General features: G+C 48.6%; 1 protein-coding gene and 2 pseudogenes across 2 annotated transcripts in view; 2 read left to right on the top strand and 1 right to left on the bottom strand.

Annotated features, from left to right (window-relative positions):
- Positions 1-18,258: 18,258 nt before the first annotated feature.
- Positions 18,259-42,502, top strand: LOC149370374 (MIF4G domain-containing protein B-like). The gene is made up of 4 exons (XM_089561383.1): positions 18,259-19,488; positions 19,998-20,116; positions 20,745-21,017; positions 41,868-42,502. The coding sequence occupies exons 1-4, from the start codon at positions 19,359-19,361 to the stop codon at positions 42,087-42,089; spliced, it is 744 nt and encodes a 247-aa protein (XP_089417509.1). The 5' UTR covers positions 18,259-19,358; the 3' UTR covers positions 42,090-42,502.
- On the bottom strand, positions 28,868-29,724 carry LOC149370375 (uncharacterized; annotated as a pseudogene).
- Positions 42,503-67,041: 24,539 nt separating the features above from the next.
- The window catches only part of LOC149370373 (MIF4G domain-containing protein A-like), a 7,830-nt pseudogene continuing 3,204 nt past the window's right edge, over positions 67,042-71,667 (top strand). The window contains exons 1-3 of the transcript XR_016291248.1: positions 67,042-67,425; positions 70,123-70,264; positions 71,147-71,265. The product of XR_016291248.1 is annotated as an MIF4G domain-containing protein A-like (transcript). The remainder of the gene's footprint in view (positions 67,426-70,122; positions 70,265-71,146; positions 71,266-71,667) is intronic.

The following is a 71,667-nucleotide window of genomic DNA, read 5'->3' as shown; positions in this document are numbered from 1 at the left end:
TCCCCACCCCCGGGGCCTTCCTCCTCGGAGCGAAGGCCCTATTTAATCCCTGCCGATGATGAACGCTTTGCCCAGACGAAGACAAGTCCCCTTGTCGAAACGTTGGCTCTAGCAACCTGAGGTTTTCCCCTCCCTTGTTCATCAAAAGAGTTAGATTCATCTTTAATAAATATCGTTCTAATGACTCTCCAACCACTCTTACGGCACAAAACAACATACCGGCTTTGCAAACAGGAAGAAAAATTCAACGATTGAAATTTCTTTTTCTACTCAAACATAAAAAACTCTCCACGAGCCCAGATTTACTTTTTAAACCGATCACAACGTGACTAATACGACATCGTCACAAGGTATCACTAACACTTTACAGGGCTAGAATCAATGCTTTTAAACAGTAATTTTTTCCTCACACAATAAATCGAATGAATGAACTCCCGCCTGAGGTTGTAAACAGCATCGATGTGATTAACAAAATTACTTATTCATAATTGGTGAGTTGTGTTTTTCCTTGTTCTTTACTATGTTCTATTACTGTTGTTTGTTTTGTGCTTGTAATCTGCCGCGCCTCTTTATTTTTTGTGCTTTTACCCCTTCTGCTTGGACCCATTTCAGGGTCTGCAGTATTCTGTAAATAAATAAAATAAAAAAATTAACGTACTCGAGAAATTGTATAATATAGTAAAGTATCAACGACAAGATAGACAGTACATTTAAGGGTCATTACTATTGTTCATCTATAAGGAACTCAGCGACGAGGTTCCCCTGTGGGTATAAATTCAAAACTTTGCTGGCCGCTTTCTGCAAAAAACCACAAGCCCCTGTTAGTCACTGTGCTATATTTGCTGGCTTTTGTTGTTACCCTAAGTGATTCCGCCCTGCTAAGCTGGTCTTAGCAGTGAGGGCGCTAAGCGTCACGCGATACGTCCTCAATGTTGCCCTCCAGCGCTTACCACTAACCAGCGCTGTTTTTTTTTCTCACAGATTGCGTGTTCGCGGTCGGTTCTGAGGAGCACCGGCAAGGTGATCGAGCATAACGCTCCCCACCTGATGCAGACCTTGGTGCGGCGGATGCGATAGGCATTCCTTCAGCCCGGCCTGTCGGCCACCACGCGCAGGGATTTGCTCGAACTCATCGAGCTGCGCGGCTCCGGATGGGTGTTCAACCTTGAAAAGGAGGAGTACTACGAGAAGACACCAATTTATGTCGAAGCTTATATGGCAAAATTGTTGATTTGCTTGCAAGCCTGTTTAATTCGGCAGCAATCAGCAGTCAAGGATAGCGCTTTATTTCTTGCTGCGCTATTATGTTTCATAGTAAAAAGCTCGTGACAGCTCTGGAAATCTTTTTCTCTAGTTATGCTAGCAGTGTCTTGAGCCAATTGTGATTTTATCGTAAATAAACGAATGTACGTTTCGATAGGACATACGATGCTGTGTTGTCTCCATTTTTGTAGAAGCATCTGCGGTGCACAACTTCTATGCCTTAGCGTTGCACTTCGAGATGAATAGAGCTATACAAAGCCATGCAAACGCTTGTGGCCCTCTTTTCGTGCGAGATCTACCGCTGGTTCATTGAGTGACACATTTTGCTGTGATCACTGGGGTTTAAAACCTCGATACCAGCGCCATCATGAAGTGAAGGTGATTGTATGCGGCGCTGAAACGAAATTGGTATGGCTGATTAATAAAAACATCCCCATAGAGCGAAAATGAAGAAAAGCTGTGCGCGGGACTGTTCTTTTCTCGGGCTCGGTTTTCACATCCTGTTTTGTTAGGATTCAACTCAACCTTCTCCTGCCTTTTTGAGCTTTTTTTAAGTACACATGGTTTTTTGGGACTTGATCACTGATGTTCATCAGTTCTGGGTCTAAGTGTTGTGTTTTATCGGAAGCGTTTGAATCAACAAAATATTTCAGTAAAAAAAACGTAACAATTAGTGAAGAAACAAACATGCGGCGGTCGTGACAGATCTCAACTAAGGAAACTTGAGCCTAAGGTCATGACGCACTGTAAAGTTGAACTTTCCTCCCATACCGACGACCCGCTCCCCCCTGGAGACAAATTTAGCGGGCCGAGCAGTGTTTACACACAGCTGCACTTATACGCGGCTCCGCAGAGGAATTATGGGTCACGTTATCAAGTCGCAGTGAAGAAACGAATGCAGCCGGTGCATTTAACGAACAGCTCAGGTTTACGACTCGACGGAAGGCGAAGGTATTGAACAATAAAACGTTTTCCAAGGGAAACCTTTCCATGACAAACTGTCGGGCTGCGACCAATGAGGATGCATTATTGAGATCTTTTGAGCACTGAGCGGGCGGAAATTTTAGACCGGCTCCTCGGACATTGGGCAGAGTGTGTGTGGTGCTCGAAAGGACGAAACAGGACTGGGCTACTGAAGGATTTAAGATATCGAGGGACATAAAGCAATACCGCATCCCCCTCTCTGAATTACGACCACGTGCTCCGATATGACAAATTAGTACGCAAGCTTTACAGTAGCTTGAAGCGCTGCGCACTATCTATAGTTTCTAAATCTTTGCCTCCTTTTTCTGTTTACCCTTGTTGTGCATGCTGCAGACAGGCTTTTGAAGTATCCCATCTTGGATACTATAGTTCAATACATTTTCTCTATCTGTATATGGTATTCCTTGGCAAAAATGGAAGTATGAGAGTATCAGTATCGAAAAAAAAATCGGCAGTGGTTTGGGTCTGATTCAAGCCGGTTAATTGCGTTAGCAGTGGTGTGCGCGTATTTGAGGCGATTCCTCGGCGCGTTGCCTTCGCCTGCTAGCATTGCGGCATTCCTGAGCCGTCAGGTGTGAAGGTTCACCGGTGACCGATATCGTGGAACCACTCTGGCAGGTAGACCATTGTCGCCTAGCTGCATCCTTAGCACGATGCCTTGCAAGATCAGGATCTATAGCGCACAAAATTGAAGGGACACAACACAAGCACTAAACTTACACTGAACGATCTTTATTTTTCGCGGACAACCTTATAAAGGTCACGTAAGGTACAGGTACAGATGACTAACAATGAATATGTTGTCAAGTTCAGGACGTGCAAGGAATGAGAAAAAACAGAATGCAAGCCACCAAGCAGTGAGCACGTTTCACACTATCGCCCGCTGCCTTGCGTCCAAGAAAGCTAAGTGCTTTTTTGATAATGACAACGAAGGATCCCTAACGCAATTTCTCAATTCCTCTTTTTCCATCGCCGCTGCTTCAATTACCTCCCTCGTTTTTTGATCACTATTTTTTCCAACTGCTGAAAACTCATCGAACTTAGGCGCGCATTTGTTACCACGGCAGTGACGAGCCAAATTACCTGGCCCCTCACCTCTAACGTTTCTGTAGTGCTCGCTCAGTCGCTTATTCAGGCACCGGCCTGTCTGTCCAATATAGAGCGCGTGACATGAAAGTGGCAACCTGTAAACAGCGTTATCGGTGTAATTTACAAAGCGGTTCTGGAGCCGTACAGAGCAGACGTTCCTCTCCTGCTCATCGGGACATGTGTCCTTACACATGCGGGACAACTTTTCTGGGGCTGACATGCAAACTCTAACTCCAATTTTCTCTCCAATCTTTCTGAGGCCGTGGGAGAGCCTGTCAATATACGGTATTACTTCAATTTTGTTGAGACCTTCCTTTTTATCTGTCAACCTTGTGCTTTTTCTTTGTCTGTGCATGCTTTCTGTTACTGCTACTACGAGGTACCTCGGGTAACGCGCTTCCTGAAGGCGATCAATCTGATTACTGAAACTTGTTGTCATGAGGCATGTGATTAGACAGACATGTTTTTACTACCACTCTTTTAACCAACTTCGTATGTGCCGAGGCTCTCTTACCGTTTACCTCGGCACATACGAAGTTGGTCAAAAGAGGAGTAGTAAAAACATGCCTGTGGAGAAGATGGAATGGAATAGAGAATGCGAATGGAGAAGTTGAAGAGGGGCTGCAGGGTCGCTAGTGTTCAACAGGCCACTACCCAAGGAATGGGAACAAAGGGCCGTCTCCTGCTCAGGCTATAATCGGGAGCATAAAGGGTGCAATCCCATAAAGAATAGACTTTAATCCGGGGAAGAAAAGCGGCGGGTAGCCCTGGTCCCAAGCACGACCGGCACGGAAGAGTAAGCGTACGGTTTTGCCCATCGCATGTGGAAATGGCAGTTTTCAACAAGTGCATCTCGAGTAAAACGCGAATGCCATGTCAAAAAGGCAAATTAGCATCGTGAGAAAACACCGGCGACGAGCTATCGCTGTCCTAACGTGTATCCCACTTTCAGAGACATTGATACCAGGGTGCTGTTTTTAAATTTTGAAAACCTGCGAGAATACTGCTGACAATGTCCTTCCGCGTTCAGGAATCGCGGGATGTTACGCAATTACTGCGCTGTAGAGATAGTAGGAGAAGTTTTGTTGTTATAGTGTCTCTAAAGTGGTTTTTTTTTGCGTCTAGGGGTTTCTTTTTTGCCGCTCTATTGAGAAAAAAGAGAGGCATGAACCCTTTGTGCATAAAAGCAGGGAACAGTTTGTTCTTCAATGCGAAGGAGGCCAAAACGCAGAATTTGCCGCAACGTAGCCTTCGCTATGATAGGCTTAAAGTTTTTATGAAGGATACAACTATATCAAAGATGGAAAGACGTATTTTGCAACCACGACCTCATGTCCTGCAGGATATAGTCTATAGAATTACGTTATCACGCAGGAAATGTTAGGTCGGCCAAATTAGCCGATGTATCAATATTCGCCTCATGAAGCCTGACTCTTGCCGCGGCTATATCAGGCCCTGGACACTTGGTGGCACATTGCAAATGATGTGAACGAAATAGCAAAGTCTGTACCCATTGTTTGAGCAGACGTGTAATATTTGTAAATTTGGAGCGAGAGATACTGGATGCATTTCTTAAGCACGTGGAAGGGCATTCGTGCGTAAGTAAACCAGATATTTAAATTCCGTCCAAGGAACTGAAGTTCTTGTATCCGGAGGCGCCATCGCTCTAGCACGTTGACCACTGACACTTTTAGGCACCCGATCGTTCCCTATATATACGTTGTTTTTCTAAGAACAAAATCAGTTGACGACTAGCGCTTGTGTTGTCTTCTCTCCTTTAGTACCTGGTGTTTAGCGCTGCTGTTATGTGCACCCTATCTGAAGACCAACCAGACCCGCTTTCTGCCTGAAAATACACAACTAATATGCATCGATGAAACCCCATTCAAGCACTGAACGTGAATGAGACACAAACGCGCCCATTTCTACAGCATTTTGAGACTCTCACGCGAAAAATAGCGATCGATGTGCCGGAATGTGGTTATTATCATGGCTGTGGCAACCACGTCTGCGGAATGCATTTCCACTCGATTGCGCGGCCCGTTTCCTTTCATGAACACGGCAATGATATGCGAGCGCAAAGTAACGTGTTCATTTCGCAAATGCCATCACATATCGCAGCGCGCAATCTAGTCCATACGAAAACCTCTGCTTCTTCACTGAGGGATCTTGATTGGCTGAATGGCTGTTTTTGCCTCACACCAGTTATGAACGCTTTAAATCATCTTGTGCAAACGTTGGGTCCTGAAATATCAAGCGTCCCTTAATCCCCGTTTTGCTTTCTTTTGTATGACCCCAGGCAACGTCATTTTTGGTTCGCGCATTGGACATGGCCGCTAATTTTGTGTTATTAGGATTTCGTGCTAACCCCGAAGTTGAAAAAATCTTCCATTGGATTTCCTGCAATATAGTACAGAAGACTAAGCACATAGTATTTCATTAAAAAAATCAGTTCTTCCAAGTAACCTGTTGCGTAATAGAAGCGTGTGGGAGTAACTGCATACATTTTAATGCTCTGGCGTATATTTCACCAACACGTACCTTGTCAAGAGCATACAAGTGTGGCGCGTGTGAGAAAGAGTAGGGGGATTTATTAGGAAGTTCTGTTTTGACACTGACATATGTGATGTCACTCCATTTTGTAGTGCGGAATATTATAAAGAATTTATAATTTGCACCGCGGCTCCATGGTACATTTTGTTTTAGCGAACCTGAAGTAGCCAGTGGTTATTTAGAAGAATTCTGGTACATTAACTTTATGTGATATTCTTAGAAAACATATGAATAAGTGCTAAATATAATTCAATTTAACAAGAAATCAAAAGTTGGAACGTTTCAATGAATAAAAAATGTGCCTCTTCCGCACCACAAAAAGAAATTAAATCAAAGAGTCAATCGAAAAGATTACAGAAATGCACGAAAAACGCGATTACATTTCTTGTTGAGGCATCCATTTGCTTGCTGTGGTGGTGCCTTAAAATATACGAGGAAAAAGAATTTAGATAGCTATGTTCGTGAATTTTGGTCCCAGAAGACTTTGCTCAAAGAAATAGTCTATGAAGAGAACGAAAAAAAACGCGCAAAAAAAAACCCAGAAGCGAAGCTCAAGCAGCTGAAAGCCATGTTTTTTTTTCTGTTGGGGAATGGGGGCGAGGTGGGGAGGGTATCCTTCCGCCATCTGCATTTGATCTTCGTCCCTTCGGATTCGTGTGGTAGGAGTTGACATGCTTTGCCAGAGATGAAGTGAAATATCTAAAGCCGACGAGATTAGAGGTCAGGGCTCCAGCCAGGAAGAGACTGGCAGCAGAAGCAGGAAAACAGGAAAGAGTTGGAGAGTGTGAAGGTGCTTATCAAAGGTGCTTTTCCCTCTAACCCCCTGTTGGTAAACGTGACGTCACTGCTACTTCTCTAGGATGCATCCTAGCGAGCACTTCCGACATGACATCATATGTAAACCATTGGTATGAAATTTCAGTGGATTACCAAGCGCCTTTGTGAAAAACCGTGACGTCAGGAGAATCCGTGGATGCCACTGGCTGGAGAGTCTCGACTGTAAAGATTTGGCATTGAAGATTCGTGGATGGCTGGGCTAATAAGATCTAAACGACTCAGTACGCGCTAGTTTTCTTCCTGATCGCACTGGCTGCTGGTCGGCGTTCCCTGGATAGAACGCACTAGCTTCGTGTACCTGAACGCAGAACTGGACTTGACTCCTCCGTTCTGCTCGGCACAGCTTCGGTGGCTGCTTACTCGAGGCATCTGTGCCGCTCGCAGTCTACTAACGCTTTGTGGTGGCCGGCCTGCGGTCCTGGTCACTAATTTTTGTAATGAGTACCGGCACCTTTTTGCAGGAACTGCTATCGCTTCTGCCGAACCTGTTATCGATATTCCTGTTTGTATTGCGTCCGTGGGAGCCGGCACTGGCGAATCCTCCCGTGAAAACGTCGACATAAACTGCGATCGGTCTCGGGAGCATCGACTGGCCTTGGAGCAACTGCAGCTGGAATACAAGCGGTGCTGCGCTTCCTCCTCGAAGGTTCGTAAACACCCATTACGCTGCACCGCATCATCACCCATGACGACGTTCGCCCTGTACGGCAGCAGCCTTACCGTGTTTCTGCTAAGCAGGAGCAGTTATTGAAACTCAGGTTCAGGAAATGCTTGACGATGGCGTTGTTCACCTTCCCAAAGCCTATGGTCTTCGCCTGTAGTCCTCGTTACGTTAGGAAAAAGGATGGCACTCTCCGGTTTTGTGTCGACTATCGCAGACTGAACAGTGTGACCAAAAAGGACGTCTACCTGTTGCCGCGTATTGACGACTCACTGGAGAGATTACGGCGCTCTAAGTACTTCTCATCCATTGACTTGAATAGCGGCTATTGGCAAATTGAAGTAGACGAACGGGTCCGCGAAAAAACCGCTTTTGTGACTCCAGATGGCTTCTATGAATTCAAAGTGCTTCCTTTCGGTTTGAGCTCCGCCGCGGCTACGTTTAAAAGGATGATGGACAACGTCCTCACAGGCCTCAAGTGGCAAACATGGCTTGTTTACTTGGACGACGTCGTCGTTTTTTCCGAAGCGTTTGATCAACATCTCCAGCGCCTGCGGTCTGTCCTCGAAGCCCTCCTCTCCGGAGACCTTACCCTGAAGCCCCAGAAGTGTCATTTCGGTTACGAAGAGCTCAGATTTCTAGGTCACGTTGTGAGCTCTGAGGGAGTGCGGCCGGACCCCGAAAAGACTGCCGCCGTCGCACGTTTTCCCGTTAACACCGACAAGAAAGCTTTAGAGCGCAACACCGCCCTGCAGGAAACTACGCGCTTTGCTTCGTACCGCCTTGTGAACGGACGTGAAGTACAGAGCATGCTTGATGCCATGCTCGCATGTCCTGAGGATGACGAACTCGACCCAGACTCTCAACGATTTGCCCAACGTGCTGAAGAAGCCCGTCAGCTGGCCCGCGAGCACATCGGGCTACAGCAGAGCACCGATGCGCGCCGTTACAACCTTCGCCACCGACAGGTTGACTACAAACCCTGTGACCAAGTCTGGGTGTGGACTCCTGTCCGTCGCCTAGGCTTGTGTGAGAAACTGCTCTACCACTATTTTGGCTCTCACAGAGTGGTACGGCGTGTGAGTGAGGTTAACTATGAAGGGGTTCCGGACGGTGTTCGCAACCCCGACGCCGACAGCCCAGCTCTAACATTGTGCACGTTGTGCAGCTTAAGCTGTACTATAACCCGGTGACGCAGACGTGTTGATGTCTTGGCTCGCTTCAGTTACGGAACTTTGCTCGTTTTTCGCTTATTAAGGCGGAAGCCTTTAATGCCTCATCGCTGTAAGCAGGAGTTGTCGACAGAAATGTCATGCTTTTCAATTGGTAGAAACGGTCGTGACGTCAGAGTGCGCGAATTTCAAACGGGGCACATTGTACTTTGGCTAGTAACCATGCAACCAATTAAAGAGATCCTATAGTGATGCTCCAAGTAAGCGGCACTGAGGTTAGTTAATTGCTTAATCACCCAATTAGCATAATGAACCTTTCTAATCAGGCAAATAAATAAATAAATCCGAGTAGGAAATTGGCCGAGTTCTGGAATGAATCCCGGACTCCGGAGTGCGAGACGAGCATGCTATCCACTCCGCCATGCGAGCTCGATGGTTTGCAATGAACAAAGGCGCGTCTAGTGAATACGGTCCCACCTTCCTCCCTTCCCGTTACGCCGAGGTTCAGGTGTCGACCGAGGTACGCGAGGCAGATAGATTTCCTTTCCTCAAAAACCAATTTACCGACGAGCAAGGCGTCGAACCGAACATGCGATGGCGTTCTGTGGACTCCCTGGCAGCGTTGCAAGACGCTGTCGTGTTTCACTCTTATAGAGGCGAAGCTTAACATCTTAACACACAAGTGACACGAGCAGCAACACAGCCTCACCGAACTTTAGATCAACTAAGTGCCCCCCTGAATTTTTTGTATTAAAACTGTGACCTAACCGTTCGTCGTACGCCGTTGCAGGGGACGCCATGCGATTTCTTATTTCATATAAGCCACTTAACCAGGTTAGAGGGTAGCTCAATACAAGTACTCGAAGCGAGTACCCGACTGTTTCACTCGGAGCTTTGTGGATTGAGCATTTGTGAAACCATCGTTCGAAGCCACGCCTGCCATTTCTGTGTTGAACGTGCGTTGAGGTCGAACGCTCATGATGACAAACCAAAGGCCCAACCACAAGGCAGTGTTGGCTGTGTTAGACGTGGGTCAGCGTCTCGTCTGCCAGCGTCTTTGCTCCGAGCGCATAGCAGAATACGATCAAAAAATGACGGCATATGATGTGGGGTTTCCACACAGGCCTGGCGAGAGATCGTGGATAAAGCCCCTCAATTATCTCCTGTCTATAGCTAATCGTCCTATTAAGCGGCGAAGGAACTTACTGCGGGGGCAAGGACGACAATAGCAACGTTAGAGAAGGGGCAACTGCTACCTTCGCATAAACTGGCCGCCGCTTTTATGGCAAAATTCTTTAATGGCTCATACTGTCCTGAACAAGACGTGTTAGCAAATTTGTCCGCGTTTCAGACTGGTCGAAATGGTCGTGACGTCACTGCGCACGAATTTTTGACGGGTGTCCACCGAAATATGTCAGACAGTTACTGCGCAATTCTCTTTCCTCAAATACAATTTTCGACTGGTGTCCTCCGAGGTACGTGAGACAGTTACTGCGTATTTTCCTTTCCTCAAATACAATTTTCGTTTTCCTCATTACGCACCCTCTTTCCTTTTCTTTGTTCACTCCACTTCCTTCGAGTACAGTGCGGTTCAGGTGTCCACCGAGATGACAGAGAATTACAGCGCCATTTTCTTTCCTCGAAAATCACGGGGGCACTTTGTTGGCATAAAGTGCGGTGAGGCGAAAGCCATAAGTGCGATGTTGCTGCTTGCGTGGCTAATGCGTTAAGATGTTAGGCTTCGCCTCTAAAAGTGAAACGTCGCAGCGTCTTGCAACGCTGCCAGAGAGTCCGTAGAACGCTATCGCCCGTTCAGTTGTACGCCTTGCTCATTTGTAAATTGGTTTGTGAGGAAAGGAAATGTATCTGTCTCGCATACCTCGGGGGACACCTGAAACTCGCCGTAACGGGAAGGGAGGAAGATGGGAGAGAACTAGGACACCGGATTCACTATACTCCGTTTCATACATAGCTGTAAACGCTGCCAAAGGTACGAAAGTAGTCCGCTGCAAAAAACAAGCAAAATGTATCCGTCCGCCTCGCGTCGTGGCTGAGTGGTACGAAGCGCGCGCCTTTCTGTTCATTTTACAAAGGGCCTAGGTTCGACTCCCGGCTCGGGTGGTTTTTTTATTGTTTTTTTTTATTTTTCTTAAAAGATTCATTAGGTAGAAACTCGAAACTGTCAAACTCTAATACCTACTTTGAAAAACACAGCGCTGTTTACTTGTCTCGAAGGGAAAAGGCAGTGTAGTGTATTGGCGACGGACGTGATTGCGAAGTGCTTTTCTCGGGTACTGAACGACTTTTTAGCATGCGGCACACAATGAATCATTGTGTGCCTCCACAAGGTAGCCTTAAAATGTCCGGCAAATCGGCATCTTCGTTCACTTCATCCAGGATTCTGTCCAAAGTAGGTATTTCGCGTTCGGCATACATACGATGTAACTTGAGTCGGATGGCGTTGACTGCAAAGCTGTCATATTTAACACTGCAAGAGCTAGATATGGTCACCTGGCTAGGTCGTTTTTGCGGTGATCTTATTCCAGTAGCGAGACCTTCCTTCTTGAACCTCGCAACTGTCCGAGGGCTCACCCCGGTCATCTCACCCACAGTTTCGAGAAGTTCGCGCACAGTCTTCTCCGGGATGCGCTTCCTTACGCTAGAGTAAACGTTGACAATAACCTGCTTTGAGTCTTTCGAAAATTTCGGAGACTTCAGCTTGGAGAACAGGCGAGCAGGAGATGTTTTTGAAGCCGCAGTGGGCGAAGAAAACAAGCGAGTAGGCGATAGCGTTGCCATTTTCTCCATACTCGGAAACCGAAAGACATCACCGGCCGGCCTAGCTGCGAAAACCTGATACAGGAGGAGCCGAAAAAAAACCAGAAAACTAAGGCACTCTGTTTTGAAGAACATTAAAGAAAAAGCAATCTTTTTGCAAAATAAAACACCAATATTATTATGCTGCAATATTAACCAAAAATAACTTTAATATTGAGTTCATTACTCTTGTCATTTTCGACGCACTACATTACGATGCGGACGAGGAGCGCGAACAGGCGCCGTAGCCTTGGCTGCGTTGACAGCTATGTATGAAACGGAGTATAGGCGCGCCTTTGTTCATTCCAAACCATCGAATAAAGACAAAAAAAAAAAGAGCTAGCATGGCGGAGTGGTTAGCATGCTCGTCTCGCACTCCGCAGACCGGGGTTCGACACCCGAAATCGACCAATTTCCTACACGGTTTTATTTATTTATCTGGCCTGACTAGAAGGGTTAATTAGGCTAATTGGGTAATTAGGCAATTAACTAAACTCAATCCCACTTACTTGGAGCATCATTTTACGATTCCTTTAATTGGTTGCATGGTTACTAGCCAAAGTACAATTGGCCCCGTTTGAAATTCGCGCACTTTGACGTCACGACCGTTTCGACCAATTGAAAAGTGTGACATTTCTGTCGACAACAACTGCGCACAACGATGAGGCAATAAAGGCTTCCGCCTTAAAAAGCGTTGCGTTCAAAGGGCAACCAAACAAACGGTAGTTTGGGTGCCGGGACATACCGGCATTACGGGAAATCAGGAGGCGGATAGGATAGCTCGAGTGTACGCAATAAACCGAGCATCCAACATTCCCGACCCCGCTGAGGAACTGGAGCCGGTAGCCCAAAGCTACACAGACATTGTGAACTATTACAGAGGGATCAGACGAAAATACCCGCCCCTACACAAACAACTCAGTAGAGAAGACGCCATAGCATGGCGACAGTTACAAACGCGCCCGTGCCTAAACATTCTAAGTAAAATGTACCCCACCCAGTATAAGAGCGAGTGCCCGTGGTGTGGAGACAAACCAACATTATACCATACCACATGGGCATGCGAGAAAATAGACAAGCTATCCATAATTGAAAACCCGAGTGCGGAACAGTGGAAGAGGATGCTATCCGGCGACATCCTGAAAGTCCGACAAGGACTAGTAAGGCGTGCACGCAGGGCAGCTACCCTCAGCGGGGCCCTGGACTAGGGGAACCGACCATGATGATAAGATGGAAGAGCCCAAATCCTCGTAGTCGGAGACTTCAACGCACCCCAATCTGAATATGAATACGTTAAATCCACCACGAAAGGCACGAAGCTATGGGAAACTTCACGCGATCTCGGCCTCACTTTACTTAATGATCCCCACTCCTGCACGCGGCTAGGCAACAGCGTCAGCAGGGATAGCACACCCGACCTGACCTTCACCAAGAATATAACTGAAGCCTAATGTCATAACACCAGAAATACGGCATCATAACAATCTCGTTTCATACGTCCGCACTCAAGTCAATTCCAACAAGCACTACGCTCACGGATTGGGATAAGTTTAGAAAACTTAGAGATACCGCTCCACCAACATCGAAAACTGAGATAATTGGGTAGAGCAGCTGAAAAATGACGTGCGCAAGACGACCAAGGAGGTGGAAGCGACGGAAGATCAGCCGTCGGCTGACTCCAAGCTTCTACATCTCTGGGAAGCGCACAAAAGCATCTTCAATAGATGGGACAAACAAAAACACAACAGGGCACTTAAGCTAAAGGCAGCCAAACTACAGAGGGAGATCGAAGCCCATACATCCGACTTATCTAGGCAACAATGGGGCCAGATATGCGACAGTCTAAATGGTCAGTTAGGTAACAAAATGGCCTGGCTCCTCTTAAGGCACCTCTTAGATCCCACTAAAACAAAATCTACTACCAGATCTCACATGAGCGAAATCATACACGGATTCCCCGGAAGAGATGCGGAGCTCCTATACGAACTTCGAAAGAGATACCTGAATACGTCTAAAAGCGAGGCCCTTAACCGCTACACGGGTGCTCCCAACGAGGAGCTGGACAGAGACATAACGGACGCGGAGAGATGGGCTGTAATCGGTCACCTTCGCACAACATCAGCTTCGGGACCAGACTGAGTCACGAATAAGATGCTGCGAAATCCAGATCGTAAATCTCTCTAGGCAGTTACCGATTTAATGAATGGATATTGGCGCAAAGCAGAACTTCCTCAGTCATGAAAAAACGCGATAGTAACATTTATTCCTAAACCCAACAAAAGCTCAGCATTGACAGCCTCACACCCATATCCCTTACCTCGTGCTTAGCCAAACTCATGGAGCATGTGATCTTGAGCCGATTGCAAGGCTATGCTGAGGATAATGACTTATTACCCAGTGCTATGGTAGTTTTCAGGAGCCACCTATCAACCCAAGACGTCATGCTCCAGTTGTATAACGACGTCATAGATCCCCCGGATAAAACCGGCACCAAAGTCGTTCTTGGACTTGACTTAGAAAAGGCCTTCGACTACGTGTCGCATGGAGCAATTCTAAGAGGCCTCTTGAGCATAAATGTAGGTGCCAGAACCTACAAGTATGTCAGTTCTTTGCTGTCGGGAAGAACGGCAGAACTCTTAATCGGGGGAATTAGGCCGGATAGGCTAGAACTGGGAGATCGAGGCACGCCGCAAGGCCCCGTTCTCTCACCCTTTCTCTTCAACCTATCCCTCATATCGCTACCTAGCAAGCTAAACGCCATAGAGGACTTGCGTCAAACACTCTATGCGGACGACGTTACCCTATGGGTGGGAAATGGCTCCGATGCTCACATAGAAGAAGCTCTTCAGAAAGGAGTGCAAGTAGTCCAGGAGCATGCCAGTAGCATAGGAATAAAATGTTCTCAACCAAGGTCTGAACTCCTTCTAATAAGACATAAGAAACAGAGAGAAAACACCATAGAGGTGAACCTTCAAGGTGTCCCGATAAAGGAGGTCGAAACCATTCGAGTACTAGGTCTGTTGATTCAAAATAATCGTAAGAGCAACATTACAATCACCCGTCTGGAAACAACGGTCAACCAGATAGTCAGGCTCATTCGAAGAATTACTGCTAAAAAAAGAGGTATGAAGTAGGCCGATATCTGTCGCCTTATACATGCATTCATCATTAGCAGATTCGCCTACTCTCTACCATACCTCGAACTTTAAGGTGGCCATCGACAGATTAAACAGGTTACTCAGACAGGCATATAAAGCTGGTCTAGGGCTTCCTAGAAACACACCCACGGACTGATTTTTATCCTTGGGTATACACAACACTGTAGAAGAACTCATCACTGCACACAAGGCGATGCACATCCAAAGACTGGCCAACACTACAGCGGGAGGGAGACTCTAGATCGAATAGGCGTAAACGCTGAACCCATGTCTAACCGACCGGGCCCTCTACTACGAGGAGTGTGCGACAAACTAGTCATCAAACCGCTCCCCAAAAATATGCTACCGGGCTTCCACGATGGAGACGACGAGCCGAGCGCGGGCTCTGCATAGAAAGTACCTGAATCATTTTGGAGCAGTATACACCGATGCAGCCGATTATACTTTCAGCCAAGGGGCCCTTCGCTATCTGCGCATCCAAATTCATAGCAGGAAGAAGCGAGTGCATCTCTTCGGCCTCGGTCACGGTCTAGTACGCGGATCAAGCAGAAGAAGCGGCCATAGCCTTGGCCATAGCAAATACTGACGCTGACATCATTCTCAGTAATTCTAAGACTGCCATACGCAACTTCTCGCGCGGTAGAATATCCCTAGCTGCTAGAAACTCCCTCAGAAATATTACACTGTAACGAGAAATAGAACTGGTATGGGCTCCTGCCCATTCAGGGAACCCAGGGAACGAAGCAGCCCACCAACACGCTCGAGGTTTTGTCGGCCGAGCGGTAGGCTCTCGTCCAGGGGGATCCGAGATGGAGGCAGTGATTTCGTACCACGATATTACCCAATTCTACAAACTCTCTAGAAGAATCCTCCCCCGCACAAATCACTCTCCAAACATCAAGACGTGGCTTGGAGAAGACTTCCAACCCATTCTTACCCGAACCCGTACATTTACGCCCATATCTACACCGATCTCATAGACCCCACCTGCAGACACTGCGGTAGCACTCCCACCCTCGATCATATGCTATGGGACTGCCCGGAGGATCCTCCTCCGGAAGCTCTTATCGAAGCTCCCTCACCAGACGCTTGGGAAGAAGTGCTGCGCAGCTCGGACCCCGCCGTCCAGGCAGGAGCCATCAAGCGCGCCGAAGAGGTCGCCGCCAGCTATCAGCTAACGGCCACCTGGCCCTTCTGCGAAGCATCCAGGAACCCTTCTTTTCCGACAATAAAGTTTTCTCTCTCTCACTCCACCTGAAGCCGCAAAAAAATATTGTAAAATAGAGCAAATAAACGTTTTCCACCACCACCAACTGATCGTGCCGAAAGGGTGGTGGCGTTACGTGGACTCCCTGACAGCGCTACAACACGGTGTCGCGTTCCACTACTAAAGGCAAAGATTAATTAATGCACCAACAGAATGAAGTGAGCAATCGCGTTGCAAAATACAGCACTCAGGCTTTTTTCGGCTTTCACCAGTTTATCCGTTAACGTTCCTCGTAGTTTTTTTTGTTATGTCGACAGCGCTCATCCTTTTCATAAGGGGGAATAATGCCACCTAGTATTGCCAGGTGGCGCACAGCTGACGACGAAGTAGGGCTCGCGCCGTCAGGGGATTGGTCGGAAACCGTCGCTCGGTGCGGGAACAGAGAAGTGCCACGACACTCCTGCAGCAGTGGTGCCCGTGCCTGGCCTCGACAAGGGCCAGAGCGCCCTGCGAAAGATAGAAAGGACCAGACCTAGCGGAACAACCAGGTATGTACCTTTGTTCTTTATGCGGCTGGCTTTGCACAGTAATTATTGCGGTGTTTAGGTTTAGGTCAAAAAACAGCCGCTGTACGTTTGAAAGTGTTAAGCTTTGCACATACATGTTGAAGTGGCCACCGCGGTACTCCAGAATGAGCAACTGCTCGGTCTCAGTCTGCTAGCCAATGTACTGACAAGAGGACCTGTATTTCTCTATGCAAAGCGTTCGTCATTGGGAGGGGATCATTTGTTTTTAAGCATGAAATGCTTTTAGCTCCTGTTGTCGGCAGTGTGGTGACGTCACGCCGAGACCAAGAGCCAACGTCCGGACACTGAATTCCACTCATCCAGGTATTGAAACGAGAGCATCCGGGCATCGTACGAGATTTAATGAGATTTAACGAGACTCTCTAAGCCCCCCTACAGGACCGGCTCAAAAGCGGCGATAGCTTCGCGCCGAGAGGGAGGCATTTGGTTTGCAGCCTTCGGGCTGCGGTCGTGTATGTTTTTTCAGCCAGCGTCCGTTCCGGCGGACGCGGTTGTTGCGACGAGCGTCTTTGCACTCTTTTGCTCTGTGCTCTTATCTTTCAACTCTTTTCTATCTGCACATGGGAGTGGTGGTGGCTCGGCTTGAGCCAGTTGGCAGGCCCGTGCACTTCTCCTTTTCATCCTTCTCTCAGTCCCAACCGCCGAACGGGTGGTAGCGTTCCTCCCTTCCTGTACGGTCCGGTTCGGGTGTTCACCGAGATGACAGAGTATTTCTGCGTAATTTTTTTTCCTCAATAGGGGTTGCGTTCGAAGGGCAAGGAATCGCAACGAACGGCTGGTGGCGTTCCGTGGACCGCCTGTCAGCGCTACAACACGCTGTCGCGTTCCACTCCTAAAGGCGAAGCTTAAGCGTTGTTAATTAGCAGTTAATTAGTATTTATTCATTAATCAGTATTTAGCCACTAATCAGTAATTTGTCATTACTTCGTCACCAATTTTTGTGACGTAATCCAGTGGTGGCGCTTCTGCATCGTCCTGCATTTCATGCTTTACTCCCTGCCTTTCCTGTTCTATATCCTCCTCCTACTCTCGGTTACGGGAGAGGCAGAGATTTCAAAGTGGTGCGGAAAACGCTTTCGCCTCTACGCACTTTAGAGAGTTCGAACGCGCTGCATATACATTCTTGTCAGGCCTGCGTCTCGTCGTGTCCGCGTACGCTTCGTGTTATGCCTGTAAACATTTCATGCTTACTCTACTCTTGGTTGCGGGAGAGTCATAGTTTTTTTTCACTCTGAGGAGGAAGACCCGGTGAGGTGGAGGGGGGTGTGATGTGTGGTGGGATGCACAGCGTCAATTTGATTTTTTGTGTCTAGGCATGGTGTTTTCTAGAGAGGATTACACGGAATAATCTGCGCAGCTTTAATTAAGCATCACCGTAGCTAGCAGAACGGTATCGGCGTTCTTCATGATGATCAAGAGGCGTGGACGGTGTGCTGCGGGATGCTAGGCACAAGTTTGGGTAGAATAAAACAAATAAATAATAAATAAATAAATAATAAAGAATAAATAAATAAAGCAGGACGAAGTCCGCATACAAACAGAAACGGGGGAATACAGTTTGGAGAGGGGGCCCCTTCGTGTTTTGGGCCCCTATAAGCTATGACGTCAATATAGCTTAGGATGAAATTATATAAAAAAGCAGCGGGGGGGGGGGGGGCGGCTGTATGAAAGAAACGGTAAAGCCCTCAGCAGAACAGGTAATTGACCCAGTATATGCCGAAGGTCGGTCGTACAAAGGGCCAGAGTAAAGAAATTCATTTGCAATATCGGGCCGCGATTACCTGTTATTAGCATTACAAGTTTTGTGATTGTTGAAGGAATCCATGGAAGACTGGTCTTGGTGACGTATCTTTAATTCAGTTTTTGTGAGGATTATGGGGGCGTTTTTTTTTTATGGGTATGCTCAGGTGGATGCCAGAAAAAACTCACTACCTTAAACACCGTCGCAGCAATGTGGATTGCTGCACAATCCCCAGTACCACGTCGTGTGCGTACGTAAGCGCGGAAAGTAAAAAAATTCAGAGGGCACTTTGCTGACCTAAAGTGCGGTGAGGCGAAACCCTTAAGCGCGTTGTTGCTGCTTGTGTAACTGATGTGTTAAGATGTTAACCTTCGGCTCTAAGAGCTAAACGCGACAGCGTCTTGCAACGCTTCCAAGGAGTCCATAGAACGACATCGCCCGTTTGGTTCTGCGCCTTGCTCGTCGGTAAATTGGTTTTTGAGGAAGGGAAATGTGTCTGTCTCGCATACCTCGGGGGTCACCTGAACCTCGCCTTAAAGGGACGGGAGGAAGAAGGGAGTGAACAAAGACACCGTATTCACTAGACGCGCCTTTGTTCAATGTGGACCATTGAGCTTGCATGGCGGAGTGGTTAGCATGCTCGTCTTGCACTCAGGAGACCGGGGTTCGATTCCCGCACTCGACCAATTTCCTACTCGGTTTTATTTATTTATCTGGCCTGACTAGAAAGGTTAATTAGGTTAATCGGGTATTTAAGCAATGAACTTCACTCTTTCCTACATACTTGGAGCATCACTATACGATCCCTTTAATTCGTTGCATGGTTACTAGCCAAAGTACAATACGCCTGTCTGAAATTCACGCACTGTCACGTCATGACCGTTTTGACCTATTGAAAAGCGCGACATTTCTGTCGACAACTCCCGCTTACAACGATGAGGCATTAAAGGCTTCCGCCTTAATATGTATGACAACTGTAGGGGAAGACCTTTCTTCTTCGTGGCCAGGACAAGAGTTTTGCGGACTAAAACATATTTAGTCAGCTGCCACGACAAGGACACGTTATGCGGAGCATGTGGAGAGGAGGTGGAAACCTCTGAACAGTGACACTTGTCTGCAAAGGGCTTCGGCCTGCAGTTAGAAGCAGCGGGGCTGTTTATTGACAGCACTGGGGTTTAAAGAGATTGAACGCATGACATGACAAAGTGGCATGACATCCCGCACACACCGGATCTGCCATTCGTTTCTTAATGTAGTGCTCTGCTGTCTTCTTCAAGGTATTCTATTCGATGGCGTGGTCTACGAAAGATTTGCGCAGCTGTCCTCCACTTCGGCAGCTCAAATGTGCCTTACGCGATGAGCCGGAGTCCGGGAGTGCCCCCTCGCACGCCCAGGGCCTCATCAAGAAGGCGCTGCAAGGTGAGAAAGCGTTCGGCCGCGTTCATCCAGCCTGGAGTGGAGCTCACCTCCCGTGAGCCCACATCAAGGGCACTATTTTGAACATTTAAATCTGTTCGCATAGCCTTAGAAGTTTGGTTTTAGGAGAGCGCAGCGAGTAGCAAACGCTAGGGCCTAGTTTACTTAGGTCCAACGTACTATAATCCTATCCGGAAACAACTTCTCTGATAGAGTTGGAGGCCGGTTTCCTGGGAAGGGTGGAATTCCAGGGAGCTTGGCAAAGGCAGGTGGGGATCGTAGATCACGATACTTGCTTCCATGGACTGCTATAACAGCCGCATTAGAAAATTAGAGGGAGATGCCTTTGTTGTGCTTAATGCATGCCATGTCTTAGCGACCGTGCTTAAAGCGTGGCTGCTACAGCGCTTATGATTTCGATGCGACAGCAGCTTATGTCGGCGAGAGCGAGTGGGCAAACGAGTGTTGCGGCTTTATTCCGCTTGGTTCCTTAGACGTTTATTTGCGCGCAGATCTGAACGCCCTTTCCACCCAGCAGCTGACGGAGCTGGTTAAGGCTCTATGTCTAAGAGCCACACAGGGCACTCAGAATGACAAGCCAGCTTTTCAACTGTGCACCTTCCTAATCGCGGTAAGCCGGCTTTTCTTTCCTGTTGATTCTTCGTGCCGTGTGACCGATGCAGTCCGTATTCTGGTCGACTTTCTTGCGCTATCCTTACAACTGCACATAGCAAGGTATAATGCTGTTGAGAATACGTCAGATTACGAGGTACCTGTATGATTGTCTTTACCCATGACGTTTGTACTTGGTGTCCTTGCCGTCCGTAGCAGAATTCATATTTTGACTACTGCTCTGCTCTCGTTACTTCTGTCTTATTATTTAGAGTGCGCTTAATCTATTAACAACTGCACCAAACAAAAGCACGCTTTATCGATCACCGGTAAAGATGATGAGGAGTCCACTCGGGCTCCATATTTGTGGCGTTTCGTCTGCTCGTTGCTGGCCGTAATAAACCTAGGACTCCTGAGCCAGATTTCCTGAATTCAATTCATGGTATCGCTTGATTTCAACATGCGCAGCTTGAAACTGGCTTTCGGGCGTCCGTGCCTTTATCATTGTTAGTTATGTGCAATTTCAAGCATACTAAATGCACTATAAAGAAAGCCGGACCGGGTTGGCAGTGTAATACAAATGTATGCTCATCGTACTCAAGCAATGAATGTAATTTCTTTTTTGCGCATTATCCTGGCACCCGCAGAAAGAAAGCGGCGAGAAGTTTCTGGAGATGCTTCTGGGCACCTGCGCCGAGTGGTTCGACAAGCGGGACCAGCTGCTTCAGCCGCGGAACGGGCCCGAGCGGGTGGCGCGCAGCTGGACGGCTTTCGTGTCCTGCTTGGCGGTGCTCCTGCTGGGACTGCGGCGTCGCAGCGGAGAAGGAGACATGGGGAGCAGCACGCTGTTCCTGGCCCAGCTGCTGTGCGACTGCTGCCACAACATTCTGCAGTCGCCTTCGCTGGACAACGCACAAGAGGTAAACTCTATGAGCATATATTTGTACGGCTTCTCACAGCCATTATTAACCACCTGTGTCCTCAAGCAGGATACGTGAAACCTAGCAGTTCCAAATTATTACTGCGCTGCGTAGGAATCACACGAGTCTTAAGGGTGTCTAAAAATGTGACAAGCTAGAATTGTGAGGAACCCATTGCTCTCAAGGAAGTTGCAGGGTTCGGATAAAATAATTTGGTCCAATCACGGAAATAGGTGCACAGAAATTAATGTGACGGTCAGCACCGATTTTCGGCGAGACTGCGAGCGCTCAGAACGCGATCCGGTCCGTACTCCTCAGAGAGTTCTTCAAAACAAAGCGGACAAATGGCATACAGAGCAGAAGCAACAGTGAAAACCATGGAACGCGCCTGCGTCCTATGTGCCGCACGTGTGCCTTCGGTGAAGAAGTTACGCCCTAAATAGCACACCAGAGATTACCTTAGTACGTTAGGGCTCGTATCACATTCAAGTGCCTACTCTTGAAGAAGCCGGCCATAGAAATGCACCTTTCGCTTCTGGATCCTTACAGTAAACCTCGGATGCTCTGCAGATGTAGGCAACCTTAATCATTACTGCGAAAGCTAATCAAGACGAATGTATCTGTTTGATTCAAGATGGTGCCCTCAGCGCCATAATGAATGGTGCATTGGTGAAAGCAACGCGGCTCGCTCGCATCTTCTGATGGGAAAATCGTGCTATCAGTAAGCTCTTATTCGTCAGTAAGCCCCAGTTCGTCAGTATTGATGCCCATTGTTCCAATTACCTTCCGGTCACTTCTGGCGTGCCGCAAGGAAGTGTGCTTGGACCATTATTGTGTTTGGTCTACATCAATGACATTGTGGATGTAAATAGTGAACCAGTGCAAATCAGGCTTTTTGCCGATGATTATGTTTTATTTCATGAAGTCAGGTCCTAGGAATACGAATGCCAGGCTGCAATGCCAGGCTGTGCCTCTACGTAGAGGGAACTGTAAGGTATCGGTAGTGCATGCGAGGTCATTGGGGCCGGTCATTGTTTCTCAGCACCCCTGCGCTGCCGTCTTCAATGGACACCCCCTCCGCGACGGGACGGGACGGTGGGGTGCGCTCGAAGCGAAGAATGACATTTCTTGGAAATATGCAAGCGCACGAGGGCGCCGGGCCGCTCTGGTGTCCATCGCCCCGCGGTGCCAATTCGCACTGGCTGGGCAAAAGAGCGGTGACAACTATGGGACTGAAGAGTCGCCACACGTCGACACCCCCCCTTGTCTTAATCCCCTCGTCTTAACGGGCACCAGCCGAGGCGCAAACTCGCGACGAACGTATCGTTCGAAATGTCTGCAGATTTCCTGAGGATTAAGCACTGCCGGACGGAACGGCGTCAGGGCGCCGTTGACGAGAGGGGCAATAGAGATGAGGAATAGCCGGCGACAGCGCGGGAAGCCAGGAGCAGCGAAGGCCCGAGTTGGGTGACGCTACTGACCGGGTATCGGTGAGGCGCCGAATAAACAGCCTTGGGAAGGCTAAGTCGCCTTGGAACGCAGGTGCAAGCTCGCAGTGGCAGTTACAGCGGTAACTGCCCGCTTAAGCCCGATAATCCCCAATTCCGAGACGACGCCAACGTCGGGGGTCATCGGGGAAACCGACGGCACGTGCTCGCACGAGTGTGTTTTATGTTTGTTTTTACTTTTATTTTGCGAGGGAGAGAATGTTCTACCCCGCACGTGCTGGCATGACTGAGCGTTTGTGTTTGTTTTTACTTTTATTTGGATATGGAGAGGGTGGTTTACCTCATAGAAGCCGGAGGGCTGGCCATGCCCTTGAAGATCCAATCATGTTAAGAGTGCAACATGATTGCAAGCAGCCAAATGTGGGCCGGGCCTTTAGGGGTTTAAAACCGATCCCCGGAGCCGGGAAAAGGGTTCTGGGCTAAGGTCAGGTGCTATGCATCTTCGGCTACGCCTAGTAGGGGCCTCCCCTAGTGTTAGCCAGTTCCACCTTTTTGTTGTTTGTCTTTGTGCTGCTTAATTTGTCTCCAGTGCCTAAATTTGTATGTGATGTAAATATCTGTACATAAACTTCAGTTATTCCCTTTATCCCTGCATCGTAACTCATCTTGATACCGTCTCTGACGGGGCACCCCTGGTGCCCCGGCACTAGAACCGTGGCATGTGACGAGCATTGGCCACCGACGCACTCGCCTTACAATGATTTGCGGAGAAAGCAACCAGCTAGAAGCATTTAAGGAGACCATGCTATGCTGTGAAAGAAAAGTGGCCGTCAAATTCCGATTCAGCGCCAGGAAAGTCTCCATGGAGACAAATCCGGCAGCTATTTTTGGCAGAAGCTGGCGCTGCCCTTGTAAACTGCATCGTTATCTTCGTTGTCTCACTCTTGCTCTGGAGGTAGCGATAAGGTAATCGAACGTGTTTCACTAGGAAAAAAAGAAACTGGCTGCTGCTGCTGCAAAAAGAAAAAGCAGCTCATTGCTCGTTGGCGTTGACGACGGTCCGTTCGCCCGCGGCCTGCGCACTACGTGTTCATGCGTCAGCACATTGAGAGGCGCGCTGACCAGGCCGCGGGCCGACAGCCCGCCTCTCAATGTGGTGAAGCATGAACACGTACTGCGCGGTCCGCGGGCGAACGGACCGTCTTCTGAATCGCCCTTTAAGTAAGTGCGCAAGCCTTCCTGGCGCGACGAACGCGCCGGCCACACAGATGGCTCAAAGGGCAACGCGAAAATGGCGAGCCGGCCGCCCTAGAAGCTCGTCTGAAGCAGAACAGCTGTGAAAGAAAATACGAGCAGAATCGCTTTATTAAGGCGAAAGCCTTTAATGCCTCATACTGCCGTGAGCAAGGAATGTTAGCAAGTGTGTTCGAGTTTCGGCGAAGAAAAAAAAAATTCAGGGGCACTTTGACTGTCTAAAGTGCGTAGAGGCGAACGCGCTTTCCGCAGCACTTTGCCTATGTGACACTGGTGTCGTCCAACGGAGGACGTCACACATAATTGATGACGAAGTAATATCAAATTACGAATTAGTGCCTAATTACCTATTAATCACCGAATACTAATTGACTGATAATTAATGACGCTTAAGCTTCACCTTTAGGAGTGGAACGTGACAGCGTGTTATAGCGCTGCCAGGAAGCGGTGGACACCCGTCAAAACGCGGACACATCTGCCGACAAAGCTGTCGCTACATCTGCCGACAAGGCTGCCGACGCGGCTGCTAACGACAGTTTGAGACAGTAAAGGCTTCCGCCTTAAAACCTTATTGAGACTGGGAATCCAACCAGGGCCTTTGGCACTTCCAGGGTAGTCGCCGCCATTGCGCCACGAAGGCTCACAGTTTGAGCATGAATAAAGGCACATCTAGTGAACGCATGAGTTTCATGAGTGAAGTAAAACAAATAAAAAATGCAAATATGAAAAGAAACAAAAATATAAATAAAATCGTAAAATACGAAAAATATAAAAGAAAAGGCACATCTAGTGAACGTACGCGTTTCATAAGTAAAACAAAACAAATGGAAATATGAAAAGAAACAAAAATATAAAGAAATTAAATCATAAAACACAAAAAATATAGAAGAAAAGGCACATCTGGTGAACGCACGGGTTTCATGAGTGAAATAAAACAAATAAAAAAATTCAAATACGAAAAGAAACCAAAATATAAATAAATTAACTCATTCAACTTGAAAATATAAAAACAGGGACCGCGTGGTGCAGAAGACGCGCAGAATCGCGGTTTTGCACGACAGAACCGCAAAAACCCGCGGCGGCGGGGCGCGGAGGCAGGCCACGTGCGGAAAATGCCGTAAAGGGCACAAAAAATGGCGCCGAATGAGACACGCGCTTGTGAAAATGGCCAGCCGGCCCTCTCGAGTCCTCGCCAGAGGAATAGACCGAAGAGCGGAACAGCCGTAAAAGAAGAAAAGAGAAAGGAGGGGAGAAAAGTAAGAAAGAGAAAAAGAGAAGAGAAAAAAGGGGAGGAGGAGGGGTTCGGAGTAGAAAGGGCGGCGCTGCGAGGAGGGTTCTGCAACGACAACGGGGAATGAGCCAAAGATTCGAGGTAGCTTAAAGACCGTAGAGTAAACTAAGCATGGGTAAAACCAGGTGTACGCGTTAACAGACGCGGCCAATGTCGTCATCAGTATGAACAAAAAAGGTAGCCGAAGAGTTCTTGACTGGTCTACAGTAGTCAGTGCAATGAGAACATAATGAGATGGGCAGTAGCGAACAGTAATGGGACATCTTGCCAGTAGAGGAGGAGGAATTAGAGGAGGTCTTAAAAGAAATTTAAAAAGGAAATCACCTGGCGAGGATCAGGTAACAGCTGATCGGTTGAAGGCCGCAGAGGAGATCGTGCTAGATGTTAGCCACCCTGGGCATGGAGGGCTTTAGCGTACCTGAACCGTTGAAGACCGCGAACATCTTAATTCATATGAAGGGAGACGTCCAAAACTTGCAAAATTAAACCAATCAGTTACAAGGTCGCGAATACTAACGCATTCTTCATTAACTCTACCCAGCTTTTACCAAGCCAGGGATCGGAGTACCTCCTGTATTAAGACGGTGAGCAGCAATGGCGAGATCTTGTCTCCACGCCTAGCACACTTCCTTATCGGAACTTCTCTGGTGACTATAGAGAGGACTATGGTAGCTGTGCAGTCGTTAGATGTCTAGTCGTTTCACATATTTGTACACCCTGATTAATCAATCAATGCCTGCATGACTGCTCATATTTCCACCGAGTCCAATGCTTTCTCGCAATCAGCGAAGGCTATATAAAGGGTGAGTGATGCAGCACATCGGAATGCAAGTCATGCTAACTAGCAGGCTGGTTGAAACAACTGAGAGGCGTGTAGCCCACCGTATTTAACATCCATACCAATTTTCTTAGACTTTCGGAAACGCGGTTGCCCTCGGCGCTGTGGCTCACAAAAGTCTGCCTACATCGCGACAGGCGCTTTCGAGACACTCTCTTCCGAGTCCGTAACTCGTTGAAGTGGCCAAAATTTGCTGAGCCACAGCGCCGACGATAACGGAGTTTTCAAAATTCTATAAACTTATACGTATATTACTTAATGTCGGCTGCGCCGCCCACAATGCTGTGCCGAAAAAACCACCTGCCCTGCTACGGCAGGCAGCCACTGGTGGAGCCTGTGCGAGCCAGATTGGCCTCGCTGTGCCACCTTCAGCGACCGATCATTAATATAACCATTCATTAAGGAAGTTTAACTGAAAGCCTACTTTAAAAAATGTGATGCCTTAGATGAAACACCCTCTGTTATATTCTGCACATTTCTCGATCACCTGATGGATAGTGTGAATATTGTCTATGGTCGAGCATGCTTTACAAAAGGCTTCTTGTAGTTTTAATCTAGGTGTATTAGATTTTAATGTACTAAACAAACACTAATTAATGATGTCCTACTGGAAATCAAGCAGAAGTGCTCTTGGACAGGGCGTGTAGTGCGAAAGCCAGATAACTGCCGGTCCTTATGGGTAATGGAGTGTGTTACACCCGAAAAGTATGAGGCCGGCACGATGAAGGAAGTGATTGATTTACTGGCCGGAGTGTTAGAATGTAAGATGGCGGGCCGAAGAGAGGCGCGTGCCGCCGGCACGGGAGTCGAGCTCCATTCGCCGGAACTTCGGCGTCTTCATCGGCGGCCGGTACTGCTTCTGCCGCGTGAGGCAGCTGCTACTGCTACAGTAGCCCCCCCCCCCCCCCCCCCCCCCCGCGCTAGTGAAGGAGTCCGGTGAAGCTGGGAGCCGGAACGATACCTTCCGCTGCTGAGAGGTAGCAAGGAAAGATGCCGGAGGAGGGCAGGTGGACGGGGCGTCTTTTGTGAAGGCTGGCTCGAAGCGGTCGATGGAAATGGTGTCAGTGCGCCCATGAAGGTGCACGACGAAGAACTTCGATGTTCTTTCGAGTACACGGAAAGGGCCGTCGTAGGGGCGCTGAAGCGGCTTGCGGACAGAGTCTCGGCGAACAAAGACGTGGGTGCAAGTCGCTAGTTTGGATGGAACGTATGAAGGTGGCCGAGACTGGCGTCGGAGGTGTAGCGCTCGGAGATGACGGCAAAAACGGCGGAGCTGCGTCACGTTATCAGTAGGGTCGGGACTTGTGGACGAATCGGTGGATTCGAAAAATTCACCAGGAAGACGCAGGGCCGAGCCGACGACAAGTTCTGTCGGAGTGCAACGAAGATCTGGTTTAGTGTAGCTCGGGGGCTGAGCAGAACCAGTGGTAGGGATGCAGTCCAGTGGGTAGTGTCGAGTTGGGCTTTGAGGGATGTTTTGTGCGAACGATGGAAACGTTCGATAATGCCGTTGGCAATGGGATGGTAAGCAGTAGTTCTGATTCGGGAAGTGCCAAGTAAATTCATAAGGTTATTAAAAAGGGAAGATTCAAACTGGGTGCCACGTTCGGTGGTTGTGGTCGAGGGAACCCCGGGAGACCCAACCGGCGACGAATGTCCTGGCAGTGGTGTCACTTGTGGTGTCAGGCAGAGGGAACGCTTTGGGCCAGCGGCTAAACCGATTGATGCAAGTAAGGAGGTATGTGTGTCCAGTGGAAGGTGGCCAGGGACCCAAGATATCGATGTGGACGTTGTCGAAACGGGCGGACGGCGGAGGGAACAAGCCGAAAGGAGAGGTCGTGTGTCGCTGAGTTTTAGACTGCCGGCAAGCCAGGCAGGCACAGACCCAGGTGCGCACGTCCTTGTTGATGCCGGGCCAGACGTAACGTTTTGTGAGAAGATGCTGGGTGGCGCGGTTCCGGGATGGGACAGGCCGTGGAGGGCGTCGAAGACAAGACGACGAAAGGCAGAGGGGACGAAAGGGCGCGGAGTCCCGGCCGAAGTGTCGCAGATGATGTGGACGGGGCACGAAGGGAGTAGAATTTCACGGAGAACCAGTGGGTCAAATTTCATGCGAACCAGGCCAAATGCCATGCGGAGGTATTCGAAGAGGCCGAATGGTGTAATGATTGCAGTTTTGGGTACATCAGATGGTTCGACAAGGATTTGGTGGTGTGCCTTGACGAGATCGATTTATGAGAAAATTGTGGCGCCATGCAGTGCGGAGGTGAAATCGGCGATGTGAGGTAGAGAATACCGGTCCGGAACGGTGGCGCTGTTGAGGGAGCGGTAATCGCCACAGGGCTGCCAGTCCCCTGGGGATTTCTTTGGTACCATGTGAAGAGGGGGCGCCCATTCTCTAGATGAAGGTCGGGTAATGCCGAGCTCCAGCATGGTTCAAACTCATTGCGGGCGATCTGTAAACGGTCTGGAGCAAGGCGACAGGCTCTAGCGTGTGTTGGCGGGCCAGTGGTCACAATGTGATGCGTGACCGGGTGTTTGACGGCCAGTAAAAAGTTGGAGGGACGGAGTAGAGAATGGTATTCATCCAGGAGGATCACGTAGGCGGACTAGCGTGGGCTGGGTATACTGGCAAGCGGTTCTCGAAGACGGTGGCCGTGAACCGAGAGGTTCGTCACGGCATCTACGAGACACTTGCTGTGCATGTTGACGAGCAGATTGTAGTGATGCAGGAAATCAGCTCCTAGGATTGGGTAGCGTACTTCTGCGACAAGGAAAACCCATGGGAACACACGTCGGAGGCCCAAATTGAATGTACGAGCATGTTCGCCGTACGTAGCGATGGGGGTGAGGTTTGCGGCTTGGAGTGATGGGCCAGTACGAAGAGAAGGTGATGATGTAAAGCTGCAAGGCAGGACGCTCACTTCGGCACCAGTGTCGACGAGAAAACGGAGGCCCGAGTTGTGGTCGCGAATGAAGAATAAGCGGCTGGTCTCTAGGGTGGCACCACTTGCTGCTTCTAATGGTGTCGTGGGATGTTTCCCTGGAAGCGAAAGGGATGGGTACACCGACGCGTTGCTTCACCAAAGGTGCGCTGATACCAGCACTCGCTGCCTTGAAGAGGCAGGGTAGCACTGCGTCGGCGAGGTGAAGTCTGGCGACAGGAAGGCGAGCGAGAACGGGAAGTCGACAGTGCGGCGATTTGGTCGGAGAGTCGCGTGATCTGGGCTTGGAAGTCGTCACGGAGGGTCTGAAGGGCCACGCAGGAGGGAAGAGATGATGGTGGTGTGGGAGGCTGCGAGACTGCGCAGAGAGATTCTGCGGAGTAGGAAACTTCTATGACGGAGTCCGCCAGCTCAGCAAGCTTCTCCAAGGAGAACCCCTGGGCGGGCACAGCACCATGCGAACCGACGGCGGCAAGCGCTGAAGGAAAAACTCACGCAGGAAAGCTTGGTCGAAAGTAGTAGCCTTGTCGCCCAGGAGCTGCTGGAGCCGCCGCAGCAACTGTATTGGCTTGCGGTCTCCCATTTCTTCGGAGGAGATGAGCTGCTGGAGGCGGCGATGTTCCGAGACAGCTGTTCGCTTGATGAGCTCAGCAGTCAACGTGTCAAACGGGGCCCAGGCGGGCGGAGTTATGAGGAGGTAGCGGACCTCGGCGGCAATCTCAGGTGGTAACGACGCAGCGACGTGATGAAACTTGTGTGCCTGGCTGGTGATGCGGCCAATAGTGAACTGGCTGTTAACCTAAGCGATCTAGAGCTGAGGATCGGCTGCCGAGAACGGGGGAAGGCGAAGGGACAGCGCAGAGACGGCGCTGGAGGGTCCGTCACCGGGCAAGGCGGAGGCGTTGTCGTCGGGAGGGTGTCGAACCGGCATTTTTTCGGGTTCGGTTCGGGTTCGGGTTCACGCCTTTCGGGTTCAGTTCCGGGTTCGGCTCCAGAGGGCCATTCCGTTCCGGTTCGAACCGGTTCGGACAGTCTCGAACCGGTTCAAACGGGTTCAGGACAAAAAAAAGTTAGGTCGCAGATGGGTTTCAGTCAACCTTGCTATGTGTTTTTCTTTTCTTGCACATCGCTATACAAAACAAAAAATGCGAACATTTGTTTACGAGAACATAAAACGTGGCTAGTTGGCAAGGGGTCATGCTTAAGCAGTGCAGTAAACAAGACAAAAGGAAGTCTGGAGACGACACAGACGCTGACTAAAACTGGTTATTACACTCTCGGAAAAGTATATGAAGGCGCAGGACACAGTGAACAATCCAAAAAACATAACAAAAATTAAAATTAAAAAACCTTACTGCGCATGGACATAATAGAAAACCTTACTGCGCATGCACATCATAGTCTAGTCATATGACATCTTTTTCAACGAAATTCGAAGACTGCATTCCATAGTAGACGGCCGTCCCCTATCTACTCGACCTCACACAGTTCCCAAGAAAGCCTGATTCCTTGTCTACAAAACTGATGAATGGTGAAGCAACACGCTCATCTGCTTCCTTCTTGATCATAAAGGCCTCCACCATCTTCCTACAAATTCGATCAGGGTGATTAAACGGGAGACTTGTCTTTCTAAGTGGGGAACCTATGAGCATTTGTTCCAACATCACAGATGGGTGAAAAAAGGAGCGGTATCGTACAACTTGGCCTTACATTGCAACGAGTGCAACGATTGCTTCCCAGAGTAGATAAGACAAGTGTCCTGTTTAATAACCCTGTTTGCATTTGTAGGGAGTTAGTCGAGGCCTATGTGATCAGAAAGGAAGCACATAAGTGTGTTCCTTCACCATCTACCAGTTTGGTCGATAAGGAGTCAGGCTTTCTTGGCATTGTGCGAGGTCCGGGAGATAGGGGAGTGCTGTCTACTATGCAAGATACTCTTCGAATTCCATTGAAAAAGACGTCATGACTCGACTGTGATGTGCATGCGTAGTATGGTTTTTAAGTTTTACTTTTTGTTCTTCGGTTTTTTTGGTGTCGTTCCCTGTGTCCTGCGCTTTTATATACTTTTCCCAGAATAAAACAACCAGTTGTTAGTCAACGCTCGTGTCGTCTCCCGTCTTCCTTTTGTCGTGTTTACTGCGTTACTTGCATGAAAAAATTGTTTCATGGGAGATGGTCTCACTTTACCCATTTTATTAATTGTCCGCAGTAAAAAGGCGAATTTACGGCAAGAGACACAAAAAGAAATGACCTTGAAATTAAGGAAAATAGATTATGTATACGCTATAATCCACCTTATGAGGTGTAAGGCGAAAAGCCGGTGGATTTTGCATCTACAAGACCCTCCTGCTTGAGCAGTTTGGGAGACCGTGTCGTGTGAGTAATAGGTCTCCCTTGAAGCTTGAGTCAGTTGGGACTTTCTCGTACGCAGTGTACTTACGCCCCAAAATTGTCGCCGCACGCGCCCTCTACGTTCCCGCGTACTACTGAGAAACGAAACTGTAATGTGTCGGCACCTGTATACAGACAGACACCTTTCCGTCGCCCCAAAACCGACTTACCAGTCCCTCTCTCCTTTAATAGATGGTAAGAAAATGTTAGAGAATCCCTCCAAGACCACCGCCCATCCGCTGCCCAACGAGAGCCTCGTGGGAGCACTGGCTCTCTCTAACATCCAGAACCTACCAAACATATTTTATTTAAATCACCTATTCGACATTGCCTTTGTGACTCACATTATATAGCCCGAGCCCCTATAGCTCAGTATCTTCAAAAACACAGCTAATCGTGGCTTCTCACTATAGTAAAGTAGGAAATTTGTTTGTGATAGAATGTTTGTGACTATTCCTGGGGCGCTATCAAAGGCAACCTTTGCGTCAACAGAATTTTTTGCGCCCTTGATAGAGTGATAAAGAGTGGTTAATCTGGCGTGCACCATTTGTCCACCAGCCTGTTTCAGGCATTTGTTTCCAAAACTAGATTCTCCCCCTTCTGGCAGCTGTGCTTAATAGACGACTAAGTGCTTGCCTGTCTTTTCTGGACATGCTCGCGAGTGCTGATTCATTCGATTTTCTCACTCTTAGCTTTCACTTACCTGTACGGCCTCTCCACAAGGCAGATGACCAATGTTGCGATCGGTCATTACTTCCTCTAGCCATACATCTACAGCCTTACCTAGACTTTCTTGATACTAGTGTATTAAAGCGAAGTCAGCGGATGTACAGTGGATCCCACTTTAATGGCCGCAAATATAACGAACACTCGCTGATTAAGAGCGGGTGTGGTGCTACCGTGAAAATATTCATAATGGCAACGAAAATTTGTCGCAGATACAGCGAACAACTCTGGCCACACCGCTCGGTTATAGCGAACGAGGTGGCGCGGTTAACTACCCCGAGGCTGTAGGTCGTTCTTCCGCTAAGCATGCAGATGAAATAACGCCTCTCAACCTTCACGACACTACCCCGGGAAGAACATGTCAACCCAGAAAGGGAATTAAAAGGCGGCCCTGCTGTGCGCAGCGGTAACTGGAAAGTCCGGCGGCGTCCGGTAACACTGTAAACGGAGAAGTAAACACGGTAAAGATTCTCATTCTAAAACAGCACAGACAAGACAAGGACGGCGGAAAGAAACGTACGACACGAGCGCTGTAAAGATATGCCGGTAAAGATATGCTATAACTCTCTATTGAAATAGTAAGTAACCGCCGGCCAAACCCGCGTCGATGACCTACGAGGGCAATCATTGCCTACGCGTTCGCCGGCTCGGCAAAGCATCCCAAATGGAAGAAGCGCGTCGCGCGTGAGAAAGGGGCATCGTCGAAAGCGAAGCTACTGACCGTGGTTGTTGGTCAACAGCAGCGATTTGATAATTCTGAAATCCTTGCTGGCCGTGCCGGTCACGTGGTATGCACAGCCTGCCCAGTCGTCTCCATCTTTTGCGCCGTTACCATGTGCAGGCAGCGTCATACAGCGGGCAGTGCAACGGATGCACTCTGCGTCACAAGCGCTGCGCTACTTCGTCGCCGCATGAGCCCAGGAACGACAGAAGAAGCTCGAAAACACGCGTAACCAGACGCATGCAGATTTCTGGCAGCTCTTCGTTGATGCATAGCCGATCAGATGTTTCGTCGGATATCTACGTTCCTGCGGACCACAAAATCGCAGAAGCGCTTGCTCTGACGGAGACGTTGAACACCAAGTGCGAGCTCTCCCTACTGCCAGGAATCTCATTTATGTGGCCGACCAGCCACCAGTTGCCATTCACACTTCATCCGTGATTAGTTATATCCCGTCCCTGAATTTGATAGTTGGCAGCAAGGTCTCGACGAGGATTAAATGACCGCCCTAGATAGCCTGGAAAGAGCCGCGACAGGCTCTGCTTTGCACAAATAGGTACGCATGACACATTTTTGTGAGAAATAAACGCCACTTTTAGCGTTTGTAGCAATTTTGTCTGTTTTAAGAAGAATCCACATGCTACGAACACCAGATATAACGAACGGCACCCGCGTGACCGTCAGGTTTGTTATAAGTGGGCTTGACTGTAGTTTCAATCGGCCACAAAAACCTTTTTCACGCTCCAGACATGGACCTTACATGTTAGGACGTACAGCCTTTTTCAAAAGTTTGGAGCCCAGGGGGTTTTCTTTTGAGCCACACTGTGTCGTTATTAATGAATCTCTAGGGCTCCAAATTTCCTGGACGTGAGAACATTTCTGGTACTGCTTCCTGCAATAGGTAGAACTTCCATTAGTGCTCCTGGAGTCCCAATATACAGATTGGAAGTGAATCTCCTGGGCTCCAAGCTTTTGACAAAGACTGTACCTTCGCGCCAAAGGGACGTTTGTGTCGTGGTCAGTGCATTTCTACCTGTGCGAGCAACGAGAAACAATTTCAGCATTAAAATGATATTTTTGTCGTGATGCTCTGTTCTTTTGGGACATACTTTAGCACTCTCTTTAAAAAAACCCCACTGACATCACACATTTCATTATAACATTTACGTCTACGATGAAAAACTCCCGAATTTAGTACGAACTCTTCGTGTTCCTAGGACTGTTTAGCGTGTGGAAAGCCCGCATGATGGATGAACACGCAGAACCGCCGTGTTCAACGAGGTCACTGTTCAATCAACAGTGCACTTTAACGCAGGAGGAATATGCTGCGCAAGTTCAACCTCCTGACTGGTTCCCCTTTCTTGACGTGTGCACCATCTGGAATTTTCATGTGCGGGCGGAGAAATGGAGTTATGGTGACATGAGGCCTTATGCCGAGATCGCTGAATTCGACGCGGTCAAGTAAGGCATGAGGAGGGTCAGAGAGGTTTCAAATATTCCATGCAACAACCATAAAAAGAAGCCTACGAGATAGCCGAGTAGTCCAAAGCATCTGAAAACAGAGTTTTCTGTTGCGCCGTTATCGGTACGAATCCCATTCGGAGTCAGGTTAGAGTATGCATACTATATTAGTTGTTCTTTTTACTGCATTAGCAATGTAGCCTGCTTTCTCAAAAATAACCTGTTAAAAGTAACCTGTAAAAATAAGCCTGGCATGTCAGACATCAAGAACCGGAAGTGTGACTGTGAGAAGTAGATATAAGTGGCCAGACAGATCATTCAAGATCGAGCAGTGCGAAAGCAGCGGATGGAGCCGCGCGCTGGCGACTGGCATCAGTTTTTTCTTACAAGCAGAACGATTTCAGCGAATTGGCATAACGAAATCACTTCATAGCAGTTACATTTCATCGCAGCAGCATCTTTCTGGGCGCAATCACTATCACATGCAAGCGAGCGCATGTATTCCCGCATTGCTCTTTAGTGTAAATCTCCACCGCTGCCAAGAACCCGCCTCTGGCTGCTTATTTCCGTCGCGCACAGACAAGAATATGCAGATTCTAAAAAAAAAGAAGTTGCACCAATTTATACATCCTTCTTTTGGTAATACTAGAAATAATCTCTCGCGTTGAACGGCATTGGGGCTATATAGGATAGACGGTGTAGTGGCGGGCTCCAGATTAACGGAGACCAGCTGGGGATTTTCGACGTGCGACAGAGCACGCTGGTTTTTGTATTTTTGGAATCAGCAGCCGAGCTCCAGAGCCATTGAGCCATTTTTTTCCTTTATTGCCATACAGACCCATCGTTAGGGGTTTTATTTAGAACCTGCCGTCTGAGACAATGAGCGCCTACAAAAGTAAATGTTGCACTACCCACTGCGGTGGCTCAGTGGTTAGGGCTCTCGGTTTCTTATTCGGTGCACCCGGGTTTGAACTCGGCCCCGGTGGTCACGTTTCGATGAAGGCGAAACGCAAAAGGCACCATGTGCTGCGCAATGTCAGTGCACGTTAAAGGGCAACTGCGCCACTTTTGAGAATTGCGCGATACTCAATGATTGAAATCTATATAGGCTGTATAGTAAAGCATGCAAGTTTTTTGCACTGCCATTCAAAATAGCAACGTAATCGACGATTAAATTTTGAACTTCTCCTCAAAGCAACGGAGGATTGCGGGGAAGTTCAGTGTGACGTCACGGAAGGTATAATTTCAAATTACTGCTGCCGTCAGCCACGCCCTGCCGTGCCTCGTTGGACGCTGCCAAGCAACGTTCGGCGGGCTTTGCCTCCGGTGGCGTCGGTTTATTTTCTTCAAAGCAGGCGTTTATGGGTTGAAAATGTGCCAATACCTTCGATGACGTCATCATACGTCCCCCACTTAGCGTTGTGCGCTGCGGAGAAGCTTGAAGGCCGTCGCAATTTTAATTGGTGATTATGTCACCGTTTTAAATACTAAGCCAAAAGGACTTCGCATACTTTACCTGGAAATTTCACACATTCGACCCTTTTAAGTTCGTCTATTTCTGAAACTTATGCAGTTGCCCTTTAAGGATCCCCAGCTGGTAGAAATTATTCAGGAGCCTCCCCTACTGCGCCTGTTTCTCTTTTTATTTCATTCCCACCTTCCTCCCTCTCTTACGGCGCTGTTCAGGTGTCCACCGAGAAGTGAGACAGTTACTGCGCCATTTCCTTTCCTCAAAAACCACCACCGCAACGTTGTTGGGTCCTCGCGCTAATATTTCATACATTTGTGGGAAATGACGCAAAAAAAAATGCATTCTCAATCGGTGATAAAATGACTATAGACACCCAGTTTTATTGCGTGTTTTCTCCTATCAAATGACGCCATAGATATTAGAATACATGGAACACCGGATGGTATTCACCTACTGCCACGAAATAATTTAGAAAAAAAATTTTTCTCCCATGCTGTTTCGGTTCCATCAACCGTATGATGGCTGTGACGTGAGTTCAACATAAGGTCACCTGAGGCACGGGAAAACTAATACAAACGCCGATACGTTGTTTTGACTCACTATAGCACTTAAATCAGCACTTAAATAAGCTTCAAGACCTATAATTACAACTAACGACGTATCAGCAGTTATATTGCCGTTTTATTGCACCTCAGGCGACCTAATTTCCACTCAAAGCGGAAAGCTGGGCTAGTTGGTTTGACATAGTTAATTAAAAGACTAGCGCATAAAACTAGGACAAAGACAGAGAAGGAGACAGGACGAGCGCTAAACATCAACTAAAGGTTTACTACACCAAACATGTACTTAAAACACTTCAGTGGCACATGCGCACACTGCGTTACAAAAAACTAATCAAGAAGTGGCAAACTGTTTCGCAGATACATGGTTTCTTTCCTGGTCAGGGCAAGTGACGTCGTGCTTACACACTTGTCACCTTCCCTCATAATGTGATAAGCCTCACAAATCTCGCGACCTAACCTTGTGCCTCCCCTACCAAGCACACACGTGGCATCAAACGCCGGCACGCACCCGCACCGCTTACAATGCGTAGCCAAATGGCTGCCCCCCGCCAATGAATCCACCAGCGTGCGATGCTCTCGTAGCCGTTCATTTAGGCAGCGTCCAGACTGTCCCACGTAGCATCTACCGCATGAGAGGGGTATGCGGTATACAATGCCAGCAGTGCACGGAACGAACTTGCACACGTGTTTTATGGTGCATACCGGTTTCCTCTTCTCATTGACGGCTTTGCACATGCGCACCAGCTTTTCGGGGGCGGTGAACATGACGTCCACACCGCACTTCCCTCCAACTTTCCTCAGCCGGTGCGAAAGCTGGTGCACGTACGGTATAGCCGTACGCCTGAGCCTTTTGGCACTTTCTCCGGCGGCCACGCCAGGGCGGCCACCTGCCCTGACTTCCTTCAAGAGGCATTCCGCCACAGCCATCACTGTGTCGTTAGGGAAACCGGCCTTCTTCAACCGATGCACTTGCGCTTGCAAGCTGTCCTCAATCTTATGCTGGCAGGACTTCTCGAGAGCACCCCGCAGGCAATTTTTTGCAATCCCCCGTTTTACCAATTTTGAATGGGCCGAATTATACGCTAAAATTTCTTTTTTTGTGCGAGGCTGGTACGACCAACAGATGTGCCCAGTGCCAAAAAACAAACTTAGCTCGAGGAACTGGAGGCACCCGTCCACTGTAACTTCATGCGTGAACCTCAGCTTGCCAGAACAATCACCGAAAATCTCTAAAACACTTTTTACAACCTGTGGTTTGTCGCTCTCGTTGTAAACATGCATAAACACAATAAAGTCATCCACGTACCTAAAACACTTAACAACACGCTTTTCGTCTTCAATGCACGCTGCAACGCGCTTGTCAAACTGTCCTAAAAAGATTTCACTAAGAATCGGGGCTATGCAAGACCCTATGCAAATGCCATCTTTTTGCACAAACAATCGGTCATCAAAACAAATGTAAGTGGATGAGAGGTAACACTTAACTAAGGCTATAAAGTCATTTACCGAAACCCCGCTACTATTCTGAAACTTCACAGCCCCCCAGCTTTCAATCCGCTCTCTTACTGCATCTAACAACTCTTTTTGTGGTATGGAATAGAATAGCTCCTCAACATCAACTGAAAACGCGAAATTAGCTCCTGAAGCACCACCTTGCGCTGCCAAAAATTCTATCACATCTTTTGAGTTGCGCACTCGAAAAGGGTCTTCTACGTCTAGTTGGCTAAGGTGCTCTAGTAGGTATTTTGACACCAGGCCTTGCCAGGCTTCTTTCTCAGATACAATAGCTCTGAGAGGCATGCCCTCTTTGTGTGTCTTCGCAGAAAAGAAAACGTTCAGCCCCTGCTCATTCGCTGCTTTAACTGACTTATGAAGTCCTGTCAAATTGATCTGTTCGCAAACCTTTAATGCCTCAGCCTTTACTTTCCTGCCAGATCTTTTTAGGAGAACAAAGTTCTTGTCAATAGCCTGCATAGCCTTTTCATGATACATTGTTTTCGGCAACACGACGAATCCCCCCTCTTTATCTGCAGTCAATAAAGAAAGATTATTCCTTTTGAGGTAATGAACTGTATTGCTCACTGCTAGCGTTTCCACACGTGGACAAGGTTTTTTACTTAGCAAGCAGTCGACACCTTCGGAAATACATCTAGCTTTCTCTTCCACGTCTGCACATTGCCCTACTTTCCTAACCATGGTAAGGAGACCGAGCGGGGTCTCGTTAACTTCATTACAAAATTTAGGCCCGCAGCTCAAAACCCTTCGAACTTTATCAGGGAGACCACATTCTGCTAAACACAACACTTCCTTCTTAGGAACATTTTGAGAGTCCTCTTCCGCTTTTTTCCAAGCACACAGAGATGGCAGCCCACAAGACCACAGGAACTCAGTAACATTAGCTGCCTCCCTAGCCCAAGTCCTGATCATTGCATCACAGGTTACCTTGCAGCTTGTCCTGGTCGCGGCATGCACACGCAAGCACAGCTGGAAATACCGGATGTGTCTCCATTAGCGCTCGTCCTGTCTCCTTCTCTGTCTTTGTCCTAGTTTTATGCGCTAGTCTTTTAATTAACTAATTTCCACTACACATCAGAGCCATCGTTATGTTGGTGAAACCGGAACAGGGTCAAGAAGAAATTCAAATATAAATTATTTATTATGTTAAGGTGAATACCACGAGGTGCTCCATGTACACCAATGCCTAACGCATCGTTTGAAAGAAGAAAGCACGCAAGAAAAAATTTGGTGTCTATAGTCATTTATTGAGTTAGAGCAGTGCTAACAAATTGATTAAAGATTTACGCAAATATGTAGAAGGGGAGGAGTAATATCTCAAGATTTCACATAAACCTGACGTACAAGTCTTTAGAATTGTCCAGATTTCCTGTAAGTTTGCTGTCGCATATACTGGGTACCATTTTCGCACTTCCCAGCGCAGACAGCTAGTGGTGGGTAAATCTATGCGCAAGATCATCTCATTTTGTCCGAAAACAAGGAGTATGCCGGGATGCAAAAAAAGTGGGGCCGAACCGGGTCCCGAACCGGTTCGGAACGGTTCCTTTAAATCGTTCCGGTTCGGGTTCAGTTCCAAGATGGCGAAAAAAATATGGGTTCGGTTCGGTTCCGGTTCCGGGCGAAAATTCGGGTTCGGTTCCGGTTTCGGGTTCGGGTTCGGTTCCGGTTCAACACCCTGGTCGTCGGCGTTGGTTGGCCATGGTGAGAGAGGGTGTTCCAGTGGACGTCCGGCTCACCAGTTTGTTGCACACGAAAAGTGTGAGGCCGGCACGATGAACGAAGTGATTGAGTTACTGGCCGGAGCGTTAGAATGTAAGTTGGCGTGCCGAAGAGAAGCGCGTGCTGCTGGCACGAGAGTCGATCTCCATTCGGTGGAACTTCGGCGTCATCTTCATCGGCGGCTGGTACTGCTCCTACCGCGTGAGGCCGCGGCTACTGCTACAAGTGGATTCTAAGGGAAAGCAAGCGCAGCAGGGGGCCGTGTACAGCTGAACCACGGAGTGAGGGAAGGGTGCAAGGTGGGAGTGAAAGACCTACCTTTAGATCTAAAGCGTGCACTGATATCTCACAGCACACTGGCGCGTTTTGTTTCACCTCCATCGAATCGTGGCGAATTGAACTTTGCCCATCTCGTGAGCATCAAAATGCTTCAAACGCAGCCCAGCGGGTAATTTAGTCGCCGTAATGAATTGTTTCTACTAGCACCGGTCGCCATTTCAAGTTTTGGCAGTGGACAGTCTTTGAATGAATAGTGCAAATCATGCCGCAGCACTTGTGCTCAGGTACGTCGCCATGACCTGGCTGCTCTCCTTACACTCCCCGTTGGTTTCTAAAGGACGGCATGCCCCCTGAAAGGTGTACATAAATCAGAAATGTAAAAATTTGTCGTAATGCATCAGCGAAAGGGCGCTAGCTCAGCCGGTACCTGTCGACGCACTTTGCAGTCGTGCTGTGTAGGATACTAGGAAGTTGAACTGGGGTCTACTTGCGCCAAGGCCCGCACTCCCTGCCGCGCACCACGCTCTTGGCCTTTTGTGCTCACGCAACCACATAGGGCATAAACAGCCATCATTTCCTCGCTGTTATTTTAGGCTTTTGGCTCTTCTGCTCTCGCTCGAATAGAGCTTAGTAGATTGGAGGGATGGTAGCTGAGCGAGAAACGCTGTTACGCTTATAGACCTCGCGTTCTGTTCTAACAAATTTAAATACATTTTTTTTCTCTCAGGACAACTGGCAGTTCAAATCGGAGGTCTTTTATTTCAGTGCTCTTAAATATGTGCTCTTAATTTGTTCCACAATTTAGCTATTTGAAAAAAGCAGCTTATTTCCTTACAGTATGTTTCTTAGTCTTCCTTACAATATATCATTTATTTTCAGGCTTTCGTGGGTGCCTTGAACGCAGATGATGCCCTGAAAATTATTGTTGCAATCGATGTGAAGACAAGCAGCAAAATCTTGTTCAACAGCCACCTCACAGAAAAGCTAAAAGGGTAAGCAGCATCTCCTGTTAACGCTCTATTATCAGTACCAAATGGTTGTTGTTATCCCATTTTCTATATTTTGTTGTTATCCCATTTTCTATATCATTTCGTAGCCTAACATTTCCGTATGCCCTTCCAAATCATCCGCTTGAGGAAGTTAACGAATACAAATACTAAGGTGTTAGTAAAACCAATAAACTTAGCTGGAACGAACATATAACCAAAATATGTACGTCATCCTTTCAGAAACTTTGCTTTCTTAGGCATAGATTAAAAGGTGCTCCTTCTAGTGCAAAGCTTCTAGCCTACACATCCATCATCAGACCGAATAGTGTGTACGCACGCACCGTCTGGGAGCCTTACACAAAACATAACATTGAGGCACTGGAAATGATCCAGCGAAAGTGTGTTAGATTCATCTTTAATAAATATCGTTCTACTGACACTCCAACCATTGTTATGGCAGAAAACAACATACAGACATTGCGAACGCGAAGAAAAATTCAGCGATTGAAATTTCTTTTTCTACTCAAAGATAACAAACTCTCCATGAGCCCAGATTTATTTCTTAAACCGATCACAACGCGACTAACACGACATCGTCACACGGAATCACTAACACCTTACAGCGCTAGAATCAATGCTTTTAAATGCTCATTTTTTCCTGACACAATAACTCAATGGAATGAAATCCCGCCTGAGGTTGTGAACAGCATCGATGCCATTAACAAAACTACTTATTGATAATTGCTGATTTGTTTTTTTCCTTGTTTTTTACTACGTTCTCTTACTGTTATGTTAGTTTTGTGGTATGTAATCTGCCGCGCCTCTTTTTTATTTTTTGTGCTTTTGCCCCTCCTGCTTGGACCCATCTTAGGGTCTGCAGTATTCTGTAAATAAATAAGATTAATAAATTAACGTACTCGGGATATTGTATAATCTAACAAAGTATCAACGACAAGATAACAGTACCTTTATGCGTCCTTGCTGTTGTTCATCTATAAGGAACTCAGCTATGAGGTTCTCCTGTGGGTATAAATTCAAAACTTTGCTGGCCGCTTTCTGCAAAGCAGCGCAAGCCTCTGTTAGTCACTGCGCTATATTTGGTGGCTTTTGTTGTTACCCTAAGTGATTCCGCTCTACTAAGCTGGTCTTAGCAGTGAGGGCGCTAAGCGTCATGCGATATCGTCCTCAATGTTGCCCTCCCGTGCTTACCACTAACCACTGCTGTTTACTTTCTCACAGATTGCGTGTTTGCGGTCGGTTCTGACAAGCACCGAGAAGGCCATCAAGCGTGACGCTCCCCACCTGATGGAGACCTTGGTGCGGCGGATGCGGGAGGCGTTCCTTGAGCCCTTCCTGCCGGCCACCACGCGCAGGGATTTGCTGGAACTGATCGAGCTGCGCCCCTCCGGGTGGGAGTTTAACCCGGGACAGAGGCAGTACTACGAGAACACACCAATTTAAGTTGAAGTTGATATGAAAAAATTCTTGATTTGCTTGCAAGCCTGTTTAATTCGGCAGCGTTCAGCAGGCAAGGATGGCGCGTTATTTTTAGCTGCGCTATTTTTCATAAAAAGCTCGTGACAGCTCTGTAAATCGTTTTGTTTTGTTGTGTTAGCAGTGTCTTGAGCCAATTGTGATATCGTCGTCAATAAACGAATGTACGTTTCGATCGAATATAATGCTGTGTTGTCTCGAGTTTTGTGGAAGCATCTGCGGCGCACAACAACTTCAATGCGTTTTCGTTGCACATCGCGTTGAATAGAGCTATACAAAGCCATGCAAACGCTAGATGCCCTCTTTTCGTGCGAGATCTACCGCTGGTTCATGCAGTGACACATTTGCTGTGATCACTGTGGTTTAAAACCGCGATACCATCGCCATCATGAAGTGAAGGTGATTGTATCCGGCGCTGAAACGAAATTGGTATGGGTGATTAATAATTAGAGACAACCCGATAGAGAGAAAATGAAGAAAAGCTGTGCGCGGGACTGTTCTCTTCTCGGGCTCGGTTTTGATACCCTGATTTGTTTAGAATTTGACTCTACCTTCTTCTGCCTTTTTGAGCTTGTTTTTTTTTAAGTACACATGGTTTTTTGGGACTTGATCACTGATGTTCATCAGTTCTGGGTCTAAGTGTTGTGTTTTATGGGAAGCGCTTGAATCAATAAAAATATTTCAGTAAAAAAAACTACGTAACAATTAGTGAAGAAACAAACATGCGGCGGTGGTGACAGATTTCAGCTAAGTAAAGTTGAGCCTAAGGTCATGACGCACTGTAAAATTGAACTTTCCTCCCATACTGACGAATGCTCCCCCTGGAGACCAAGTTAGCGGGCCGAGCCGTGTTCGCACACAGCTGCACTTATACGCGGTTCCGCAGAGGAATTATGGGTCACGTTATCAAGTCGCAGTGAAGAAACAAATGCAGCTGGTGCATTTAACGAACAGCTCAGGTTTACAACTCGACGGACGGAGAAGGTACTGAACAATAAAACGTTTTCCAAGGGAAACCTTTCCATGACAAACTGCTGGGCTGCGACCAAATAGGATGCATTATTGAGATCGTTCAAGCACTGAGCGCAGGCGGAAATTTTCGACCGGCTCTTCGGACATTGGGCAGAGTGTGTGTGCTGCTCGAAAGGACGAAACAGGACTGGGCTACTGAAGAACGTAAGATATCGAGGGACATAAAGCAATACCGCACCCCCCTCTCTGAATTACGACCACGTGCTCCGATATGACAAATTAGCGCGCAAACTTTCTGAGTAGCTTGAAGCGCTGCGCACTTTCTATAGTTTCTAAATCTTTGTCTCCTTTTTCTGTTTACCCTTCGTTGTGCATGCTGCAGACAGGCATTTTGAAGTATCCCATCTTCGATACTATAGTTCAATACATTTTTTCTAGTTGTATATGGTATCCCTTGAAAGAGATTAAAGTGTCAGAATATCAGTATCGAAAAATATCGGCAGTGGTTTGGGTCTGGTTCAACGGGGTAAATTGCGTTAGGAATGGTGCGCACGTTTTTCTGGCGATTCCTCGGCGCTTTGCCTTCGCCTGCTAGCATTGCGGCATTCCTGAGCCGTCAGGTGTTGAGATTCACCGGTGACCGATGACGTCGAAGCACTCTGCGGGGTTCCGGAGAGGAATTGTGGGTCACGTTATCAAGTCGCAATGAAGAAACAAATGCAGCTGGTGCATTTAACGAACAGCTCAGGTTTACGACTCGACGGACGGCGAAGGTATTCAACAATAAAACGTTTTCCAAGGGAAACCTTTCCGCGAGAAACTGTTGGGCTGCGACCAAATAGGATGCATTACTGAGATCTTTCGAGCACTGAGCTGGCGGAAATTTTCATCCGGCTCCTCGGACATTTAGCAGAGTGTGTGTGCTGCTCGAAAGGACGAAACAGGACTGGGCTACTGAAGAACGTAAGATATAGAGGGACATAAAGCAATACCGCCTCCCCCTGTCTGAATTACGACCACGTGCTCCGATATGAAAAATTAGCACGCAAGATTTCTGAGTAGCTTGAAGCGCTGCGCACTTTCTGTAGTTTCTAAATCTTTATCTCATTTTTCTGTTTACCCTGCGTTGCGCATGCTGCAGACAGGCAGTTGAAGTATCCCATCTTCGATACTATAGTTCATTACATTTTTTCTATATGTATATGGTATTCCTTGGAAAAGATTAAAGTGTCAGAGTATCAGTATCGAAAAATATCGGCAGTGGTATGGGTCCGGTTCAACGGGGTAAATTGCGTTAGCAATGGTGCGCCTTCGCCTGCTAGCATTGCGGCATTCCTGAGTGTCAGGTGTTGAGATTCACCGGTGACCGATGACGTGGAAGCACTCTGCGAGGTAGAACATTGTCGCCGAGCTGCATCTTTAGTTATCACGACGCTTTGCAAGATGAGGATCCATAGCGCACAAAATTGAAGGGACACAACACAAGCGCGGAACTTCCACCGAACGATCTTTATTTGGCGCGGAAAACCTTATAAAGATCACGTTAGGTACAGGTACAGGTACAGATTACTAACACTGATTATCTTGTCAAGTTCATGACGTGCAAGGAATGAGAAAAAACACAATGCAAGCCACCAATCAGAGCACGTTTCACACTATCGCCCGCTGCCTTGAATCCAAGAGAGCTAAGTCCTTTTTTGATAATGACGCCGAAGGATGACTAACGCAATTTTCCAATCCCTCTTTATCTATTGCCGCTGCTTCAATTATCTCCCTCGTTTTGTGATCACTATTTTTTCCAACTACTGAACACTCATTGAACTTAGGAGCGCAGTTGTGACCACGGCTGTGACGAGCCAAATTGCCTGGCACCTCACCTCTAACGTTTCTGTAGTGCTCGCTGAGTCGCTTATTCAGGCACCGGCCTGTCTGTCAGGTATAGAGCATGAAACACGAAAGTGGCAACCTGTAAACAACGTTATCGGTGTAATTTACAAAGCGGTTCTGCTTCCGTACAGACCAGACGTTCCTCTCCTGCTCATCGCGACATGTGTCCTTACACATGCGGAACAACTTTTCTGGGGCTGACATGCAAACTCTAACTCCAAATTTCTCTGCAATCTTTTTGAGGCAGTGGGATAGCTTATGAATATACGGCATTACTTCAATTTTGTTGGGACCTTCATTTTATCTGTCAATCTTGTGCTTTTTCTTTGTCTGCATGCTTTCTGTTACTGCTACTACGAGGTACCTCGGGTAACCCGCTTCCTGAAGGTGATCAGTCTGATTATTGAAACTTGTTGTCATGTGCATGACTTTTTACTGCATTAGACATGCGTGTTTTTACTACTCCTCTTTTAACCAACTTCGTATGTGCCGAGGCTCTCTTACCGTTTACCTCGGCAGATACGAAGTTGGTTAAAAGAGGAGTAGTAAAAACATACCTGTGGATAAGTTGGAATGGAAAGGAGAATGCGAATGGAGAAGTCGGAGAGAGGCTGCAGGGTTGGTAGTGTTCAATAGGCCACTACCCAAGCAATGGGGACGAAGGGCCGTTTCCTGCTTAGGCTATAATCGGGAGCATAAAGCCTGCAACCCATAAAGAAGGGTCTTTAATCCGGGGAAGAAAGGCGGCGGGGGAGCCCTGTTCCCCTGCACGACCGGTTCAGATGAGCAAGTCTAATGTTTTGCCCATCGCATGTGGAAATGGCAGTTTTCAACAAGTGAAGCTCGAGTAAAACGCGAATGCCTTGTCAAGAAGGCGAATTGGCGTCTTGAGAAAACACCGGCGACGAGCTATCGCTGTCCTAACGTGTATCGCACTTTCAGGGACATTGATACCAGCGTGCTGTTTTTAAACTTTGAAAGCCTGCGAGAATACTGTTGACAATGGACTTCCGCTTTCAGGAATCGCGGGATGTTACGCAATTACTGCGCTGTAGAGATAGTAGGAGAAGTTTCGTTGTTATAATTTCACTAAGGTGTTTTTTTGCGTCTAGGGGTTTCTTTTTTGCCGCTCTATTGAGACAGAAGGGAGGCATGAACCTTTGTGCATAAAAGCTGTGAACAGTTTGTTCGTCAATGCGAAGGAGGCGAAAACGCAGGATTTGCCGCAACGTAGCCTTAGCTATGATAGGCTTGAAGTTTTTATGAAGGATAAAACTACATCGAAGATGGAAAGCCTTATTTTGTTACCACGACCTCATATCCTGCAGGATATGATCTATAGAATTACGTTATCACGCAGGAAATGTTAGGTCGGCCAAATTAGCCGATGTATCAATATTCGCCTCATGAAGCCTGACTCTTGCCGCGGCTATATAGGTCCTGGACACTTGGTGGCACACTGCAAACGTTGTGAACGAAATAAAGTGTCCACCCATTGTTTGAGCAGAGATGTGCAATATTTGTAAATTCGGAGCGATAGATACTAGAACCTTTTCTTAAGCATGTGGAAGGGCATTCGTGCTTAAGTAAGCCTGATTTTTATCTTCCGTCCAAGGCACTGAAGTTCTTGAATCCGGAGGCGCCATCAATCAGCACTTTGACCACTGGCACTTTTTGGCGCCCGATCGCTCCCTATGAATACGTGGTTTTTCTGAGAATAACATCCGTTGTCGACTAGCGCTTGTGTTGTCTTCTCGCCTTTAGTACCTGGTTTTTAGCGCTGCTACTATGTGCACCCTATCTGAAGACCAACTAGCCACGCTTTCTGCCAAGAATACACAACCAATATGCATCTATAAAACCACATTTAAGCACTGAACGTGGATGAGATATAAACGCGCCTATTTCTACAGCATTTTGAGACTCTCACGCGGAAAATAGCGATCGATGTGCTGGAATGTGGTTATTATCATGGCTATGGCAACGACATCTGCGGAATGCATTTCCATTCGATTGCGTGGCCCATTTAGTTTCATGAACACGGCAAAGATATGCGAGTCCAAAGTAACGTGTTCATTTCGCAAATGGCATCACATACCCCAGCGCGCCATCTAGTCCATACGAAAACCTCTGCTTCTTCACTGAGAGATCTTGAGTGGCTGAATGGCTGTTTTTGCTCACGTCAGTTATGAACGCTTTAAATCATATTTTGCAAACGTTGGGTCCAGAAATATCATGCGTCCCTTAATCCCCCGTTTCACTCTTTTTTGTACGACCCCAGGCAACGTCATTTTTGATTTGCACATTGGACATGGCCGATAATTTGTTATTAGGATTTCGAGCTAACCCCGAAGTTTAAAAAAACTTCCGTTGGATTTCCGGCAATATAGTAAAGAAGTCTAAACACGTAGTATTTCATTAAAAAAAGAAGATCTTCCAAGCTTTAAACTGTTGCGTAATAGAAGCGTGTGGCAGTAACTGCATACATTTTAATGCTCTGGCGTATATTTCACCAACACGTACCTTGTCAAGAGCATATAAGTGTGGCGGCGCGTGCACGTCCTGAGAAAAAGTGGGGGGGGGGGGGGGGGGGGGTTTATTACGAAGTTCTGTTTTGATACTGGCGTATGCGATGTCACCGCATTTTGTAGTGCCTAATATTATCGAGAATTTCTAATTTGCACCCCGGCTCCATGGTACTTTTTGTTTCAGTGGACCTGGAGTAGCCAGTGGTTATTTAGAAGAATTCTGGCACATTTTATGTGACATTCTTAGAAAACATATGAATAAGTGCTAAATATAAATCAATTTAACAAGAAATCAAAAGCTCGAACGTTTCAATGAAAGAAAAGAGTGCCTCTTGCGCACCACAAACAAAAATTAAATCAAAGAGAACATCAAAAATATTACAGAAATGCACGAGAAACACGATTACTGTCCTTGTTGAGTCACCCATTTGCTCACTGCGGTGGTGTCTGCAAATATACGAGGAAAAAGAATTTAGACAGCTATGTTCGTGAATTTGGGTCCCAGAAGACTTTGTTCAAAGAAATAGTCTACGAAGAGGAAGGATAAAGGAGGAGGATGTAGAAGAGGAAAGGCAGGGAGGTTAAACGCGCAAAAAAACCCGAAGGGAAGCTCAAGGAGCTGAAAGCCAAATATTTTTTTTCTTTTGGGGAATGGGGGCGGGGTGGGGAGGGTATCCTACCGTCATCTGCATTTGATCTTCGTCCCTTTGAAACCCGTTGGTGGCAGTTGCCATGCTCTGCGAGAGATGAAGTGAAATATCTAAAGCCGACGAGATTAGAGGTCAGGGCTCCAGCCAGGAAGAGACAGGCAGCAGAAGCAGGAAAACAGGAAAGAGGTAGAGAGTGTGGTTATCCGTGGTTATCCCTGGTGCTCTTCCCTCTAACCCCCTGTTGGTAAACGTGACGTCACTGCTTTTTCTCCAGGAAGCATCCTACCGAGCACTTCCGCCATGACATCATATCCAAACCATTGGTATGAAATCTCAGTGGATTACCAAGGGCCTTTGTGAAAACCCGTGACGTCAGGAGAATGAGTGGATAACACTGGCTGGATAGTCGCGACTGTAAAGATTTGGCGTCTATGATTCGTGGATGGCTGGGCTACATTAAGATCTAATCGACTCAGTACGCGCTAGTTTTCTTCGTGATCACACTGGCTGCAGGTCGGCGTTCCCTGGATAGAGGGCACAAGCATCGTGTACCTGAACGCAGACCTGAAGACTTGGCTCCTCCGTTCTGCTCGGCACAGCTTCGGTGGCTGCTTACTCAAGGCATCTGTGCCGCTCGCAGTCTACTAACGCTTCGTAGTGGCCGGTCTCCGGTCCTGGTCACTAATTTTTCTAATGAGCACCGGCACCTTTTTGCAGGAACTGCCATCGCTTCTGCCGAACCTGTTATCGATATTCCTGTTTGTTTTGCGTCCGCGGCAGCCGGCACTGGCGAATCCCCTCTTGAAAACGTCGACATAAACTGCGACCTGTCTCGGGAGCAACGACTGGCCTTGGAGCAACTCCTGCTGGAATGCAAGCGGTGCTTTGCTTCGTCAAACACCATCACGCTGCACCGCATCATCATCTATGACGACGCTAGCCCCATACGAAAGCAGCCTTGCCGTGTTTCTGCTAAAGAGCGGGCAGTATTTCAAACTCAGGTTCAGGAAATGCTTGGAGATGGCGTTGCTCACCTTCCCAAAGCCCGTGGTCTTCACCTGTAGTCCTAGTTAGGAAGAAGGATGGCACTCTCTGGTTTTGTGTCCACTATCGCAGACTGAACAGTGTGACCAAAACGGACGTCTACCCGTTGCCGCGCATTGACGACTCGCTGGATAGATTACGGCGCGCTAAGTACTTCTCATACATTGACTTGATGAGCGGCTATTGGCAAATTGAAGTAGACGAACGGGACCGCGAAAAAACAGCTTTTGTCACTCCAGATGGCCTATATGAATTCACAGTGCTTCCTTTCGGTTTGTGCTCCGCCCCGGCTACGTTTAAAAGGATGATGGACACCGTCCTCACAGAGCTCAAGTGGCAAAGCTGTCTTGTTTACTTGGACGACGCCGTCGTTTTTTCCGAAACGTTTGATCAACATCTCGAGCGCCTGCGGGCTGTAATCGGAGCCCTCCTCTCGGCAGACCTTACCCTGAAGCCCCAGAAGTGTCATTTCGGTTACGAAGAGCTCAGATTTCTGGGTCACGTTGTGAGCGCTGAGGGAGTACGGCCGGACCCCGAAAAGACTGCCGCCGTCGTGCATTTCCCGTTACAACCGACAAGAAAGCTGTCCAGCGCTTCCTGGGCCTCTGTGCGTATTATCGGCGCTTTATTGCGGGCTTTTCTACGATTGCCGAGCTGCTAACGCGCCTCACCAGGAATACCACCTCCTTTGTCTGGATCACTGAGCAACAGACCGCTTTCTCTACGCTCCGCCAGCGCCTTCAAAACCTCCCGTTCTTGCGCACTTCGACGAAGGTGCCGATACCGAGGTTCACACCGACGCCAGTAACATCGGTCTTGGCGCGGTCTTTGTCCAACACAAAGAGGGTATTGACAGGGTTATCGCCTATGCTAGCCGTACTCTCTCCCGCGCCGGGAGCAATTACCCCACGTCTGAAAAAGAATGTCTTGCGCTCGTGTGGGCCACCATGAATTTTCGCCCTTATCTGTACGGCCTCTTATTCAAAGTCGTAACCGATTCCAACTTATTATGCTGGCTGGCAAATTTGCGAGACCCATTTGGGCGCCTGGTAGGCTGGAGCTTACGGGTCCAGGAATTTGACATCACTATTGGCTACAAGTCTGGCCGCCGACACGAATACGCCGACACACTGTCGAATGCACTTGTTGATCCTGGCGACGCAGCACCTGATGAGGACAGCGGCTTCCTTGGTACTCTCCGCCTCCCACCTATTGACCCGGCAGAGGGCGGACTGGTACGTTCGCTCTCTCAATGACGCCCGTGAAGGTAGAGATACGGCTATACTTCGCCACTTCTCTCGACGTCTTGGCTCCTTCTGTTTACGGCAAGGTCTCTTGTACAAGAAGAAGTCGAGAGGCAGCGATAGACCTTACCTTCTCATCATTCCAGCTGATCTACGAGCTGACGGTCTTTTCGCCTGTTAGGATGAGCCCACGTGTGGCCACTTGGGCTTTTCACGTACGCTCGCCAGAGGGCGGAACGTGTACTACTGGCCTGGAGTTTCTGCTGCTGTCAAACGCTACGTTAAAAGCTGCTGTGAATGCCAGCGCCGGAAAACGACACCACTTAAAGGGGTCGTGAAACGTTTTCCGAAAATTTTGAACGACGTGTGTATTTGGAATTCTGACCCTTCATTCTATAGTATACCTTGGTTCGTTTCATCGTCTGGGTTGATTGAATAGCGAAAAAAACTAAATTTCGGTTTCCCAGTGCGCGTCCCCCTCAACTCGCAGTAAACGTCATTTTAAGAAGCCAATCAGAGGCTTCTGTCGTCAACACAACATGGCGGCGTAGCGAGGCCTGTTTAGCCATAGTTGACTGAGGTTACAGCACGCATATTGACTCGAATGTGGCACCGTCGTCTGCTCAGAATGGAGTCTGCTAGCTGTCAAGCTGACACATGTGCGAAAACTTGGCCGGCGCGCCGCACCAGCCGCCGCTTGCGAACTGCCGCCTACTGCAAGCAGGGACACGGAGCGGCAAGCATCTTTGCGCCGCTAGACTCATGCCCGGCCCACATCCGGTGTAACACTTTGCCACCGCACACCAGCGCCTGCGCGCTGCTTGGCTACTGAAGTTCGCACCAGAAAAGACAAAATAGCGATGTTATCAGAAAGACTGCCGGTTGTACTCGGGCGGCGACGAAGCATGCCTGCACACGTAGCGCTCTTTCGGCAACGGCGCTGGACGCGGGCCCGCCGGGCGACGAACTGCACTGCTCTCTGGCTGCCCTGGTCGTCGCTAGGCCTGTTTAGCATCGAAGCCGCGGTGGACAGCGCTTCGGAAGTAGCCTGGGTTATAATAAAATGCCTGCTTTTGGCATCGCTTTACTGTCAACAGCATCGTCTCACAACAAAAAATATGGTCATTGTTGCGGTGCGCTCGGCAGCGGAGCTATATAGCGGACGCCAGGCGCGCAAGCCGGACCGCAACGGCCGGGCAGCGGCAGCTGAGCGGCGGTTGTGGCAAGAAATTTGCTCGTATTACAGTTGCTGCTTCTACCAGCAACTCGGCATTGTTCAACGATCCTCAAAAATGATCTATTTTCCACACTTCTTGCTCCGACAGTTTATTATTTACGTGAAGAAAAATCTTTAGCTCATTTTTATGACGCCAGCGGACGGGATCCAGGTTTGCCGGCCGGCCTGCAGACTCGATCGCTGTATTTCACATTCGCACCAGAAAAGACAAAACAGTCATGCTATCAGAAAGGCTGCCTGTTATATTCGAGCAGTGGCAGCATGCCGAGCTTTCGGCAACGACGCCGCCTGCGGACGCGCCGGGCGATGAACTGCGAGGCTTGCCGGCGGCCCTGGTCGTAGCTAAGCCTACCTGGTTTTGCATCGATACTATAGATACCGCAGCCGAGGGAGCTTAGGAACTGGTCAGCGCTGTAAAAGGTACTACTCTCGTCACCCCTTTAACTGTGAACCTGTACCATAATAAAATAAGGATATGCTCGATTTCCGCGACGCCAGCGGAGCTAGCAAATGCCAGCTATGCGAGCGGCGACCAGGCACTAAATAAAGCGGTCATGGGATGAAATTTGCTTCTATCGCCGAATTAAATACTGCCAGTAACTCGGCATCAGCCAACGATCCTCAAAAATGATTCATTTTTGGCATTCATCTATTCCAGTGCTTGTTATGATCGTGAACAAATAATACTAGCGTGTTTTTCTGACGCCGGCTGCCGGCATCCAGGCTGACAGGCCGGCCCCGAGAAACGCGCCCCCACATCATTATGACGCTGGCGCTCTGCGCGCTCGCATTCTGCCCCTTGTCAGTGCGACGCGCCACGTGCGGCCTGTCATTGACATCGGTTGGGCGCAGGCGGCGAGCTGCTGTCAGTCGTTGTTACGCCACTCGCAACGGCACGTCGCGCGCCCGGCAAGTCGCAGTCATGCCGAGAGCCCGCGACACCTCTGCCTGCGGGAGCCCCGACCGTGAACCTCCGAACCCGGTCGTGGACTCGAGTCTTCATCTCTATCGCAAGGGGTGGGTTGACTCGCAGCCCCATCTGCAAATTATGCCTAACCCTCTTCACGCTTCTGGAATATATTTTTCTGCAGCAAAGAACAAAAGCGCGGAACCGATACGCGCCGCGATAGCTGATTCGTTCGTATCGAGTTCATGTAAACAGAGAGTCGTCGAGGTGGGCTGACCTTGCTCAGCTCGATTCTCTGACTCAAACCACCGCTGTCAAGGAACACCACCTAGATAGGTTCACGTAAGCAAGGCTATGTCGAGCCGCTGATACTGAAGCCAACGAGGATGGAGAAGAAGAACCGAAACCGAAACTGGTCCCAGGTCAGTGATTGATGTATGACCGCGCGTTGCAGTTTAACAGAGTGCAATTACGCGTGCAAATAACTGGAAAACCTTGTTTCACTTTCTGAATTTCTCATAAAGCTATTATTTTAGGGCAAACGAAAGTTTAAGGTACCTCTATACGTTTCTGAAGGTCTTAAAATGACGTAGTCGAGTAGTGCGTGTGCCCGCCGTCGGCGGCGCATGGTCGTTTCATGAACGCAAAAAGGCAGCAATTTCGAACGGGCTTTATTAAATGCAGACTCAATATTGAGACGAAATATTTCGGAATCAGCATGTCTAATGTTTACGGAAGCAGTAAAAATTAAAACCGGTAAGCTTCATTTTCTTTTCACAACCCCTTTAAGCCGGCGGGTTTTCTCAAGCCTATTACAGCCCCTCGCGCTGCGTTCGACCAATTCGGCATGGACCTCCTCGGCCCTTTCCTTTTGTCGCAGGGCGGCAATAAGAGTTCATAGTTGCTACCGACTATTTGACTGGCTACAACGAGACCAAGGCGATCTTTCGAGGCACAGCTTCCGAAGTCGCGGAGTTTTAATGCACAACATCGTCTTGCTACATGGCGCCCCTTTGCACGTGATTACACACAGAGGGACGGCGTTTACAGCGCAGCTAATAGACCACATCTTTCGGCTGAGCTGCACAACGCACCGCAAGAGCACGGCCTAGCATCCGCAGAGCAATGGCTGGACCCAACGATTGAACAGGACCCTTGCGGACATGTTGTAAATGTACCTAGATGTCGAACACAAAACTTGGGATGAAGTCCTGCCGTATGTCATTTTCGCCTACAACACCGCCCTGCAGGAAACTGTGCGCTTTACTCCGTTCCGCCTTGTGTACGGACGTGAAGTCCAGAGCATGCTTGATGCCATGCTCCCGTGCCCTGAGGATGACCAACTCGACCCAGACGCTCAACAATTTGCCCAACGTGCTGAAGAAGCCCGTCAGCTGGCCCGCGTGCACATCGGGCTACAGCAGAGCACCGATGCGCGCCGTTACAACCTTCGCCACCGACAGGTTGACTAGAAACCCTGTACCAAGTCTTGGTGTGGACTCCTGTCCGTCGCCTAGACTTGTGTGAGAAACTGTTCTGCCGCTATTTTGGCTCTTACAGAGTGGTACGGCGTGTGAGTGAGGTTAACTATGAAGTGGTTCCGGACGGCGTTGCGCAGCCCTGACGCCGACAGACCATCTCTAACATTGTGCACGTTGTGCAGCTTAAGCCGTACTATACTGGGTGACGCAGACGTGTTGATGTCTTTGCTCGCTTCAGTTGCGGAACTTTGCTCGTTTTTCGTTTATTAAGGCGGAAGCCTTCAATGCCTCATCGTTGTAAGCAGGAGTTGTCCATAGAAATGTCACGCGTTTCAACTGGTCGAAACGGTCGTGACGTCACAGTGCGCGAATTTCAAACGGGGCCAATTGTACTTTGGCTAGTAGCCATGCAACCAATTAAAGAGATCGTACAGTGATGCTCCAAGTAAGTGACAGTGAGGTTAGCTAATTGCTTAATTACCCAATTAGCCTAATGAACCTCTCAAATCAGGCCACATAAATAACAATCCGAGTAGGAAATTGGTCGAGTTCGGGAATGAACCCCGGACTCTGGAGTGCGAGACGAGCATGCTATCCACTCCGCAAGGGTTGCTCGATGGTTTGCAATGAACAAAGGCGCGTCTAGTGAATACGGTTCTATCTTCCTCCCTTCCCATTACGCCGAGGTTCAGGTGTCGACCGAGGTATGGGAGGCAGATACATTTTCTTTCCTCAAAAACCAATTTACCGGCGAGCAAGGCGTAGAAACGAACATGCGATGGCGTTCTGTGGACTCCCTGGCAGCGTTGGAAGACGCTGTCGCGTTTCACTCTTAGAGCAGCACCTCCTCACCGAACTTTAGGTCAACAAGGTGCCCCCCTGAATTTTTTGTATTAAAACTGTGACCAAACCGTTCGTCGTACGCCGTTGCGGGGGACGCCATGCGATTTCTAATTCCATATAAGCCAATTCCAGGTTAGAGGTTAGCTCGATACAAGTACTCGAAGCGAGTACCCGACTGTTTCACTGGGAGCTTTGTGGATTGAGCGTTTGTGAAAGCATCGTTCGAAGCCACGCCTTCCATTTCTGTGTGCAACGTGCGTTGAGGTCGAACGCTCATGATGACAAACCAAAGTTCCTACCACAAGGCAAGTGTTGGCAGTGTCAGACGTGGGGTCAGGGTGTCGTCTGCCAGCGTATTCGCTCGGAGGAGGAGGAGGAAAACTTTTATTCCTATTTACAGTCAGAGGTCGATGGGGCGAGCCGGAAGGTCCCGCCCATTACAAACACTAGGATGGATCCCTAGTCCGGGATCCCTGTAGCTTCCGCAGCGGCCCGGGCTCTAGCTACCAATGACTGTTGGGCATGGAGTTCGGAGCAGCCGCGCAGGGCAGCTTCCCAGTCCTCTCGAGTGGGGTGGAGGTGGGGTGGGTAGGCAGGATTGGAAGGGCATGCCCACACCGTGTGGTAGGTGTCCGAAAACTCCTCCTCACAGTGTGGACACGCGCCCGAGAAAGAAGAATTGAAGTGCTTAAGTACTGCCGGGCACAGTACAGTATTGGTATAGAGGCGGAGAAGCCAGCTCTCCTCCACCCTGGTGAGGCCTTTTCAGGGAGGGGGATAGAGACCATGAAAATTTTGATAAAGAGTGGTGATCTCTTTAAAGGTGATGGCCGGATTGAAATTGAATTCCGGATCAGACTGCGGATGAGGCGACGCCCGGTGAGTAAGCGCGCGGGCGGCAGCGTCGGCTGCCTCGTTCCCCTCAAGACCCGCATGAGCCGGAGCCCACACGATGGTATGATGGGTCGGAAACCCTGTGTATTCGCATGCGTGGAGAATTTTGAAAGCACGGTCTGGAATATACCCTTGCTCAATATTGCGGCAGGCGCCCCTGGAGTCCGTAATAATGACTCGGGACTCTGGATCTGCGGCGGCCAGTGCAATGGCGATCTCTTCCTCAAATGTAATGTTTGGGGCACGGAAAGTAAGGCCCTTAACTGTAGTGTTTTGGTGGATGACGGCCGCCGTGTACCAACCCCCATGGTGTGGGCGGGCCGCATCCACATAGAAGACACCTGGCTTATGGTCATATTGTTGAGAAATAGCCTCCGCCCGCGCGAGACGGCGACTATCATGGGTGTCTGCAGTCATGTTCTTCGGAAGGGGTCGCACCTGGAGTGCAAAGCGCCAGGCTTCAGGGATGCGGACCCGTTCTTCTGTATGTGTTGCGTAGGATATGTGTAAGCCTGTCAGAAGGCGGCTCCCCGCAGGTGTTTTGCTTAGGCGCAAGTATTGATTGTTAAGATGAGCTTCTCGTAACTCCCCAAAGGTGTTGGTCATCCCCAGACCGAGGAGACGCTTGTTGGACGTCGTTATGGGGAGGTCGAGCGCTCTCTTATAAATCTTGCGGAGAACTACTTCTAAGGCATTCTCATCGCATTTGCGTAGGTGGAGGTAGGGAGCCGAATATAAAATCCGGCTGGTCACGAATGCATTGGACAGCCGCAGGGCATCTTTGCATCGTAGCCCCCCCCCCCCCCCCCCTTTTATTGGACACCCGGCGGAGCATCCGACCCACCTGGTCCCCCACCTTACGTAGCTTGTTTAGGGTAGTGTCTATCTTGCGCCTATGATGAATGAAAAGCCCCAGTACCCGGATCTCCTCGTGTTCAGGTATCGGTCCGCTAAGTAGGGAAAGGGCAATTTTGGTTGTGCACTTTGAGTTGGGGCGTATGTGCACAAATTCAGATTTGCTCGGGGAGCATTCAAGACCACAGCGACGAGCGTATTCGTCCACAATAGCTGCCGCTTGTTGCAGGTTGGTCTCGATGTCTCCAACCGATTGTTGTGTTGCCCAGAGGGTGATGTCGTCCGCATACAGAGCGTGCTGCACACCGGCGACCTCTGCCAGCTGGGTAGGGAGCTTCATCATGGCCAGATTAAATAGTAATGGCGAGAGGACAGCTCCCTGTGGGGTCCCTCGTGTGCCAAGTTGATATGGGCCATATTCTGTGTCTTGCAGCCGGATATAGGATTGGAGCGCGTAGCAAAATAGATTAATACATGATGGCATAAGATCTGGGGTTTGCAGGCAGGCCTGGCGAGAGTTCGTGGATAATGCCCCTCAATTATCTCCTCTCTATAGCTAATCGTCCTATTAAGCGGCGTAGGAACTTACTGCGGGGGCAAGGACGACAATAGCATTGTTACAGAAGGGGACACTGCTACCTTCGCATAAACTGGCCGTGGCTTTTAAGGCGAAAGTCTTTAATGGCTAATACTGTCGTGACCAAGACGTGTTATCAAATATGTCCGTATTTCAGATTGGTCGAAATGGTCGTGACGTCACTGCGCGCGAATTTTGACGGTTGTCCACCGAAATATGTCAGACAGTTACTGAGCAATTTCCTTTCCTCAAATACAATTTTCGACTGGTGTCCACCGAGATATGTGAGACAGTTAGTGCGTAATTTCGTTTCCTCAAATACAATTTTCATTTTATTCATTACGCCCCCCTCTTTCTCTTTCTTCTTTCACTCCAATTAATAATGCAGAGGAATGGGAGACCATACTCGGAATTGCCGACCTTAGCATACAACGATACGCTACCCGCCTGGCAGCAGAAGTTGCGCGACTATATCGTTGGTATTCTTCCAGGTGCGACGCTGTACATCGCTGGACGCCTGCGTGCGGACCCGGAGGGGCACGGGTCTTCTTCTGGCGGAAATAAAGTTTCTTCACTCACTCACTTCCTTCCAATACAGTGCGGTTCAGGTGTCCACCGAGATGACAGAATTACAGCGCCATTTCCTTTCCTCAAAAATTCACGGGGGCACTTTGTTGGCCTAAAGTGCGGTGATGCGAAAGCCTTAAGCGCGATGTTGCTGCTTGCATGACTGATGCGTTATTAAGATGTTAGGCTTCGACTCGAAAAGTGAAACGTAACAGCGTCTTGCAACGCTGCCATAGAGTCCATAGAACGCCATCGCCCATTCAGTTGTACGCCTTGCTCATCAGTAAATTGGTTTTTGAGGGAAGGAAATGTATCTGTCTCGCATACTTAGGGGGACACCTGAACCTCGCCGTAACGGGAAGGGAGGAAGATGGGAGTGAACTAGGACACCGGGTTCACTAGACGCGCCTTTGTTCATTCCAAACCATCGAGCTAGCATGCAGGAGGGGTTAGCATGCTCGTCTCGCACCCCGACGAGCATGCCCGACGAGCTCGTCTCGACTCCCGAAATTGGCCAATTTCCTACACGGTTTTTTTTATTCATGTGCTCTGACTAGAAGGGTTAATTAGGCTAATTGGGTAATTAAGTAATTAACTAAACTCAGTCTCACTTACTTGGAGCATCATTTTACGCTCCCTTTAATTGGTTGCATGGTTACTAGCCAAAGTACAATTGAGCCCTTCTGAAATTCGCGCACTTTGACGTCACGACTGTTTCGACCAATCGAAAAGCGTGACATTTCTGTCGAACACTCCTGCTTACTACGATGAGGCAATAAAGGCTTCCGCCTTAAAAAACGTTCCGTTCAAAGGGCAACCAAACACGCGATAATTTGGGTGCCGGGACATACCGACATTACGGGAAATCAGGAGGCGGATAGGAGAGCTCGAGTGTACGCACAGCGCCTCATTCTTAATTTTACTCATCGCCGTATTTCAGTTGAAGCGTTTCGCGTACTCATATCAAATCCTCCTAAACACCTGACCCTACTGATATGGGCTCCAGCCCACATGGGCTTGAAGGGTAATGAGGGAGCACATGAGCTAGCTCGAAGGCTCACTTTCCGAGCAGCTTATCACCCCGCCCCCAACATGCCCGCCTTGGTCAGGAAGGACACTATAATCACTTCACGCGATCTGCTCCAGCACTATCGTCTTTCTTGCCAACTCTATCCAGGTCCGCACCAAGAACTTACAAAGACAGAGGCCGTCACATGGCGCCAACTCCAGACGGACACTTTCCCCAATCCCAAAAGATTGCATAATATATTTCCTGAACGGTATATGCCGATGTGTTAACATTGCAATATCCAAGCAGACCTCCTTCATATGGTCTGGACTTGTCCACGACAACACATGCCAATACCCACACAACATACCTGGGAGGCGCGTCTACGCAGCTCTACCCTAGACGACCAACGAACGATCATCGGTCTCGCTCCAGAGGCTGCCAGATTCCAAGGAGTCTTGGCCGACCCCTAGATCTGGGCCTTCGGCCCCTTGACTGTTTTAATAAATGTTTACCGACCGACCGACCGACCGACCGACCGACCGACCGACCGACCGACCGACCGACCGACCGACCAACCCACCGACCGACCGACCGACCGACCGACCGACCGACCGACCGACCGACCGACCGACCAACCAACCAACCAACCAATACAACCAACCCAACCAACCCAACCCAACTAACCCAACCAACCCAACCAACCCAACCAAACCAACCAACCAACCAACCAACCAACCAACCAACCAACCAACCAACCAACCAACCAACCAACCAACCAACCAACCAACCAACCAACCAACCAACCAACCAACCAACCAACCAACCAACCAACCAACCAACCAACCAACCAACAACAAACCGAGCATCCAACATTTCCGATCCCGCTGAGGAACCCGAGCCGGTAGCCCAAAGCTCATTCTCAACTATTACAGAGCGATCAGACGAAAATACCCGCCCCCACACAAACAACTCAATAAACGGGAACATTCCCGTGCCTAAACATCCTAAGTAAAATCTACCCCATACAGTACAAGAGCGAGGGCCTGTGGTGTGGAGACAAACCAACATTATACCATATCACATGGGCATGCCAGAAAACAGACAAGCTATCCATAATTGAAAACCCGAGTGCGGAACAGTGGGAGAGCATGCTATCCAGCGACATCCTGAAAGTCCAACCAGGATTAGTAAGGCATGCAAGCAGGGCAGCTACCCTCAGCGGTTCCCTGGACTAGGGGAACCGACCCTGAAGATAAGATGGAAGACTCCATCTGAAGCGGAAAAAAAATATTGTAAAATAGAGCAAAAAAAGTTGGAGGCTTATCAAGGTTAAGCCCAGTGGATGCGAAGCAGCCTTCGTTTTGCATTCTTATTATTAACGTCCTTAGCGTTTGGAGGCATCTTGACCGCATACACGCCCGCCGCAAAGACGCTGGCGCGGTTGCGGGCACAGAGACTGACGCGACGGCGGGCGCGCGCCGCTTGGATAGATGGATGGATGGAAAAAACTTTATTGTCAATAAATTGGTGTTCTTGACCCTTACGGGTCACTGGGCGCCGTGGTCGATCCTTGGTCCAGAATGCCGCACTTGACTGCAGCCATCGTGGCTCGGCGCACAAGGAATCGTTGCGCTTCCTCTTCCTCGCTGGCCAGCAAGTGCTCCCACTGCATCACACTCGGGTTTATTCTTGGCTCTAAGTCTGCCTTAGGGCAGGTCCATGTGAAATGTTCTAGTGTAGGTTTACCCTGACGCCACGGGCATTCGTCTGCATATTGTGTAGGGAAAATCTTGTGTAGTTTGTGCAGGTGTGGGCAGGTACTGGCTTCTAGTCTGCGCCAGTCTGCCGCCTCCTCTTTGGTGAGCCTTTTGTGTGGGGCTGGGTAGCGTTTCCGCTGACCCCTGTAATGATCGAGTATATCTGAGTACGTGGGGGTAATGGGTCAAAGGTGCCTGTGATGCAAAGTGCTGAGTCTGCTCGGTTGACCTATCCTCGAGCTAACTCGTCTGCTGCCACGTTGCCCCTCATCCCCTCATGTCCCGGAACCTACACTATATTATGTTTAGTGTTTTTGTGTCTTCTCGTCGTGTGTAGAATATGATTGGCGATGCTGTCGATCCTGCCTCTTGTGCAGTTTCTACATGCTTGTTTGGAGTCCGTCACTATAGTGAGGTTGTGTCCTGTTGCGTTGCCGTGTGATATTGCCAGAGCAATGGCGGCTTCTTCAGCTGCTTCTATGTTTGGGTTGTTTATCGTTGCGCTGGTTATTTCTTGTCCTCTTTCATCTGTTACAACGGCGATCGTTTTCCGTTGGTATCGGTACTTTGCTGCGTCCGTGTAGACTACGTTGGGATTGTCGCTGAGTTCCCTGGTGAGTGCTCGGACTCTGGCTTGTCGTCTTTCATGATGTAAATTCGGATCCATGTGTCGTGGTATTGGTCTTACCCGGATGTTGTTTCTGTCTTCATTATTAATCTGTTCCTTGTCTCTTTGTGTACCTAGAGGTAGCCGTAATTTCTCCAGTATGTGTCTTCCCGTTCTGGTTTGAGTGAGTCTGTCTAATTGCGCACTACGTTGCGCTTCTCGTAGTTCGTCGAAGGGCCATTAGTTTCTCCCAGGGCCATTAGTTTCTCGGTTGGTGTGGACATTGGAGTTTGAGCGCCGTTTTGTACGCTTTGCGTAGTATGGTGTCGATTTGTAGAGTCTCTTGCTTGTTTAGTTCGTGGTAGGGGAGGCTGTACGTAACCCTGCTCGTGACAAGGCTGTCTATGAGTCTTAGGGTGTCCTGTTCTCTCATCCCCTTCTTTCTACTGCTGATTCTTCGCAAGATTCTTACGACTTGCTCTGTTGTATTCTTAATAGAGGCAATGGTTTTGCTACATCGTCCTGTGTTTTGCAGCCACATTACAAGTACCCTGACTTCCGTTTTCTCAGGTATTGTCTCGTTTCCGAGTTTCAGGGTGATTTGGGAGTCGTATTTTCGTGTACCTTTTTTCATTCTTACGTATTCTGATTTTTCTGCTGAGCACAATAATCCTCTGGCCCTGGCGTATTGTTCAGTATGGTCGATCGCTTTTTGTAGCCGCTCTTGTTTAGCTGCTAGCGAGCCTGTGGTTGTCCATATTGTGACGAAGACGAAGCTGGCAGTGGCGCGGGATCTAAACGGTTACCTTGCTAATATTTAATTTTTTATATATTTATTTAATTTTTTACACATCATTACATTTTTTTTCTATCCACCGTTACTATTATTATTATTATTTTCATTCATTTATTTCTTAATCAACTCCCTCTGCTAGAGATCTTGCTGAGTCCAGCTCCTGCGTGCGTTATGCTTGCCCTGTTTCTTTTTAGTCTTTCTGCTTTCTCATAAAGATTCTTTTCCCCAGCATTCTGCTATTTCTATTTATTACTTAATTTATCTATTTATTTTTCCGCAGAAAACAAAACTAAACAAACAAGCAAAAAATCTCAAAAACTCTCTATGCACCCCTCTTCTTGGCCGATCCCCCTCTGTGGGTATGCGCCATCCCATGAGGTGAACAACAACAACAACAACAACGGAGCGCTCGCGCTAGGCCAGCGGCCATTAAAACCATCTCATAGCCATCGTTCACCACGCCTCATTCTTCGGCTGGCCGCCGCGTAACATTTGGTGTGAGGTGCTGGGGTCCCTTCATCGCCATACTGGTCCCGGAGCTTCGGTGTCCTGCGCATGCCGTGGACGTCGACCGTGAGTGCCTGGTCCGCGCCGCCCGGCCATGCCCCAGCCCGTCCGACCTGAACCGACCTCGCCGCTCACCCCAGCCCCGTCCCCCGCCCGGACCACAAGACCCGACCGACCCGAGACCCGAGCGACCCGAGACCCTACCGACCCAAGACCGAAGACCCACACGTGAAGACACCGCCCCCCTGCCCCTGCCGTCCGGTGCGTCCAAGGACCTCGGCCGTCAGCTCCTGGCACCCTCCGGCCCGGATGCTTCGTGGACCGGGACTCATTCTCTCATCTTTCTCATCGTGGCAGCCAGCACTGCACCATCTTCTACATATTGTTCGATCCTTCACTCAAGCCCATCGCCATTTCGCCGTCTGCTCGTCACCGATCGGGACGATCGCTCGGAGGCCCCGGGTAGTGTGACGAAGACAAAGCTGGCAGTGGCGCGGGACGGGGCGCTCGCGCTAGGCCAGCGGCCATTAAAACCATCTCATAGCCATCGTTCACCACGCCTCATTCTTCGGCTGGCCGCCGCGTAACAATATTGTTATGTCATCTGCATACATTGCGTAGCTGATGTTTTCTATTTCGTCCAGTACTTTCGTGAGTCCTATCATCGCTATGTTGAATAGTAGCGGTGATATTACTGAGCTTTGCGGGGTACCCTTGTTTGGCACCGTGAAGCTCTCCGATCTTGTATCTCCGATGCCTATCGTAGCTGTTCGTTCCGTGAGAAAGGCTTTGACATAACGGAAGGCTCTGCTTCCACAGTTTATGTAATTGAGACCTTCCATGATAGCCGCATGTCCCACGTTATCAAAGGCTCCCTTTATGTCGAGTGCTAGCACTATGTCTTCGCCGCTTCTTGGTATTTCAGTGAGGACATCCTCCTTTAATTGTAGGAGTACGTCTTGCGTGGACAGTCCCCTTCAGAAGCCAGACATGGCATCAGGGCAATATCCGTTGTCCTCCATGTAGTTTGTGATCCTTTCATTAATCACCCTCTCGTATATCTTCCCTAGACAGGAGGTTAGGGAGATTGGTCTTAGGTTTTCAATTTGGAATCTTTTACCCGGCTTGGGTATCATAATTACCTCTGCATGTTTCCATTCCGCCGGCACGATTCCTTTTTCCCAGATAGCGTTTAGCTACTTCGTAAGCTCGGCGATGGCCGTGTCTCCCATGTTTCTAATGGTAGCGTTATTTTGTCCTTTCCGGCTGCCGTATTCTTTTTTGCTTCCCTTATGGCTGCCCTTACTTCCTCCTCGGTGATTGGCCTACCCATCTCGGGGTTGTTTTCGCCTGTGTATACTTGGTCCTGCTTTGGGTGCATGATTGTGCCGTAGCATTTTTCCCTCAGTGCTTGTGTTAGTTGGTCTTCCGTTCCAGGGAAGGTGTGGAGTAGTCTTTTCATGGACTTGCCGCTTTCCGTTTTGGTTTTTGTGGGGTCTATCAAAGCTCTTAGTAAATTCCAAGTTCGGGCTATACCTAGTGTTCCTCTAAGTGTTTCCGTGAACTGTTGCCAGTTTTGCGTGGCGATGTTGTCTGCGTGTTCTGATGCCTTCTTAGTCATTTTGTGCGATCTTCAGCTTGAGTTTCCTGTTGTGTTTTTGCCGCCTCCATCTCCTGATAAGGCTCCTTCATGCTTCCCATAGGTGAAGAAGGTGGCTGTCTACGTCTGGGTGTTGTTCCATGCGAACGATCATCTTCGTGTATTTTGTCTGACCTTCATAAGCTCCGTGCACCACTCATCTATGTTGGTTATCGGTTTTATTATTTCGTCGCTGTAGTTTTTGAAGGCTTCCCAGTCTCTGACTTTGGCAGTCCGTAGGCATCTCTTCATTTCTCCTGCGGCTATTTCTAAGTTAAGGATGAAGTGGTCGCTCCCTAAGGCTTCCATTGTATTTTCCCATTGGATATTCTCGTTGTTTTTTGAGAAGACTAGGTCAGGCGTGGTGTCTTTGCAGACGCTGTTTCCTATCCTCGTCGTAGTTGTGGGGTCGTTAGCTAGCTCCATGCAGTATTTTTCTGCGCTTTCTGCTATGCTTTTACCTTTGGCATTGAGGTTTTGGTACCCCTAAATGGGGTTTGCCGCATTAGAGTCTCCTAGGATCAACAGTGGGTTCCGGCCTGCCATATCGCTGGCTTTCTTGAACAGTTCGTGCATTCTGGGGTTCTTTTGTTTTGGGGGGCTGTATACGTTTATGATTAAAGCGCTGTCATCCGCTGGTTTTTCTGGTACAATTTCTAATACAGTGTGGTGCCCGTCCGTATCCGTTATTCTGATTTTGCAGATTGCCGTAATTGACTTATGTACAAAGGTGACGGCCTTGCAGGAACCGTCTCCGTCATACATCTCGTATCCTGTTATGCTTGTTTTAGCACTGGCACCGTATTCTTGGATGGCAATGATGTCCGGCGGTTTTTCTTGGTTCTTTATGAGATGGATTAATTGAGTTTGTTTTCCTTTTATTCGTCTACAGTTCCATTGCCAAATTTTCAAGCTTCCTTTCTTGTTCAGCCTTGTGTGTTTGCCGTTAGACATTTTGTATTCTTGCTTCCTGCTCGTCGGAATGGATGGGCCTATTGCTCATGTGTTCTCTCATGCGTTTGCTGTGTGCTTCCTTCGTTGTAGTCGCTACTTTACCTTTAATGTAGTTGTATTTTCCGTCCATTTTCTCCCGGTGTTCACTGACTTTGACATGGTGTCTCATTATTGCTAGCAAAATTGCTCTCACCATCTCCTGATCGATTTCTTAGATTTCTAGTAGTAGGTGTTGTGCTGCCTTTATGGCGGCCACCTTTGCGGATTCTGTCCTACGTTGGTACGTTCCTACTTGATCGGCCTCCGCGATGGACATGGGCTGTCTGGCGTGTTCGAGGTTTTTTAGTGCATTCATGTATTGTGCTTTTTGTCTTTGGAGTTCTATTTTAAGATGTGTGTTTTGTTCTTCTAGCTCTTTGGCCCTTTGATCGCTTTGAGCAAATCGCTGTTCTAGTTTTACTATTCTGTCCTCAAGTTGCATTGTCTTAGAGTGTGACACAGTGGTTGCACAGTTATGTCCAATTGGCCAGCTAACCTTCTTCTCCGATCTCTGCTGTGGCTGGTTGAGATCTTGCTTCTTGTTTTTGCTCGCCAGTCCTGGAAAGTCCCCTTTGCGTTCCTGGAACCCGCTGTTTTCATTGCGCGTTGTCGACCTGGATCTGGATCGCATCGCTGATCTTGACCTCGATCTCGTGCGCTTGTCGGCGTTGCTGCTGAGTGTTGCGTTGTTGTCGGAACGAAGCAGTTGCTTCGTTGCGTCTGCCCCTTGGTTTTCTCTGGATCTGCTCGTTTTTGTAGCAGCGTCCCCGTTGTCTTGCGTTCGCTGTCCCGGTGATCCAGCGTCCCCGTTGTCTTGCGTTCGTTGACCTGGCGGGGTCTTGCCTTTCGGTTGCCCCGTTTGGTACTTGGCTTTTTTATACCGCATCTCGCAGTCCTTGAATCCAGTAGCGTGGTCACCACCGCAGAGCGCACATTTTCTTTCTTCGCATTGATGGTTTTCCTGGGGGTCGCGGGTTCCACATGACTTGCATACCTTCACCTGTGGGGTGGGGCACAAGTCTGTTCTGTGTCCAGGCTGCATGCATGTGTGGCACACCTGCCTTCGGACTCGGTACGGGTAGCATTGGTACTCAGCCCCTGCAAAAATCACTTGCTTGGGAAGGAATTTGCCGTCGAAGAGTAGCATTGCTGAGGAAGATTTACCCAGCATTCTCGCCCCGACGATTTCGACTCCATGCGTTCGGACTCTAAGTTCTACCAGTAGGTCTTCGGTCTTGAGGCCCGGCTCGACTCCGTGGATGACTCCTCGGATCACATCATCCGGCGCCGCAATGTACGTGTTGACATCGTAGTTGACGCCCTTGATGCTGAGTTGTCTTATTTGCTTGATTTGTCTTGCCGTATCTTCAGATGGCGTGCTTGTGATGATTATGTTGGATCCAGGTCGGATTCTGGTAATGAAATTCTCTCCTCCGCATGCTGAGTGGTGGCCGGTAGCCGCCTGGATTGCTTTCGAGATGAGAAACAGTGGAAACTGTTTCAGTTGCAGCCCTTGCTTAGGTATTATAACGACTTTCACGTCGGTCTTAGGTAGCGGTGGTATCCGCCTGTCTTCTCCAAATTGGTCGCTGCGTCCCGTCCGACTGGCGTCTGTAGCCTCTTGGCTTCCGCTATGGCTTTCTTTTATTCTTTTGCTCGTTTGAGCTTTTCGCGCCGCTTCATCCCTGGCGTGACGTCACATATCACGTGTTGCAGCGATGGTGGCGCCGCCGCCGCGTCGCGCGCGACGGCGCGAACCGAAGCTATACCGAAGCGTGGAGGCCTCCGCCGGGCGACGTCCGACGGCGCGATATGAGGCCCCTTCTGCAGCCGGTGTGACGTCATCACGTGACGTCACATCATGTGATCTCACTTCAAGGTCAATGGTGGCCACCGCCGGGCGTCGCGCGAAGGCCCGAAACCTACGTTAATATGCTTCGCATAATAAACGTTTTCCACCACCACCAACGCATCGCGCCGAACGGGTGGTGACGTTCCGTGGACTCCCTGGCAGCGTAACAACACGGTGTCGCGTTCCACTCCTAAAGGCAAAGATTAATGAATGGACAAACAGAATAAAGTGAGCAATCGAGTTGCTTCTTTCACAAAGGGGAATAATGCCACCTGGTATTGCCAGGTGGCGCATAGCCTGGGGACATCATCATCATCATCATTAAACCGTCGCTCGGTGCGGAAACCGAGAAGTGCCACGACACTCCTGCAGAGGTGGTGCCCGTGCCTGGACCCCACAAGGACCAGCGCTCCCTGCGAAAGATAGAAAGGACCAGACCTAGCGGCACAACCAGGTATGTACCTTTGTCCTTTATGCGGCTGGCTTTGATCAGTAATTATTGGGATGTTTAGGCTTAGGTGAATAAAGAGCCGCTGTACGTTTGAAAGTGTTAAGGTTAGCACATACATGCTGAAGTTACCACCGCGGTACTCCAGAATGACCAACTGGTCGGTCTCAGTCTGCTAGCCAGTGTACTGACAAGAGGACCTGTATTTCTCTGGGCAAAGCGTTCATCATTGGGAGGGGATCATTTGTTTTTAAGCATGTAATGCTCTTAGCTCCCATTATCGGCAGTGTGGTGACGTCACGCCGAGACCGAGAGCCAACTTTCGGGCACTGAATTCCACTCATCCGGGCATTGAAATAAGAGAATGCGGGCAACGTACGAGATTTAATGAGATTTAACGAGACTCTCTAAGCCCTTCTACAGGATCGGCATAAAAGCGGCGATAGCTTCGCGCCGAACGGGTGGTAGCGTTCCTCCCTTCCTGTACGGTTCGGTTCGGGTGTCCACCGAGATAAGAGAGAATTACTGCGTAATTTCCTTTTCTCGATAGCCGTCGCGTTCGAAGGCCAAGAAATCGCACCAAATGGCTGGTGGCGTTCCGTGGGCCGCCTGGCAGCGCTACAACACGCTGTCGCGTTCCACTCCTAAAGACGAAGCTGAAGCATTTTTAATTAGCAGTTAATTAGTATTTAGTTATTAATCAGTATTTAGCCACTAATTAGTAATTTGTCACAACTTCTTCATCAATTATGTGTGATGTAATCCATTGGTGACGCTTCTGCATCGTCCTGCATTTCATGCTTACTATACTCTCGGTTACGGAAGAGGCAGAGATTTTAAAGTGGTGTGGAAAACGCTTTCGCCTCTACGCACTTTAGAGTTCGAACGCGCTGCATATACATTCTTGTCAGGCCTGCGCCTCGTCGTGTCCGCGTACGCTTCGTGTTATGCCTGTAAACTTTTCATGCTTACTCTACGCTTGGTTATGGGAGAGGCAGAGTTTTTTTTCGCTCTGAGGAGGAAGCCCCGGTGAGGTGGAGGGGGGTGTGAAGTGTGGTGGGATGCACAGCGTGAATTTGAATTTTTTTTTCTAGGCAGGGTGTTTTCTAGAGAGGATTACACGGAATAATCTGCGCAGCTGTAATTAAACATCACCCAAGCTAGCAGAACAGTATCCGCGTTCTTGATGATCAAGCGGCACGGACGGTGTGCTGCGGGATGCTAGGCACAAGTTTGGGTTTCAGGGATAAAGCGTCTGACCAGCGGAGCAGGACGAAGTCCGCACACAAACAGAAAGGGGGGAAGAGCTGTTAGGAGAGGGGGCCTCTTCGTGTTTTGGGCCCCTTTAAGCTATGACGTTAATATAGCTTAGGATGAAATCATTATAAAATAGCAGCGGGGGGGGGGCAGTATGACAGAAAGGGTAAAGTCCCCAGCAGAACAGGTAATTGACCCATATATGCCGAAGGTCGGTCGTACAAAGGGCTAGAGTAAAGATATTCATTTGCAATATCGGGCCGATTACCTGTGCTTATCATTACAAGTTTGTGTGATTGTTTAGAAATCCATGGAAGGCTGGTCTTGGGGAAGCGTCTTTAAGTCAGCTTTTGTGAGGATTATGGGGGCGTTTTGTTTTGCACGGGTATGCTCAGGAGGATGGCAGAAACACTCACTACCTTAAACACCCTCGCAGCGATGTGGATATTTGCACAATCCCCAGTACCACGTCGTGTGCCTACGTCAGCATGGAAAGTAAAAAAAATTCAGAGTGGCACTTTGTTGACCTAAAGGGCGGTCAAGCGAAAGCCTTAAGCGCGATGTTACTGCTTGTGTCACTTATGTGTTGTTAAGATATTAAGCTTCGCCTCTAGAGTGAAACGCGAAGGCGTCTTGCAACGCTGCCAGGAGTCCATAGAAAGCCATCGCCCTGTTGGTTCTATGCCTTGCTCGTCGGTAAATTGGTTTTTGAGGAAAGGAAATGTATCCGTCTCGCATACCTCGGGGGACACCTGAACGTCGCCGTAATGAGGAAAGGAGGAAGATGCGAGTGAACAAAGACAACGTATTCACTAGACGCGTCTTTGTTCATTGTGGACCATCGAGCGGGCATTGCGGAGTGGTTAGCATTCTCGTCTCGCACTGCGGAGACCGCGGTTCGATTCCCGCACTCGATCAATTTCCTACTCGGTTTTATTTATTTATCTGGTCTGACTAGAAAGTTTTAATTAGGTTAATTGGGTAATTATGAAATAACTAAACTCATTCCCACTTAATTGAAGAATCACTTTACGATCCCTTTAATTGGTTGCCTGCTTACTAGTCAAAGTACGATTGGCCTGTCGACAACTCCTGCTTACAACGATGAAGCAATTAGGGCTTCCGCTTTAATATGTATGACAATTGAAGGGAAGAGCTTTCTTCCACGATGCCCGGACTGGAATTTTTCGGACCAAAACATATTGAGTCAGCCGCCACGAGAAGGACACGTTATGCGGAGCGTGTGGAGAGGAGGAGTAAATGTCTGAGCAGTGACTCTTCTCTGCAAAGGGCTTCAACCTACAGTTAAAAGGAGCGGGGCTGGTTTATTGACAGCACTGGTTTTTAACGACGTGGAGGGCATGACATGACAAAACGGCCTGACATACCGCACGCACCGGATCTGTCAGTCGTTTCTTAATGTAGTGCTCTGCTGTCTTCTTCAAGGTATTCTATTCGATGGCGTGGTCTGCGAAAGACTTGCGCAGCTTCCCTCCACTTCGGCAGCTGAAATGCGCCTTGGGCGACGAGCCGGAGTCTGCGAGTGCTCCCTCGCACGGCCAGGGCCTCATCAAGAGGGCGCTGCAAGGTGAGAAAGCGTTCGGCCGTGTTCATCCAGCATAGAGTGGAGTTCACCGCCCGTGAGCCCACATGAAGGGCACCGTTTTGAATATTTATATCTGGTCGCATAGCGTTAGAAAGTTGGTTTTAGAAGAGTGCAGCGAGTAGCAAACGCTACCGCCTAGTTTACTTAGGTCCAACGCACTATAATCCTATCTGAAAACAACTTATCTCATAGAGTTGGAGGCCGGTTGCTAGGGAAGGGAGGAATTCCATGGAGCTTGGCAAATACACGTGGGGATCGTAGATAACGATATTTGCTTGCATGGACGGCTATAACTGCCGTATTAGAAGACCAGAGGGAGATGCCTTGGTTGTGTTTAATGCATGCCATGTCTTAGCGACCGGGCCTAAAGCGCGGCTGCTACAGCGCTTGTGATTTCGGTGCGAGAGCAGCTTATGGCGACGAGAGCGAGTGGACAAACGAGTGTTGCGGGTTTATTCCGCTTGGTTCCTTACACATCTATTTCTTGAAGGAACCTAGTTGCGCTATAAAAAAGGCAAACACAGGAAAAAGCCAAGAGACAGACAGAGCGCAACTAGGTTGCGCTCTGTCTGTCTCTTGGCTTTTTCCTGTGTTTGTCTTTTTTATAGCGCAACTAGGTTCCTTCAAGCAATGCACCAACTTGCCCAACAAGAAGTTCTTCTAAACTACCTGATGAGCACCGTGGGCCCTTTTATGAATGTTCCTCCTTCACCTTTACAAGTCAACGCCTGTGTCTAAAATTGCGCTCTGTCTGTCTCTTGGCGTTTTCCTGTGTTTGTCTTTTTTATAGCGCAACTAGGTTCCTTCAAGCAATGCACCAACTTGCCCAACAAGAAGTTCTTATACACATCTATTTGCACGCAGATCTGAACGCCCTTACCACCCAGAAGTTGACGGAGCTGGTTGAGGCTCTATGTCAAAGAGCCACACAGGGCACTCAGGATGACAAGCCAGCTTTTCAACTCTGCACCTTCCTAATCGCGGTAAGCCGGATTTTCCCTCCGGTTCATTGTTCGCGCCGTGTGACCGATGCAGTCCGTATTCTGGGCGATTTTCTTGCGCTATCCTTACAGCAGCACATAGTAAGGTATAATGATGCTGAGAATGCGTAAGATTACGAGGTACCTGTATGATTGTCTTTACCTATGACGGTTGTACTTGGTGTCCTTGCCGTCCGTAGCAGAATTCATATTTTGACTACTGCTTTGCTCTCGTTACTTCTGTGTTGCTTATTATTTAGAGTGGGCTTAATCTATAAGCAACTGCACCAAACAAAAGCACACTTTATCGACCACCAGTAAACATGATCAGGAAACCTCTCGGGCTCCGTAGTTGTGGCGTTTCTTCTGCTCGCTGCTGTCCGTAATAAACCTAAAACTCGTGAG

Source organism: Amblyomma mixtum, chromosome 1, assembly GCF_055824585.1.
Source record: "Amblyomma mixtum isolate Tamu chromosome 1, ASM5582458v1, whole genome shotgun sequence".
NCBI lineage: Eukaryota > Metazoa > Arthropoda > Arachnida > Ixodida > Ixodidae > Amblyomma > Amblyomma mixtum.
The sequence above is the reverse complement of the archived record's forward strand: the minus strand, read 5'-3'. Positions and strand labels throughout refer to the sequence as shown.

What these genes read in the sequence shown, in the direction of transcription:
- LOC149370374 (XM_089561383.1), top strand. Translation starts at nt 19,359, where the DNA reads ATGGCGTGGTCTACGAAAGATTTGCGCAGCTGTCCTCCACTTCGGCAG. An exon ending in CATCAAGAAGGCGCTGCAAG is followed by an intron (nt 19,489 to 19,997) that starts GTGAGAAAGCGT and finishes ATTTGCGCGCAG; the next exon opens with ATCTGAACGCCCTTTCCACC. An exon ending in CGCTGGACAACGCACAAGAG is followed by an intron (nt 21,018 to 41,867) that starts GTAAACTCTATG and finishes ACTTTCTCACAG; the next exon opens with ATTGCGTGTTTGCGGTCGGT.